The 72,089-nt window shown below is 52.3% G+C and overlaps 2 protein-coding genes across 2 annotated transcripts; both read left to right on the top strand.

Annotated features, from left to right (window-relative positions):
* Positions 1-12,545: 12,545 nt before the first annotated feature.
* Positions 12,546-43,188, top strand: LOC140125893 (solute carrier organic anion transporter family member 1A2-like). The gene is made up of 14 exons (XM_072144779.1): positions 12,546-12,642; positions 14,837-14,978; positions 15,137-15,269; positions 22,889-23,016; positions 24,124-24,273; positions 33,676-33,774; positions 35,162-35,380; positions 35,458-35,622; positions 35,687-35,882; positions 37,543-37,705; positions 40,960-41,129; positions 41,308-41,372; positions 42,110-42,227; positions 42,402-43,188. The coding sequence occupies exons 1-14, from the start codon at positions 12,589-12,591 to the stop codon at positions 42,514-42,516; spliced, it is 1,917 nt and encodes a 638-aa protein (XP_072000880.1). The 5' UTR covers positions 12,546-12,588; the 3' UTR covers positions 42,517-43,188.
* A 14,424-nt stretch (positions 43,189-57,612) lies between these two features.
* Positions 57,613-63,643, top strand: IAPP (islet amyloid polypeptide). The gene is made up of 4 exons (XM_072144784.1): positions 57,613-57,653; positions 59,405-59,501; positions 59,595-59,705; positions 59,797-63,643. Exons 2-4 carry the CDS (start codon positions 59,422-59,424, stop codon positions 59,984-59,986), a joined length of 381 nt encoding a protein of 126 aa, XP_072000885.1. The 5' UTR covers positions 57,613-57,653; positions 59,405-59,421; the 3' UTR covers positions 59,987-63,643.
* Positions 63,644-72,089: the final 8,446 nt, after the last annotated feature.

The raw sequence follows: 72,089 nt of genomic DNA on the forward strand, positions 1-72,089 counted from the left end.
GAGCGGAGTAACGCTACAATATACAGCGTCCAGCTGTGCACAGAGCGGAGTAACGCTACAATATACAGCGTCCAGCTGTGCACCGAGCGGAGTAACGCTACAATATACAGCGTCCAGCTGTGCACCGAGCGGAGTAACGCTACAATATACAGCGTCCGGCTGTGCACCGAGCGGAGTAACGCTACAATATACAGCGTCCAGCTGTGCACCGAGCGGAGTAACGCTACAATATACAGCGTCCAGCTGTGCACCGAGCGGAGTAACGCTACAATATACAGAGTCCAGCTGTGCACCGAGCGGAGTAACGCTACAATATACAGCGTCCAGCTGTGCACCGAGCGGAGTAACGCTACAATATACAGCTCCCAGCTGTGCACCGAGCGGAGTAACGCTATAATATATAGCGTCCGGCTGTGCACCGAGCGGAGTAACGCTACAATATACAGCGTCCAGCTGTGCACCGAGCGGAGTAACGCTACAATATACAGCTCCCAGCTGTGCACCGAGCGGAGTAACGCTATAATATATAGCGTCCGGCTGTGCACCGAGCGGAGTAACTCTACAATATACAGCGTCCAGCTGTGCACCGAGCAGAGTAACGCTACAATATACAGAGTCCAGCTGTGCACCGAGCGGAGTAACGCTATAATATACAGCGTCCAGCTGTGCACCGAGCGGAGTAACGCTACAATATACAGCGTCCAGCTGTGCACCGAGCGGAGTAACGCTACAATATACAGCGTCCAGCTGTGCACCGAGCGGAGTAACGCTACAATATACAGAGTCCAGCTGTGCACCGAGCGGAGTAACGCTACAATATACAGCGTCCAGCTGTGCACCGAGCGGAGTAACGCTACAATATACAGCGTCCAGCTGTGCACCGAGCGGAGTAACGCTACAATATACAGCGTCCAGCTGTGCACCGAGCGGAGTAACGCTACAATATACAGCGTCCAGCTGTGCACCGAGCGGAGTAACTCTACAATATACAGCGTCCAGCTGTGCACCGAGCGGAGTAACGCTATAATATACAGAGTCCAGCTGTGCACCGAGCGGAGTAACGCTACAATATACAGCGTCCAGCTGTGCACCGAGCGGAGTAACGCTATAATATACAGAGTCCAGCTGTGCACCGCGCGGAGTAACGCTACAATATACAGGTGAATAATAGCTAGGAGACTTTCTCACCTTCATATCCAGGATGTGAAGCAGACAGGACCAGAGCTCGGGAGGTGAGGCGCGGGAGGTGAGGCGCGGGAGGTGAGGCGCGGGAGGTGAGGCGCGGGAGGTGAGGCTCGGGAGGTGAGGCGCGGGAGGTGAGGCGCGGGAGGTGAGGCGCGGGAGGTGAGGCGCGGGAGGTGAGGCGCTGGACCTCAGATACAGTATTGTGCTCACTCTGTGTTGTCGCTGTAGTTGCTTCTCTTGCTGTTATACTGACACCCGTCGCTGTTGGTCAGAAATTGAGGCTTCAGTGGCCCAGAAGCCTGTGTGTTCCCAGTTACAGACACCTAACATGGCCGCCACAGGAAGTACCAGGGACCAGGGCTCCAGAAACCACACCCACATAGAAAAAACTTTATCAACATGAGCAAAGCGCATGTACCTCCTGACCTGCAGGTGGCAGCAGAGCCCCAATATACATGACATATAACTAGAGCGGAGGCAGAACACAATGCAGTAATGTGAACAGCGGCATAACAAGATATATAACTGAGGAGAGCGACACCGGGGGACAGAGGACACCGACAGGGGAGTCACCGGGTGATGGAGGGGGACAGAGGACACCGACAGGGAGTCACCGGGTGATGGAGGGGGACAGAGGACACCGACAGGGGAGTCACCGGGTGATGGAGGGGGACAGAGGACACCGACAGGGGAGTCACCGGGTGATGGAGGGGGACAGAGGACACCGACAGGGGAGTCACCGGGTGATGGAGGGGGACAGAGGACACCGACAGGGAGTCACCGGGTGATGGAGGGGGACAGAGGACACCGACAGGGAGTCACCGGGTGATGGAGGGGGACAGAGTACACCGACAGGGGAGTCAACGGGTGATGGAGGGGGATAGAGTACACCGACAGGGGAGTCACCGGGTGATGGAGGGGGACAGAGGACACCGACAGGGGAGTCGCCGGGTGATGGAGGGGGACAGAGTACACCGACAGGGGAGTCACCGGGTGATGGAGGGGGACAGAGGACACCGACAGGGAGTCACCGGGTGATGGAGGGGGACAGAGGACACCGACAGGGGAGTCACCGGGGATGGAGGGGGACAGAGGACACCGACAGGGAGTCACCGGGTGATGGAGGGGGACAGAGGACACCGACAGGGAGTCACCGGGTGATGGAGGGGGACAGAGGACACCGACAGGGAGTCACCGGGTGATGGAGGGGGACAGAGGACACCGACAGGGGAGTCACCGGGTCATGGAGGGGGACAGAGGACACCGACAGGGAGTCACCGGGTGATAGAGGGGGACAGAGGACACCGACAGGGAGTCACCGGGTGATGGAGGGGGACAGAGGACACCGACAGGGGAGTCGCCGGGTGATGGAGGGGGACAGAGTACACCGACAGGGGAGTCAACGGGTGATGGAGGGGGAAAGAGGACACCGACAGGGGAGTCAACAGGTGATGGAGGGGGATAGAGGACACCGACAGGGGAGTCACCGGGTGATGGAGGGGGACAGAGGACACCGACAGGGAGTCACCGGGTGATGGAGGGGGACAGAGGACACCGACAGGGGAGTCACCTGGTGATGGAGGGGGACAGAGGACACCGACAGGGGAGTCACCGGGTGATGGAGGGGGACAGAGGACACCGACAGGGGAGTCACCGGGTGATGGAGGGGGACAGAGGACACCGACAGGGGAGTCACCTGGTGATGGAGGGGGACAGAGGACACCGACAGGGGAGTCACCTGGTGATGGAGGGGGACAGAGGACACCGACAGGGGAGTCACCTGGTGATGGAGGGGGACAGAGGACACCGACAGGGAGTCACCGGGTGATGGAGGGGGACAGAGGACACCGACAGGGAGTCACCGGGTGATGGAGGGGGACAGAGGACACCGACAGGGGAGTCACCGGGTGATGGAGGGGGACAGAGAACACCGACAGGGGAGTCACCGGGTGATGGAGGGGGACAGAGGACACCGACAGGGGAGTCACCGGGTGATGGAGGGGGACAGAGGACACCGACAGGGAGTCACCGGGTGATGGAGGGGGACAGAGGACACCGACAGGGGAGTCACCGGGTGATGGAGGGGGACAGAGGACACCGACACGGGAGTCACCGGGTGATGGAGGGGGACAACAATCTAACAACTACCTAAGGGGCGCTACTGGATCAGAACCCACAGTGATACCCTCCCCAGCACCCCACATACCTGGAAGTACCTTGCTGAGTAGCACCCGATGAAGAAACCATGGGAGACGATGCTTGCACTGCCGGAACCAGTCTGGAGGTCCTGGATGACCCACTGCGGTCCTGGTGCTGCCGTGCACCGCGACATGGACCAGGCCTCGCCGAGGGGCTCCATGAACCTCCTGGAGATGGCGGAGAGCGTCACCTCAACTCCTGGATCTCCGCTGAGTCCTGGATGACCTGGAGCGGACACTGTGCTGCAAGAAATGCTCCGCAGCGACTGCACTGGAGGATGACGAGGAAGAGCATCCAGTGCACCGGGGGCAGGACAGAGGAGGCAAAAGACTTGGAACCCCTGCGGACAGCGCATAAGTCACAGCCCTGTATATCCTGTGTGAGAGGTAGTCACAGCCCCGCCCCCTGCCTGTATATCCTGTGTGAGAGGTAGTCACAGCCCCGCCCCCTGCCTGTATATCCTGTGTGAGAGGTAGTCACAGCCCTGCCCCCTGCCTGTATATCCTGTGTGAGAGGTAGTCACAGCCCCGCCCCCTGCCTGTATATCCTGTGTGAGAGGTAGTCACAGCCCCGCCCCCTGCCTGTATATCCTGTGTGAGAGGTAGTCACAGCCCTGCCCCCTGCCTGTATATCCTGTGTGAGAGGTAGTCACAGCCCCGCCCCCTGCCTGTATATCCTGTGTGAGAGGTAGTCACAGCCCCGCCCCCTGCCTGTATATCCTGTGCGAGAGGTAGTCACAGCCCCGCCCCCTGCCTGTATATCCTGTGTGAGTAGTCACAGCCCGCCCCCTGCCTGTATATCCTGTGTGGTGGTAGTCACAGCCCCGCCCCCTGCCTGTATATCCTGTGTGATAGTAGTCACAGCCCCGCCCCCTGCCTGTATATCCTGTGTGAGAGGTAATCACAGCCCCGCCCCCTGCCTGTATATCCTGTGTCAGAGGTAGTCACAGCCCCGCCCCCTGCCTGTATCTCCTGTGTGAGAGGTAGTCACAGCCCCACCCCCTGCCTGTATATCCTGTGTGAGGTAGTCACAGCCCCGCCCCCTGCCTGTATATCCTGTGTGAGAGGTAGTCACAGCCCCGCCCCCTGCCTGTGTATCCTGTGTGGTGGTAGTCACAGCCCCGCCCCCTGCCTGTGTATCCTGTGTGAGAGGTAGTCACAGCCCCGCCCCCTGCCTGTATATCCTGTGTGAGAGGTAGTCACAGCCCCGCCCCCTGCCTGTATATCCTGTGTGAGAGGTAGTCACAGCCCCGCCCCCTGCCTGTATATCCTGTGTGAGTAGTCACAGCCCGCCCCCTGCCTGTATATCCTGTGTGGTGGTAGTCACAGCCCCGCCCCTTCTGATGACATCACTACCATAGTAATCTGAGTAATCATCGCCTTTTGCTCTATATCTGCAGTAAATACTTGCAGCATATTTGAGTTAATTATAAAGGCCGGGTCAAGGTCCAGCTGTGATGGTAATCCGCCGCTCGCAGGTCACACGAGGATCCGGCTCTGCCGTGAGTACATTTACTTCTCCTTCTTCGGGGATTTTGGGTGGACATTTTACTGGACCAAAAGGAAGTGATTGGTGGCTGCAGCATCCTAGTGCGACCCGAGGGGCCCGGAGCAGCGGGAGCCCCAGGAGGAAGACTAGTCATGTCACATGACTCCCTCTGCTCCGAACACAGGGTATCACCCCCATCATCCCTGACCCCAGGAACTGACAATCTAATCTCCTATCACACAAAGAGTATCACTCCCATCATCCCTGACCCCAGGAGCTCACAATCTAATCTCCTATCACACACAGACTATCACTCCCATCATCCCTGACCCCAGGAGCTGACAATCTAATCTCCTATCACACACAGAGTATCACTCCCATCATCCCTGATCCCAGGAGCTGACAATCTAATCTCCTATCACACACAGACTATCACTCCCATCATCCCTGACCCCAGGAGCTCACAATCTAATCTCCTATCACACAAAGAGTATCACTCCCATCATCCCTGACCCCAGGAGCTCACAATCTAATCTCCTATCACACAAAGAGTATCACTCCCATCATCCCTGACCCCAGGAGCTCACAATCTAATCTCCTATCACACACAATGTAGCACTCCCATCATCCCTGACCCCAGGAGCTGACAATCTAATCTCCTATCACACACAGACTATCGCTCCCATCATCCCTGACCCCAGGAGCTCACAATCTAATCTCCTATCACACAAAGAGTATCACTCCCATCATCCCTGACCCCAGGAGCTGACAATCTAATCTCCTATCACACACAGAGTATCACTCCCATCATCCCTGACCCCAGGAGCTCACAATCTTATCTCCTATCACACAAAGAGTATCACTCCCATCATCCCTGACCCCAGGAGCTGACAATCTAATCTCCTATAACACACAGAGTATCACTCCCATCATCCCTGACCCCAGGAGCTGACAATCTAATCTCCTATCACACACAATGTATCACTCCCATCATCCCTGACCCCAGGAGCTGACAATCTAATCTCCTATCACACACAGAGTATCACTCCCATCATCCCTGACCCCAGGAGCTGACAATCTTATCTCCTATCACACACAGAGTATCACTCCCATCATCCCTGACCCCAGGAGCTCACAATCTAATCTCCTATCACACACAGAGTATCACTCCCATCATCCCTGACCCCAGGAGCTCACAATTTAATGAATACGGAGTGTTCCATGTGGTCTCAGACACTGAGAGGAAGTAACACACACAATGGCGCAGGGACCCACAACAATCAGGTCCCCGGGAAGTGATTGGTTGATTGATACAATTTGATCAAAATGTAACTAAGACCCTGGAGATTGTTATATAAATGTATCCGAGCAGCGACAGATGATTGTGTGATGTGTGATACGTATGTCTGTCACTGCATCAGTCCACGTGCTGGATAAACAGCCTGATGCACACTGACGGTGGGACAGACCCTAGAAAAAACTGTCTCCTCCCTCCTGTGCAGTCTGTACTATGTGCAGTGTCCTCCTCCTGTGCAGTCTGTACTATGTGCAGTGTCCTCTCTCCTGTGCAGTCTGTACTATGTGCAGTGTCCTCCTCCTGTGCAGTCTGTACTATGTGCAGTGTCCTCACTCCTGTGCAGTCTGTACTATGTGCAGTGTCCCCCTCCTGTGCAGTCTGTACTATGTGCAGTGTCCTCCCTCCTGTGCAGTCTGTACTATGTGCAGTGTCCTCCATCCTGTGCAGTCTGTACTATGTGCAGTGTCCTCCCTCCTGTGCAGTCTGTACTATGTGTAGTGTCCTCCCTCCTGCGCAGTCTGTACTATGTGTAGTGTCCTCCTCCTGTGCAGTCTGTACTATGTGTAGTGTCCTCCCTCCTGCGCAGTCTGTACTATGTGTAGTGTCCTCCTCCTGTGCAGTCTGTACTATGTGCAGTGTCCTCACTCCTGTGCAGTCTGTACTATGTGCTGTGTCCTCCCTCCTGTACAATCTGTACTATGTGCAGTGTTCTCCCTCCTGTGCAGTCTGTACTATGTGCAGTGTCCTCTCTCCTGTGCAGTCTGTACTATGTGCAGTGTCCTCTCTCCTGTGCAGTCTGTACTATGTGCAGTGTCCTCCCTCCTGTGCAGTCTGTACTATGTGCAGTGTCCTCCTCCTGTGCAGTCTGTACTATGTGCAGTGTCCTCCCTCCTGTGCAGTCTGTACTATGTGCAGTGTCCTCTCTCCTGTGCAGTCTGTACTATGTGCAGTCTCCTCCTCCTGTGCAGTCTGTACTATGTGCAGTGTCCTCCTCCTGTGCAGTCTGTACTATGTGCAGTGTCCTCCCTCCTATACAGTCTGTACTATGTGCAGTGTCCTCCCTCCTGTGCAGTCTGTACTATGTGCAGTGTCCTCCCTCCTGTGCAGTCTGAACTATGTGCAGTGTCCTCCTCCTGTGCAGTCTGTACTATGTGCAGTGTCCTCCCTCCTGTGCAGTCTGTACTATGTGCAGTGTCCTCCCTCCTGTGCAGTCTGTACTATGTGCAGTGTCCTCTCTCCTGTGCAGTCTATACTATGTGCAGTGTCCTCTCTCCTGTGCACTCTGTACTATGTGCAGTGTCCTCTCTCCTGTGCAGTCTGTACTATGTGCAGTGTCCTCCCTCCTGTTCAGTCTGTACTATGTCCAGTGCCCCTCCTCCTGTGCAGTCTGTACTATGTGCAGTGTCCTCCCCCCTGTGCAGTCTGTACTATGTGTAGTGTCCACCCTCCTGTGCAGTCTGTACTATGTGCAGTGTCCTCCCTCCTGTGCAGTCTGTACTATGTGTAGTGTCCTCCTCCTGTGCAGTCTGTACTATGTGTAGTGTCCTCCTCCTGTGCAGTCTGTACTATGTGCAGTGTCCTCCCTCCTGGGCAGTCTGTACTATGTGATGTGTCCTCCCTCCTGTGCAGTCTGTACTATGTGCTGTGTCCTCCCTCCTGTGCAGTCTGTACTATGTGCAGTGTCCTTCCTCCTGTGCAGTCTGTACTATGTGCAGTGTCCTCTCTCCTGTGCAGTCTGTACTATGTGCAGTGTCCTCCTTCCTGTGCAGTCTGTACTATGTGCAGCGTCCTCCCTCCTGTGCAGTCTGTACTATGTGCAGTCTCCTCCCTCCTGTGCAGTCTGTACTATGTGCAGTGTTTTCCCTCCTGTGCAGTCTGTACTATGTGCAGTGTCCTCTCTCCTGTGCAGTCTGTACTATGTGCAGTGTCCTCCCTCCTGTGCAGTCTGTACTATGTGCAGTGTCCTGCCTCCTGTGCAGTCTGTACTATGTGCAGTGTCCTCCCTCCTGTGCAGTCTGTAATATGTGCAGTGTCCTCCTCCTGTGCAGTCTGTACTATGTGCAGTGTCCTCCCTCCTGTGCAGTCTGTACTATGCGCAGTGTCCTCCCTCCTGTGCAGTCTGTACTATGTGCAGTGTCCTCCTCCTGTGCAGTCTGTACTATGTGCAGTGTCCTCCCTCCTGTGCAGTCTGTACTATGTGTAGTGTCCTCCCTCCTGTGCAGTCTGTACTATGTGCAGTGTCCTCCCTCCTGTGCAGCCTGTACTATGTGCAGTGTCATCCCTCCTGTGCAGTCTTTGCTATCTGGAGTGTCCTCCCTCCTGTGCAGTCTGTACTATGTGCAGTGTCCTCCCTCCTGTGCAGTCTGTACTATGTGCAGTGTCCTCCTCCTGTGCAGTCTGTACTATGTGCAGTGTCCTCCCTCCTGTGCAGCCTGTACTATGTGCAGTGTCCTCCCTCCTGTGCAGTCTGTACTATGTGCAGTGTCCTCCCCCCTGTGCAGTCTGTACTATGTGCAGTGTCCTCCCTCCTGTGCAGTCTGTACTATGTGCAGTGTCCTCTCTCCTGTGCAGTCTGTACTATGTGCAGTGTCCTCCTCCTGTGCAGTCTGTACTATGTGCAGTGTCCTCCTCCTGTGCAGTCTGTACTATGTGTAGTGTCCTCCTCCTGTGCAGTCTGTACTATGTGCAGTGTCCTCCCTCCTGTGCAGTCTGTACTATGTGCAGTGTCCTCCCTCCTCCTGTGCAGTCTGTACTATGTGCTGTGTCCTCCCTCCTGTGCAGTCTGTACTATGTGCAGTGTCCTCCCTCCTGTGCAGTCTGTACTATGTGCAGTGTCCTCCCCCCTGTGCAGTCTGTACTATGTGCAGTGTCCTCCCTCCTGTGCAGTCTGTACTATGTGCAGTCTCCTCCCTCCTGTGCAGTCTGTACTATGTGCAGTCTCCTCCCTCCTGTGAAGTCTGTACTATGTGCAGTGTCCTCCCTCCTGTGCAGTCTGTACTATGTGCAGTGTCCTCCCTCCTGTGCAGTCTGTACTATGTGCAGTGTCCTCCCTCCTGTGCAGTCTGTACTATGTGCAGTGTCCTCCCTCCTGTGCAGTCTGTACTATGTGCAGTGTCCTCCCTCCTGTGCAGTCTGTACTATGTGCAGTGTCCTCCCTCCTGTGCAGTCTGTACTATGTGCAGTGTCCTCCCTCCTGTGCAGTCTGTACTATGTGCAGCGTCCTCCCTCCTGTGCAGTCTGTACTATGTGCAGTGTCCTCCCTCCTGTGCAGTCTGTACTATATGCAGTGTCCTCCTCCTGTGCAGTCTGTACTATGTGCAGTGTCCTCCCTCCTGTGCAGTCTGTACTATGTGCAGTGTCCTCCCTCCTGTGCAGTCTGTACTATGTGCAGTGTCCTCCCTCCTGTGCAGTCTGTACTATGTGCAGTCTCTCCTGTGTAGTCTGTACTATGTGCAGTGTCCTCTCTCCTGTGCAGTCTGTACTATGTGCAGTGTCCTCTCTCCTGTGCAGTCTGTACTATGTGCAGTGTCCTCCCTCCTGTGCAGTCTGTACTATGTGCAGTGTCCTCTCTCCTGTACAGTCTGTACTATGTGCAGTGTCCTCCCTCCTGTGCAGTCTGTACTATGTGCAGTGTCCTCCCTCCTGTGCAGTCTGTACTATGTGCAGTGTCCTCCTCCTGTGCAGTCTGTACTATGTGCAGTCTCCTCCCTCCTGTGCAGTATGTACTATGTGCAGTTTCCTCCCTCCTGTGCAGTCTGTACTATGTGCAGTGTCCTCCCTCCTGTGCAGTCTGTACTATGTGCAGTCTCCTCCCTCCTGTGCAGTATGTACTATGTGCAGTGTCCTCCCTCCTGTGCAGTCTGTACTATGTGCAGTCTCCTCCCTCCTGTGCAGTCTGTACTATGTGCAGTGTCCTCCCTCCTGTGCAGTCTGTACTATGTGCAGTCTCCTCCCTCCTGTGCAGTCTGTACTATGTGCAGTCTCCTCCCTCCTGTGCAGTCTGTACTATGTGCAGTGTCCTCTCTCCTGTGCAGTCTGTACTATGTGCAGTGTCCTCCCTCCTGTGCAGTCTGTACTATGTGCAGTGTCCTCCCTCCTGTGCAGTCTGTACTATGTGCAGTGCCCTCCCTCCTGTGCAGTCTGTACTATGTGCAGTGCCCTCCCTCCTGTGCAGTCTGTACTATGTGCAGTGTCCTCCCTCCTGTGCAGTCTGTACTATGTGCAGTGTCCTCCCTCCTGTGCAGTCTGTACTATGTGCAGTGTCTCCCCTCCTGTGCAGTCTGTACTATGTGCAGTGTTCTCCCTCCTGTGCAGTCTGTACTATGTGCAGTGTCCTCCCGCCTGTGCAGTCTGTACTATGTGCAGTCTCCTCCTCCTGTGCAGTCTGTACTATGTGCAGTGTCCTCCCTCCTGTGCAGTCTGTACTATGTGCAGTGTCCTCCCTCCTGTGCAGTCTGTACTATGTGCAGTGTCCTCCCTCCTGTGCAGTCTGTACTATGTGCAGTGTCCTCCCTCCTGTGCAGTCTGTACTATGTGCAGTGTCCTCCCTCCTGTGCAGTCTGTACTATGTGCAGTGTCCTCTCTCCTGTGCAGTCTGTACTATGTGCAGTGTCCTCTCTCCTGTGCAGTCTGTACTATGTGCAGTGTCCTTCCTCCTGTGCAGTGTCCTCCCTCCTGTGCAGTCTCCTCCCTCCTGTTCAGTCTGTACTATGTGCAGTGTCCTCTCTCCTGTGCAGTCTGTACTATGTGCAGCGTCCTCTCTCCTGTGCAGTCTGTACTATGTGCAGTGACCTCCCTCCTGTGCAGTCTGTACTATGTGCAGTGTCCTCCCTCCTGTGCAGTCTGTACTATGTGCAGTGTCCTCCCTCCTGTGCAGTCTGTACTATGTGCAGTGACCTCCCTCCTGTGCAGTCTGTACTATGTGCAGTGTCCTCCCTCCTGTGCAGTCTGTACTATGTGCAGTGTCCTCCCTCCTGTGCAGTCTGTACTATGTGCTGTGTCCTCCCTTCTGTGCAGTCTGTGCTATTTCCAGTGTTCCCCCTCCTGTGCAGTCTGTACTATGTGCAGTGTCCTCCCTCCTGTGCAGTCTGTACTATGTGCAGTGTCCTCCCTCCTGTGCAGTCTGTACTATGTGCTGTGTCCTCCCTCCTGTGCAGTCTGTACTATGTGCAGTGTCCTCCCTCCTGTGCAGTATGTACTATGTGCAGTGTCCTCCCTCCTGTGCAGTCTGTACTATGCGCAGTGTCCTCCCTCCTGTGCAGTCTGTACTATGTGCAGTCTTCTCCCTCCTGTGCAGTCTGTACTATGTGCAGTGTCCTCCCTCCTGTGCAGTCTGTACTATGTGCAGTGTCCTCTCTCCTGTGCAGTCTGTACTATGTGCAGTGTCCTTCCTCCTGTGCAGTGTCCTCCCTCCTGTGCAGTCTCCTCCCTCCTGTTCAGTCTGTACTATGTGCAGTGTCCTCTCTCCTGTGCAGTCTGTACTATGTGCAGCGTCCTCTCTCCTGTGCAGTCTGTACTATGTGCAGTGACCTCCCTCCTGTGCAGTCTGTACTATGTGCAGTGTCCTCCCTCCTGTGCAGTCTGTACTATGTGCAGTGTCCTCCCTCCTGTGCAGTCTGTACTATGTGCAGTGACCTCCCTCCTGTGCAGTCTGTACTATGTGCAGTGTCCTCCCTCCTGTGCAGTCTGTACTATGTGCAGTGTCCTCCCTCCTGTGCAGTCTGTACTATGTGCTGTGTCCTCCCTTCTGTGCAGTCTGTGCTATTTCCAGTGTTCCCCCTCCTGTGCAGTCTGTACTATGTGCAGTGTCCTCCCTCCTGTGCAGTCTGTACTATGCGCAGTGTCCTCCCTCCTGTGCAGTCTGTACTATGTGTAGTGTCCTCCCTCCTGTGCAGTCTGTACTATGTGCAGTCTCCTCCCTCCTGTGCAGTCTGTACTATGTGCAGTGTCCTCCCTCCTGTGCAGTCTGTACTATGTGCAGTCTCCTCCCTCCTGTGCAGTCTGTACTATGCGCAGTGTCCTCCCTCCTGTGCAGTCTGTACTATGTGCAGTCTCCTCCCTCCTGTGCAGTCTGTACTATGTGCAGTGTCCTCCCTCCTGTGCAGTCTGTACTATGTGCAGTGTCCTCCCTCCTGTGCAGTCTGTACTATGTGCAGTGTCCTCCTCCTGTGCAGTCTGTACTATGTGCAGTGTCCTCTCTCCTGTGCAGTCTGTACTATGTGCAGTGTCCTCTCTCCTGTGTAGTCTGTACTATGTGCAGTCTCCTCCCTCCTGTGCAGTCTGTACTATGTGCAGTGTCCTCCTCCTGTGCAGTCTGTACTATGTGCAGTGTCCTCCTCCTGTGCAGTCTGTACTATGTGCAGTGTCTTCTTTTAAGATCCGACCAATGAGACTTCCTCCATCCTTTCACAGAAATAAACATGGCAGAGGCTCCTCCCCCTGCGAAGAAGAAATGTCACGTGTCCAGACTGAAGGTGAGAGCCAACACCAGCCACTGCTCAGGAGCCCGGGAAAGCTGAGTTTGCTGAATATTTTCGAAGCTTCAGTTGAAGTCAAAATGTTTTTTCTACACTTAACCCTAGAAAGGAGAAAAAAACAAAATCCAGAAAATTTGTAGAGACTTCACAAGACATTTAATATAAATGTCTAACAAAGGAATCAGTAATCTCTAGAAGTCACTCAGCTTTACCGGAGTCATAGCCCCGCCCCCTGGCTGTATATCCTGTGTGAGAGGTAGTCACAGCCCCGTCCCCTGCCTGTATATCCTGTGTGAGAGGTAGTCACAGCCCCGTCCCCTGCCTGTATATCCTGTGTGAGAGGTAGTCACAGCCCCGCCCCCTGCCTGTATATCCTGTGTGAGAGGTAGTCACAGCCCCGCCCCCTGCCTGTATATCCTGTGTGAGAGGTAGTCACAGCCCCGCCCCCTGCCTGTATATCCTGTGTGAGAGGTAGTCACAGCCCCGCCCCCTGCCTGTATATCCTGTGTGAGAGGTAGTCACAGCCCCGCCTCCTGCCTGTATATCCTGTGTGAGAGGTAGTCACAGCCCCGCCCCCTGCCTGTATATCCTGTGTGAGAGGTAGTCACAGCCCCGCCCCCTGCCTGTATATCCTGTGTGAGAGGTAGTCACAGCCCCGCCCCCTGCCTGTATATCCTGTGTGAGAGGTGGTCACAGCCCCGTCCCCTGCCTGTATATCCTGTGTGAGAGGTAGTCACAGCCCCGCCCCCTGCCCGTATATCCTGTGTGAGAGTTAGTCACAGCCCCGCCCCCTGCCTGTATATCCTGTGTGATGGTAGTCACAGCCCGCCCCCTGCCTGTATATCCTGTGTGAGAGGTAGTCACAGCCCCGCCCCCTGCCTGTATATCCTGTGTGAGAGGTAGTCACAGCCCCGCCCCCTGCCTGTATATCCTGTGTGAGAGGTAGTCACAGCCCCGCCCCCTGCCTGTATATCCTGTGTGAGAGGTAGTCACAGCCCCGCCCCCTGCCTGTATATCCTGTGTGAGAGGTAGTCACAGCCCCGCCCCCTGCCTGTATATCCTGTGTGAGAGGTAGTCACAGCCCCGCCCCCTGCCTGTATATCCTGTGTGAGAGGTAGTCACAGCCCCGCCCCCTGCCTGTATATCCTGTGTGAGAGGTAGTCACAGCCCCGCCCCCTGCCTGTATATCCTGTGTGAGAGGTAGTCACAGCCCCGCCCCCTGCCTGTATACCCTGTGTGAGAGGTGGTCACAGCCCCGCCCCCTGCCTGTATATCCTGTGTGAGAGGTAGTCACAGCCCCGCCCCCTGCCTGTATATCCTGTGTGAGAGGTAGTCACAGCCCCGCCCCCTGCCTGTATACCCTGTGTAAGAGGTGGTCACAGCCCCGCCCCCTGCCTGTATATGCTGTGTGAGGTAGTCACAGCCCCGCCCCCTGCCTGTGTATCCTGTATGAGAGGTAGTCATAGCACCGCCCCCTGCCTGTATCTCCTGTGTGAGAGGTAGTCACAGCCCCGCCCCCTGCCTGTGTATCCTGTGTGAGAGGTAGTCACAGCCCTGCCCCCTGCCTGTATATCCTGTGTGAGGGGTAGTCATAGCCCCGCCCCCTGCCTGTATATCCTGTGTGAGAGGTAGTCACAGCCCCGCCCCCTGCCTGTATATCCTGTGTGAGGGGTAGTCACAGCCCCGCCCCCTGCCTGTATATCCTGTGTGAGAGGGAGTCACAGCTTCGCCCCCTGCCTGTATATACGGTGTGAGAGGTAGTCACAGCCCCGCCCCCTGCCTGTATATCCTGTGTGAGAGGTAGTCACAGCCCCGCCCCTGCCTGTATATCCTGTGTGAGAGGTAGTCACAGCCCCGACCCCTGCCTGGATATCCTGTGTGAGAGGTAGTCACAGCCCCGCCCCCTGCCTGTATATCCTGTGTGAGAGGTAGTCACAGCCCCGACCCCTGCCTGTATATCCTGTGTGAGAGGTAGTCACAGCCCCGCCCCCTGCCTGTATATCCTGTGTGAGAGGTAGTCATAGCCCCGCCCCCTGCCTGTATATCCTGTGTGAGAGGGAGTCACAGCTCCGCCCCCTGCCTGTATATCCTGTGTGAGAGGGAGTCACAGCTCCGCCCCCTGCCTGTATATCCTGTGTGAGAGGTAGTCACAGCTCCGCCCCCTACTTATTTCATGTTATTCTTCTTCCAGATTTTCCTCTTCGCTCTCTCCTTCGCTTACATCACCAAGACTCTGGCTCTCACTTACTCTCGGAGTATGATCACTCAGATTGAGAGACGATTTAACATTCCCTCTTCTCTGGTCGGGGTGATTGATGGAAGCTTCGATATTGGTAAAGTATTGGGAAGGGGAGGAGCAGATGATGACTGTCACTGCCATCAGCCAATCACAGCTCAAGATTCTCACATCTCAGCTTGGGGTAGAGTTGCCCTTTAAGGATATTTGAAGGAGATCCCTTGTAGTCTCAGAGCCTCGTCTCTTGTACTGCAGGAAACCTGCTGGTCATCACCCTGGTCAGTTACTACGGGGCCAAACTGCACCGTCCACGAATGATCTCAATCGGATGCATAATCATGTTCCTGGGAAGCTGCCTGACCGCAAGCCCCCACTTCATCATGAGGAGGTGAGACCCCCGACCACAGGGGGACTAACTGCACCACCACTAGGGGGAGCTCACAGCATACAGATTATACATCACCACTAGGAGGAGATCACTACATACACATTATACACCACCACTAGGGGGAGATCACTACATACACATTATACACCACCACTAGGGGGAGATCACTACATACACATTATACACTACCACTAGGGGGAGATCACTACATACACATTATACACCACCACTAGGGAGAGATCACTACATACACATTATACACCAGCACTAGGAGGAGATCACTACATACACATTATACACCACCACTAGGAGGAGATCACTACATACACATTATACACCACCACTAGGGGGAGATCACTACATACAGATTATACACCACCACTAGGGGGAGATCACTACATACAGATTATACACCACCACTAGGGGGAGATCACTACATACACATTATACACCACCACTAGGAGGAGATCACTACATACACATTATACACCACCACTAGGAGGAGATCACTACATACACATTATACACCACCACTAGGGGGAGCTCACTACATACACATTATACACCACCACTAGGGAGAGATCACTACATACACATTATACACCACCACTAGGAGGAGATCACTACATACACATTATACACCACCACTAGGAGGAGATCACTACATACACATTATACACCACCACTAGGGGGAGATCACTACATACACATTATACACCACCACTAGGAGGAGATCACTACATACACATTATACACCACCACTAGGGGGAGATCACTACATACACATTATACACCACCACTAGGGGGAGATCACTACATACACATTATACACCACCACTAGGGGGAGATCACTACATACAGATTATACACCACCACTAGGAGGAGATCACTACATACACATTATACACCACCACTAGGAGATCACTACATACACATTATACACCACCACTAGGAGGAGATCACTACATACACATTATACACCACCACTAGGGGGAGATCACTACATACACATTATACACCACCACTAGGGGGAGATCACTACATACACATTATACACCACCACTAGGAGGAGATCACTACATACACATTATACACCACCACTAGGAGGAGATCACTACATACACATTATACACCACCACTAGGGGGAGATCACTACATACACATTATACACCACCACTAGGAGGAGATCACTACATACACATTATACACCACCACTAGGGGGAGATCACTACATACAGATTATACACCACCACTAGAGGGAGATCACTACATACAGATTATACACCACCACTAGGTGGAGATCACTACATACACATTATACACCACCACTAGGAGGAGATCACTACATACACATTATACACCACCACTAGGGGGAGACCACTACATACACATTATACACCACCACTAGGGGGAGATCACTACATACACATTATACACCACCACTAGGGGGAGCTCACTACATACACATTATACACCACCACTAGGGGGAGATCACTACATACACATTATACACCACCACTAGGGGGAGATCACTACATACACATTATACACCACCACTAGGGGGAGATCACTACATACACATTATACACCACCACTAGGAGGAGATCACTACATACACATTATACACCACCACTAGGAGGAGATCACTACATACACATTATACACCACCACTAGGAGGAGATCACTACATACACATTATACACCACCACTAGGAGGAGATCACTACATACACATTATACACCACCACTAGGGGGAGATCACTACATACACATTATACACCACCACTAGGAGGAGATCACTACATACACATTATACACCACCACTAGGAGGAGATCACTACATACACATTATACACCACCACTAGGGGGAGATCACTACATACACATTATACACCACCACTAGGGGGAGATCACTACATACACATTATACACCACCACTAGGAGGAGATCACTACATACACATTATACACCACCACTAGGGGGAGATCACTACATACACATTATACACCATCACTAGGGGGAGATCACTACATACACATTATACACCACCACTAGGGGGAGATCACTACATACACATTATACACCACCACTAGGAGGAGATCACTACATACTGATTATACACCACCACTAGGTGGAGATCACTACATACACATTATACACCACCACTAGGGAGAGATCACTACATACACATTATACACCACCACTAGGGGGAGATCACTACATACACATTATACACCACCACTAGGAGGAGATCACTACATACACATTATACACCACCACTAGGAGGAGATCACTACATACACATTATACACCACCACTAGGGGGAGCTCACTACATACAGATTATACACCACCACTAGGAGGAGATCACTACATACACATTATACACCACCACTAGGGGGAGATCACTACATACACATTATACACCACCACTAGGAGGAGATCACTACATACACATTATACACCACCACTAGGAGGAGATCACTACATACACATTATACACCACCACTAGGGGGAGCTCACTACATACAGATTATACACCACCACTAGGAGGAGATCACTACATACACATTATACACCACCACTAGGGGGAGATCACTACATACACATTATACACCACCACTAGGGGGAGATCACTACATACAGATTATACACCACCACTAGGGGGAGATCACTACATACACATTATACACCACCACTAGGAGGAGCTCAGTACATACAGATTATACACCACCACTAGGGGGAGATCACTACATACACATTATACACCACCACTAGGAGGAGATCACTACATACTGATTATACACCACCACTAGGAGGAGATCACTACATACACATTATACACCACCACTAGGGGGAGATCACTACATACACATTATACACCACCACTAGGGAGAGATCACTACATACACATTATACACCACCACTAGGAGGAGATCACTACATACTGATTATACACCACCACTAGGAGGAGATCACTACATACACATTATACACCACCACTAGGGGGAGATCACTACATACACATTATACACCACCACTAGGGAGAGATCACTACATACACATTATACACCACCACTAGGGGGAGATCACTACATACACATTATACACCACCACTAGGGGGAGATCACTACATACAGATTATACACCACCACTAGGGGGAGATCACTACATACACATTATACACCACCACTAGGAGGAGATCACTACATACAGATTATACACCACCACTAGGAGGAGATCACTGCATACAGATTATACACCACCACTAGGGGGAGATCACTACATACACATTATACACCACCACTAGGGGGAGATCACTACATACAGATTATACACCACCACTAGGGGGAGATCACTACATACACATTATACACCACCACTAGGGGGAGATCACTACATACACATTATACACCACCACTAGGAGGAGATCACTACATACAGATTATACACCACCACTAGGAGGAGATCACTACATACACATTATACACCACCACTAGGAGGAGATCACTACATACACATTATACACCACCACTAGGAGGAGCTCACTACATACACATTATACACCACCACTAGGAGGAGATCACTACATACAGATTATACACCACCACTAGGGGGAGATCACTACATACACATTATACACCACCACTAGGGGGAGATCACTACATACACATTATACACCACCACTAGGAGGAGATCACTACATACACATTATACACCACCACTAGGAGGAGATCACTACATACAGATTATACACCACCACTAGGGGGAAATCACTACATACAGATTATACACCACCACTAGGGGGAGATCACTACATACACATTATACACCACCACTAGGAGGAGATCACTACATACAGATTATACACCACCACTAGGGGGAAATCACTACATACAGATTATACACCACCACTAGGGGGAGATCACTACATACACATTATACACCACCACTAGGGGGAGATCACTACATACACATTATACACCACCACTAGGAGGAGATCACTACATACAGATTATACACCACCACTAGGGGGAGATCACTACATACACATTATACACCACCGCTAGGAGGAGATCACTACATACAGATTATACACCACCACTAGGGGGAGATCACTACATACACATTATACACCACCACTAGGGGGAGATCACTACATACACATTATACACCACCACTAGGAGGAGATCACTACATACAGATTATACACCACCACTAGGGGGAGATCACTACATACACATTATACACCACCACTAGGGGGAGATCACTACATACAGATTATACACCACCACTAGGAGGAGATCACTACATACACATTATACACCACCACTAGGAGGAGATCACTACATACAGATTATACACCACCACTAGGAGGAGATCACTACATACAGATTATACACCACCACTAGGGGGAGATCACTACATACACATTATACACCACCACTAGGAGGAGATCACTACATACACATTATACACCACCACTAGGGGGAGATCACTACATACAGATTATACACCACCACTAGGAGGAGCTCACTACATACAGAGTATACACCACCACTAGGGGGAGATCACTACATACACATTATACACCACCACTAGGAGGAGATCACTACATACACATTATACACCACCACTAGGGGGAGATCACTACATACAGATTATACACCACCACTAGGGGGAGATCACTACATACAGATTATACACCACCACTAGGGGGAGATCACTACATACACATTATACACCACCATAAGGGGGAGATCACTACATACACATTATACATCACCACTAGGAGGAGATCACTACATACAGATTATACACCACCACTAGGGGGAGATCACTACATACAGATTATACACCACCACTAGGGGGAGATAACTACATACACATTATACACCACCACTAGGAGGAGATCACTACATACACATTATACACCACCACTAGGGGGAGATCACTACATACACATTATACACCACCACTAGGAGGAGATCACTACATACACATTATACACCACCACTAGGAGGAGATCACTACATACACATTATACACCACCACTAGGGGGAGATCACTACATACACATTATACACCACCACTAGGAGGAGATCACTACATGCACATTATACACCACCACTAGGGGGAGATCACTACATACACATTATACACCACCACTAGGGGGAGCTCACTACATACACATTATACACCACCACTAGGGGGAGATCACTACATACACATTATACACCACCACTAGGAGGAGATCACTACATACACATTATACACCACCACTAGGGGGATCACTACATACACATTATACACCACCACTAGGAGGAGATCACTACATACACATTATACACCACCACTAGGGGGAGATCACTACATACACATTATACACCACCACTAGGGGGAGATCACTACATACACATTATACACCACCACTAGGGGGAGATCACTACATACACATTATACACCACCACTAGGAGGAGATCACTACATACACATTATACACCACCACTAGGGGGAGATCACTACATACACATTATACACCACCACTAGGAGGAGATCACTACATACAGATTATACACCACCACTAGGGGGAGATCACTACATACACATTATACACCACCACTAGGAGGAGATCACTACACACACATTATACACCACCACTAGGGGGAGATCACTACATACACATTATACACCACCACTAGGAGGAGATCACTACATACACATTATACACCACCACTAGGGGGAGATCACTGCATACACATTATACACCACCACTAGGGGGAGATCACTACATACACATTATACACCACCACTAGGGGGAGATCACTACATACACATTATACACCACCACTAGGAGGAAATCACTACATACAGATTATACACCACCACTAGGAGGAGATCACTACATACAGATTATACACCACCACTAGGAGGAGATCACTACATACAGATTATACACCACCACTAGGAGGAGATCACTACATACAGATTATACACCACCACTAGGAGGAGATCACTACATACAGATTATACACCACCACTAGGAGGAGATCACTACATACAGATTATACACCACCACTAGGAGGAGATCTCTACATACATATTATACACCACCACTAGGGGGAGATCACTACATACACATTATACACCACCACTAGGGGGAGATCACTACATACACATTATACACCACCACTAGGAGGAGATCACTACACACACATTATACACCACCACTAGGGGGAGCTCACTACATACACATTATACACCACCACTAGGGGGAGATCACTACATACAGATTATACACCACCACTAGGAGGAGATCACTACATACAGATTATACACCACCACTAGGGGGAGATCACTACATACAGATTATACACCACCACTAGGGGGAGATCACTACATACACATTATACACCACCACTAGGGAGAGATCACTACATACAGATTATACACCACCACTAGGAGGAGATCACTACATACATATTATACACCACCACTAGGAGGAGATCACTACATACAGATTATATACCACCACTAGGGGGAGCTCACTACATACACATTATACACCACCACTAGGAGGAGATCTCTACATACATATTATACACCACCACTAGGGGGAGATCACTACATACACATTATACACCACCACTAGGGGGAGATCACTACATACACATTATACACCACCACTAGGAGGAGATCACTACACACACATTATACACCACCACTAGGGGGAGCTCACTACATACACATTATACACCACCACTAGGAGGAGATCACTACATACACATTATACACCACCACTAGGAGGAGATCACTACATACACATTATACACCACCACTAGGGGGAGATCACTACATACACATTATACATCACCACTAGGGGGAGATCACTACATACACATTATACACCACCACTAGGAGGAGATCACTACATACACATTATACACCACCACTAGGGGGAGATCACTACATACACATTATACACCACCACTAGGGGGAGATCACTACATACACATTATACACCACCACTAGGAGGAGATCACTACATACACATTATACACCACCACTAGGGGGAGATCACTACATACACAATATACACCACCACTAGGGGGAGATCACTACATACAGATTATACACCACCACTAGGAGGAGATCACTACATACACATTATACACCACCACTAGGGGGAGATCACTACATACAGATTATACACCACCACTAGGGGGAGATCACTACATACACATTATACACCACCACTAGGGGGAGATCACTACATACACATTATACACCACCACTAGGAGGAGATCACTACATACAGATTATACACCACCACTAGGAGGAGATCACTACATACACATTATACACCACCACTAGGAGGAGATCACTACATACAGATTATACACCACCACTAGGGGGAGATCACTACATACACATTATACACCACCACTAGGGGGAGATCACTACATACACATTATACACCACCACTAGGGGGAGATCACTACATACACATTATACACCACCACTAGGGGGATCACTACATATGGATTATTCTGCCCCCATTATTTTGGTTCGGCCCATGTGTGTAGGGGATGTGGACTTGTGATATTATTATAATTTGCAGGTATCAGTATGAGGGTTCGGTCTTTCATTCTTCCGATAATTCCTCTTCACATCTACATCTTTGTCTGGCCAATGACAGTGGAGCCCCGCCCTTTGAGCATGGAGTGCCGGCCCCTGAGGATTCTGAAGGTTTGTGTTTAGCTTTTTAATATTTTATCTTTTCCCAGTTTTTGTTCACAGAGAAGAAGCAGAGGAATCTCTTCTGTTTTTATGTTCATTTATAGACTTTCTAAATAGTTTAGTTACATTTTTTGGAAAAAGTTTTATTCCTTGATAGGGATAATATCCAAAATAATACAGAATATCAGTGACTGTTACATTGTTTGATTCTCCAATTGCATCAGGAGCCGTGGTCAATTTTCTGCTTTTACAATATGCCCTATACTCCAGTCACATCCAGAGCTGCAGTCACTATTCTACTTTTACATCATGTTCTATACTCCAGTCACATCCAGGGCTGCAGTCACTATTCTACTGATACATCATGTCCTATACACCAGTCACATCCAGAGCTACAGTCACTATTTAGCTGATATGTCATGTTCTATACTCCAGTCACACCCAGAGCTGCAGTCACTATTCTACTGATACACCATGTCCTATACTCTAGTCACATCTAGAGATGCAGTCACCATTCTGCTGATACGTCATGTCCTATACTCCAGTCACATCCAAAGCTGCAGTCACTATTCTACTGATACATCATGTCCTACACTCCAGTCACATCCAGAGCTGCAGTCACTATTCTACTGATACATCATGTCCTACACTCCAGTCACACCAGAGCTGCAATCACTATTCTACTGATACATCATGTCCTATACTCCAGTCACATCCAGAGCTGCAGTCACTATTCTACTGATACATCATGTCCTATACTCCAGTCACATCCAGAGCTGCAGTCACTATTCTACTGATACATCATGTCCTATACTCCAGTCACATGCAGAGCTGCAGTCACTATTCTAAGGTTACATTGTGTCCTATACTCCAGTCACATCCAGAGCTGTGGTCACTATTCTACTGATACGTCATGTCCTATACTCCAGTCACATCCAGAGCTGCAGTCACTATTCTACTGATACATCATGTCCTATACTCTAGTCACATGCAGAGCTGCAGTCACTATTCTAAGGTTACACTGTGTCCTATACTCCAGTCACATCCAGAGCTGTGGTCACTATGTTAGGGCGCCCCCTGTGTCTTACCCTCTGAGCCGCCGGTGTCTGTCCTCAGTGTGCCAGGCAGGATCCTCGGAGTCTCTGATGTGGATCTTCGTTCTGGTTGGGAATATCCTGCAGGGGATCGGGGAGACCCCTATCGAGCCGCTGGGACTCTCCTACGTGGACGACTTCGCCAAAGAGGAGAACTCGCCGTTTTATATCGGTAAGTAACAGATCCGGACAACGACTGTGAGACGCCCCGACCTCTCACCCATCCCAGGTCATGACTTGTGCTCTGGTGACATCCAGAGCTGCGGGGTATGAGGGGGCAGGAGGAGAGAATGGACAGACGGATGAAGGGGGTGAGGGGGCAGGAGGAGAGAATGGACAGAAGGAGGAGGATGGAGGGGGTGAGGGGGCAGGAGGAGAGAATGGACAGACGGATGAAGGGGGTGAGGGGGCAGGAGGAGAGAATGGACAGACGGATGGAGGGGGTGAGGGGGCAGGAGGAGAGAATGGACAGACGGATGGAGGGTATGAGGGGGCAGGAGGAGAGAATGGACAGACGGATGGAGGGGGTGAGGGGGCAGGAGGAGAGAATGGACAGATGGATGGAGGAGGTGAGGGGGCAGGAGGAGAGAATGGACAGACGGATGAAGGGGGTGAGGGGGCAGGAGGAGAGAATGGACAGATGGATGGAGGGGGTGAGGGGTCAGGAGGAGAGAATGGACAGATGGATGGAGGAGGTGAGGGGGCAGGAGGAGAGAATGGACAGACGGATGAAGGGGGTGAGGGGGCAGGAGGAGAGAATGGACAGACGGATGAAGGGGGTGAGGGGGCAGGAGGAGAGAATGGACAGAAGGAGAATGAAGGGGGTGAGGGGGCAGGAGGAGAGAATGGACAGACGGATGAAGGGGGTGAGGGGGCAGGAGGAGAGAATGGACAGACGGATGAAGGGTGTGAGGGGGCAGGAGGAGAGAAGGGACAGACGGATGAAGGGTGTGAGGGGGCAGGAGGAGAGAATGGACAGACGGATGAAGGGTGTGAGGGGGCAGGAGGAGAGAATGGACAGACGGATGAAGGGGGTGAGGGGGCAGGAGGAGAGAATGGACAGAAGGATGAAGGGGGTGAGGGGGCAGGAGGAGAGACTGGACAGACGGATAGAGGGGGTGAGGGGGCAGGAGGAGAGAATGGACAGAAGGATGAAGGGGGTGAGGGGGCAAGAGGAGAGACTGGACAGACGGATAGAGGGGGTGAGGGGGCAGGAGGAGAGAATGGACAGAAGGATGAAGGGGGTGAGGGGGCAAGAGGAGAGACTGGACAGACGGATGAAGGGGGTGAGGGGACAAGAGGAGAGACTGGACAGACGGATGAAGGGGGTGAGGGGGCAAGAGGAGAGACTGGACAGACGGATGAAGGGGGTGAGGGGGCAGGAGGAGAGAATGGACAGAAGGATGAAGGGGGTGAGGGGGCAAGAGGAGAGACTGGACAGACGGATGGAGGGGGCAGGAGGAGAGAATAGACAGATGGAGGGGGTGAGGGGGCAGGAGGAGAGAATGGACAGACGGATGGAGGGGGTGAGGGGGCAGGAGGAGAGAATGGACAGATGGATGAAGGGGGTGAGGGGGCAGGAGGAGAGAAGGGACAGACGGATGGAGGGGGTGAGGGGGCAGGAGGAGAGAATGGACAGACGGATGGAGGGGGTGAGGGGGCAGGAGGAGAGAATGGACAGATGGATGAAGGGGGTGAGGGGGCAGGAGGAGAGAATGGACAGATGGATGGAGGGGGTGAGGGGGCAGGAGGAGAGAATGGACAGATGGAGGGGGTGAGGGGGCAGGAGGAGAGAATGGACAGACGGATAGAGGGGGTGAGGGGGCAGGAGGAGAGAATGGACAGACGGATGGAGGGGGTGAGGGGGCAGGAGGAGAGAATGGACAGAAGGATGAAGGGGGTGAGGGGGCAGGAGGAGAGAATGGACAGACGGATGAAGGGGGTGAGGGGGCAGGAGGAGAGAATGGACAGATGGATGGAGGGGGCAGGAGGAGAGAATAGACAGATGGAGGGGGTGAGGGGGCAGGAGGAGAGAATGGACAGACGGATGGAGGGGGTGAGGGGGCAGGAGGAGAGAATGGACAGATGGATGAAGGGGGTGAGGGGGCAGGAGGAGAGAAGGGACAGACGGATGGAGGGGGTGAGGGGGCAGGAGGAGAGAATGGACAGATGGATGAAGGGGGTGAGGGGGCAGGAGGAGAGAATGGACAGATGGATGAAGGGGGTGAGGGGGCAGGAGGAGAGAATGGACAGATGGAGGGGGTGAGGGGGCAGGAGGAGAGAAGGGACAGACGGATGGAGGGGGTGAGGGGGCAGGAGGAGAGAATGGACAGACGGATGAAGGGGGTGAGGGGGATGAGTGAGGGTGCTCCAGGATGTCCTGCACCTTCTGGAATTTCCCTTCATTTCGGTTGTATTTTGCTTCTCTCTTCTGTGGATTTGGACTGTATTGGTCCAGTGGGCTGGAGGAATCATGGATTTAGCTGCAGGAATGAATCGTAACCACAGGGAATTATTGAAGCTCCAAAAGTTTCAGGAAGAGACAATGTTCACCGAGCGCAGGGGAGTCCGGCCATATTTCCAGGGTCGCTGCAGGTCGTGTTTGGCTCCTTTTCCCGCGCCCGGATGTAGTCGGGACGATCGTTGCAGTTTCTGAGACATTTGTGGAGAGAAGATATTAGTTTCTTAGCAGCCGAGCTCCGGCATACGACCGTCCTTCTGTGCTGTAGCTCCAAAACCGGATAAAAGTTGTGCGTGTGAGAGGGGTTGTGGTGGTCACCGGGAAGCGGTCGCTCAGCCGTTGCCCCATCAGTCAGGATGTCACTAATTACCTTCTCATACAGACGTCTCTGCTGGGGGGACCATGACCAGAAACCCAATAAGTGGTGATGGGTGTAGCCAGATCTCCGCTGGTTGGGAATGGACCTCTCGTGAGGGGTTTACAGAGGCAGATAGTCTTCGAGGTCAGGGGATCCTATTCCTTCTTGTAGGGGAAGGGGGTCATTTAATTGATAGCATTGGTCAGGTTCCATGTCTTTATTCCCAAATCTGTGATGCAGCTCAGCCCAGGGGAAGGTCAGATGGACCCTCGTTACCGCGTCCTCAGCACAAGACGTGTTCAGGGCAGTGGACTGGAAGTGGGAGAGTTTTGGGAACATGTGAAAGGTCCTTTCTAGGGCCGGGAGGAGACTTCTGGGTTGTGATGATTAGGCTGCAGTTCGGTGAGGGGTTCCCTGTATCTTTACACCTGAGACTGTAGAAGGGTCTCCAGGATATAGAGGAGTGGGGAGAGGGGACATCCTTGTCTGGTCCTATTAGTCATTAGTCCTATTGCCATTAATCCGACTGACATTGGGGACATCATTTGATTTATGAGGATTTGCCGGAGCCCAAAGTTTTGTAGGGTCATCGGCATAGAAAGCCATAGATATAGTCTACCCTATCAAAGGCACCGGTGGACGGTAGATCGTGGGGCCTTGATCGGTTGTGCTGGATCAAATGCAGAATTCTTAGGCTTGTGTCTGTAACTTCCCTAATCCTGCTTGTTCTTCATCAATCAAAGAAGGTGGAAAGTTTTATGTACGGTAAATATCGTCCCCTCCACATTCAGTAGAGATAAAGGACGATGGCTGCTACAGAGGGTGGGACTGGGAGACCACAAGGGCCCGGGCTGTTGCCTGACGGTGTCTCTGGCTGAATGGACTGGTTGTTGGGGATTCCCGTGGTGAAGAACATAGTCGGGAGATGGAGAGCCTCCAGGAAGGAGAAGGTTTGGGTCTTTCTTGCCTCAGGGGCATCTGGTGCATCATTCAGTTGTATAATGAGGAGTAGAGGTCCCCACAACATGAAGCTATTACGTTAGTACCTACACACTACACTACGTCCTGGTGAGGCCGTCATCTTGGAGCCTCCGTTACATCCTGTAGACTCTATGGTTACTGTAGAAATCTGCGGGGGCTTGGAGACGCTGCGGGAGCTTGGAGACGTTGCGGGGGCTTGGAGACGCTGCGGGGGCTTGGAGACGCTGCGGGAGCTTGGAGACGCTGCGGGGGCTTGGAGACGCTGCGGGGGCTTGGAGACGCTGCGGGGGCTTGGAGACGCTGCGGGGGCTTGGAGACGCTGCGGGGGCTTGGAGACGCTGCGGGAGCTTGGAGACGCTGCGGGGGCTTGGAGACGCTGCGGGGGCTTGGAGACGCTGCGGGAGCTTGGAGACGCTGCAGGGGCTTGGAGACGCTGCGGGGGCTTGTGTTTACTATTTCCACTAATATTTGCCCAATTTCCCTCTCTCTTATAGAAATGAATTCCCCTCTGACTACCGACTAATGGGCTTCCCAAATAATGGGGAGAGGGGTCAATCTTCCGGGATTTCTTCACAGTAGAGTGATGCAGTTTTCTCCTTTTTAGTTTTACATTTTTAGTAGTGTCTCATTCTATTGCCCCCAGTAGGACGGTTGGGGCAGGTCTAATAAGGCTACAGACCGGGGCGTGATCCAAGATGGAGACTTGTGTCCTCTCCGGTAGTCTGTGATCTTCTGGGGAGTGGGAATGAATAAGTAGTCAATGTGTTGCTATGATTGTAGAGGGGATGAGTAGAAGGTGAAGTCCTTGGTGGAAGGTTTAGGAGTCTCCACTCCTCTCTGATGGACGACTCCTTGCTGGATGAACGTAGTAAGAGAAGGTTGGGGAGAAGTGGAGTCAATCAGGACTACAATGGCTGCGCTCAGGTCTCCCCCCACTATACACAGAGGTCGAGGTGGCCCACTTACCTCCTCGACATGTGGGGCTTATAGACCCGGTAATGGTGGTCTCTGCTATTTTGCCAATTGTGAGGATAATGTGGATGGTAAATATCTTCTGATACTCCGCCGCCCCTTTTCGTTATCCGGTTTCCATCTTTTGCTCCCCACCCTCCAAAATCCATAACTTTTTAATTTCTCCATGTAAAAAAACACAGTGGGGCTCATTTACTAAGGGCTTGCGGCCGCACTTTCATCGGGTTTCACCACTTTTTCCGTTTTGCGCCGAATCCCGCCAGGATTTTGGCGCACGCGGCCGGCTTTCATGCGACAGAAATTGGGGGGCGTGGCTGAAACCGCGGAAAAACCGCGGAATTTAAAAAACTAAGTGTGTCGCAAAATCAAGCACTCACATGCACCGAGTAGAACCAGGTGAACTCCGCGGACCGCGGTGCGGAAGCGACACCTGGTGGACATCGGGCGCACGACCTTTGGGGCGTGTTTTTAGACTTTATGTTTGTATTTCTTTTTATATCAGTTCTAGGGAAAGGGGGGGGGGGGTTGAAGACTTTTTTTCTGTATTTTTAGACCCCCTGGGGTACCTAAACCCTAGGGGGTCTGATCAATCCCATCATATACTGCAATATTACTGTACAGACCGTGACAGAGCTGCCAGGCCGGGAGGTCTCTATCAGGGGAGCCCCGGGGATTCCCTCTGAGTCTACAATTATCCAATGGTCACACCACCCTATATACATGGAGGAAGAGCCCAGCAGGGAGGTAACTATCAGAGTAACTTCCATCAAGGAAAATACCCAAGAAGAAGAAGAGATAAGAGGGATCCTTGTGGTTCTATACTGGGTGAGGGTGAGGGGGTCCCCGGTGTCCCTGGTCGGCACAGGAGGTAACGAGGAAATAATCCATAATCTGAAGCCAATCCGGCAATTCTCCGGGTCCGGTCCCAGATCCAGGAGGTCGTCCAGTGCTGGACAATCCGATACATAACCAGTCGTCCAGAGGGAAGAAGCCACCGGTGCTGAGTTTGATTTGCTGTAGGGACCTCTGTCGCAGGTCTCCATTGGCTGCCATTCTTTCCAGTAATTGGGGAGATTTTAGCTTCTCCCGGTAGACGTTTGGCTCCTTCTCTCGCTTGGTGGAGAACTTCTTGGAGCTGCGCTGAGGGTCTTGCAGATGATGTCTCTCGGGGGTTCGCGCTCTTTGGGCTCGGTGACATCGCTCTATAACAAGCTGTGGTACTTGGAGGAGGCATGGGAGATTTCCAGGAACCCCCCTGATGCCGTGGTGAGTCAGGGCTGCGGCTGTGAAGAGCAGGAGCTTCTCCAGAGCCGAGTGCGGAGAACTTTGTGTCTTCCAGTTGTTCGGCACAGTTCTCTATTTCTTGTACGTCGTGTTGGAGGATGTGGAGGATGATGGAGGTGATTGTGATGTGGAGGATGATGGAGGTGATAGTGATGTGGAGGATGATGGAGGTGATAGTGATGTGGAGGATGATGGAGGTGATAGTGATGTGGGGGATGATGGAGGTGATAGTGATGTGGGGGATGATGGAGGTGATAGTGATGTGGAGGATGATGGAGGTGATTGTGATGTGGAGGATGATGGAGGTGATTGTGATGTGGAGGATGATGGAGGTGATAGTGATGTGGAGGATGATGGAGGTGATTGTGATGTGGAGGATGATGGAGGTGATTGTGATATGGAGGATGATGGTGGTGATTGTGATGTGGAGGATGATGGAGGTGATAGTGATATGGAGGATGATGGAGGTGATAGTGATGTGGAGGATGATGGAGGTGATTGTGATATGGAGGATGATGGAGGTGATAGTGATGTGGAGGATGATGGAGGTGATAGTAATGTGGGGGATGATGGAGGTGATAGTGATGTGGAGGATGATGGAGGTGATTGTGATGTGGAGGACGATGGAGGTGATTGTGATGTGGAGGATGATGGAGGTGATTGTGATGTGGAGGATGATGGAGGTGATAGTGATGTGGAGGATGATGGAGGTGATTGTGATATGGAGGATGATGGAGGTGATAGTGATGTGGAGGATGATGGAGGTGATAGTAATGTGGGGGATGATGGAGGTGATAGTGATGTGGAGGATGATGGAGGTGATTGTGATGTGGAGGACGATGGAGGTGATTGTGATGTGGAGGATGATGGAGGTGATTGTGATGTGGAGGATGATGGAGGTGATAGTGATGTGGAGGATGATGGAGGTGATTGTGATATGGAGGATGATGGAGGTGATTGTGATGTGGAGGATGATGGAGGTGATAGTGATGTGGAGGATGATGGAGGTGATAGTGATGTGGGGGATGATGGAGGTGATAGTGATGTGGAGGATGATGGAGGTGATAGTGATGTGGAGGATGATGGAGGTGATAGTGATATGGAGGATGATGGAGGTGATAGTGATATGGAGGATGATGGAGGTGATTGTGATATGGAGGATGATGGAGGTGATAGTGATGTGGAGGATGATGGAGGTGATAGTGATGTGGAGGATGATGGAGGTGATTGTGATGTGGAGGATGATGGAGGTGATAGTGATGTGGAGGATGATGGAGGTGATAGTGATGTGGAGGATGATGGAGGTGATTGTGATGTGGAGGATGATGGAGGTGATAGTGATGTGGAGGATGATGGAGGTGATAGTGATATGGAGGATGATGGAGGTGATAGTGATGTGGAGGATGATGGAGGTGATTGTGATGTGGAGGATGAGGGAGGTGATAGTGATGTGGAGGATGATGGAGGTGATAGTGATGTGGAGGATGATGGAGGTGATAGTGATGTGGGGGATGATGGAGGTGATAGTGATGTGGAGGATGATGGAGGTGATAGTGATGTGGAGGATGATGGAGGTGATAGTGATGTGGAGGATGATGGAGGTGATTGTGATGTGGAGGATGATGGAGGTGATAGTGATGTGGAGGATGATGGAGGTGATTGTGATATGGAGGATGATGGAGGTGATAGTGATGTGGAGGATGATGGAGGTGATAGTAATGTGGGGGATGATGGAGGTGATAGTGATGTGGAGGATGATGGAGGTGATTGTGATGTGGAGGACGATGGAGGTGATTGTGATGTGGAGGATGATGGAGGTGATTGTGATGTGGAGGATGATGGAGGTGATAGTGATGTGGAGGATGATGGAGGTGATTGTGATGTGGAGGATGATGGAGGTGATTGTGATGTGGAGGATGATGGAGGTGATAGTGATGTGGAGGATGATGGAGGTGATAGTGATGTGGAGGATGAGGGAGGTGATAGTGATGTGGAGGATGATGGAGGTGATAGTGATGTGGAGGATGATGGAGGTGATAGTGATGTGGGGGATGATGGAGGTGATAGTGATGTGGAGGATGATGGAGGTGATAGTGATGTGGAGGATGATGGAGGTGATTGTGATGTGGAGGATGATGGAGGTGATAGTGATGTGGAGGATGATGGAGGTGATAGTGATGTGGGGGATGATGGAGGTGATTGTGATGTGGAGGATGATGGAGGTGATTGTGATGTGGAGGATGATGGAGGTGATAGTGATGTGGAGGATGATGGTGGTGATTGTGATGTGGAGGATGATGGAGGTGATAGTGATATGGAGGATGATGGAGGTGATAGTGATGTGGAGGATGATGGAGGTGATAGTAATGTGGGGGATGATGGAGGTGATAGTGATGTGGAGGATGATGGAGGTGATAGTGATGTGGAGGATGATGGAGGTGATTGTGATGTGGAGGATGATGGAGGTGATAGTGATGTGGAGGATGATGGAGGTGATAGTGATATGGAGATTGATGGAGGTGATTGTGATGTGGAGGATGATGGAGGTGATGGTGATGTGGAGGATGATGGAGGTGATAGTGATGTGGAGGATGATGGAGGTGATAGTGATATGGAGGATGATGGAGGTGATAGTGATATGGAGGATGATGGAGGTGATTGTGATATGGAGGATGATGGAGGTGATAGTGATGTGGAGGATGATGGAGGTGATAGTGATGTGGAGGATGATGGAGGTGATAGTGATGTGGAGGATGATGGAGGTGATAGTGATGTGGAGGATGATGGAGGTGATAGTGATGTGGAGGATGATGGAGGTGATAGTGATGTGGAGGATGATGGAGGTGATTGTGATATGGAGGATGATGGAGGTGATAGTGATGTGGAGGATGATGGAGGTGATAGTGATGTGGAGGATGATGGAGGTGATAGTGATATGGAGATTGATGGAGGTGATTGTGATGTGGAGGATGATGGAGGTGATAGCGATGTGGAGGATGATGGAGGTGATAGTGATGTGGAGGATGATGGAGGTGATAGTGATGTGGAGGATGATGGAGGTGATAGTGATATGGAGATTGATGGAGGTGATTGTGATGTGGAGGATGATGGAGGTGATAGTGATGTGGAGGATGATGGAGGTGATAGTGATGTGGAGGATGATGGAGGTGATAGTGATATGGAGATTGATGGAGGTGATTGTGATGTGGAGGATGATGGAGGTGATGGTGATGTGGAGGATGATGGAGGTGATAGTGATGTGGAGGATGATGGAGGTGATAGTGATGTGGAGGATGATGGAGGTGATAGTGATGTGGAGGATGATGGAGGTGATAGTGATATGGAGATTGATGGAGGTGATTGTGATGTGGAGGATGATGGAGGTGATAGTGATGTGGAGGATGATGGAGGTGATAGTGATGTGGAGGATGATGGAGGTGATAGTGATGTGGGGGATGATGGAGGTGGTAGTGATGTGGAGGATGATGGAGGTGATAATCTTGTGGTCCCCCCTGCAGGCATCATACAGACGTTGTCCATCGTGGGGCCCCTCCTGGGTTCGCTCCTCGCCTCCTTCTGTGCTCAGATCTTTGTGGACATCGGATTCGTTGATGTGGGTAATGTACTGCTCTACTCTCTATGTGTCGTCTGTTGTGTAGTCTTAAAGGGACGGGAACCCTTCACTCCTTATCGGAGGAGCCATATACAATTGTCCCTTCTCTCTCTCTGTAGACTCCTCCCTCTATAAAGACCCCTCCTTCCTTATAGACTCCTCCCTCTATACAGGCTCCTCCTTCTTTATAGACTCCACACATATATATATACAATTCTCCCCTGGTGTAGGCTCCGCCCTCTACATAGACTCCTCCCTCAATGTAGACCACTCCCGCTAAATAGACTCCTCCCTTTCTAGTCTCCACCTTCTATGTAGACTCCTCCCTATATCCATCTCGGCTTCCTGTGCAGGCTCCTCCCTTTATATAATCTCCTTCCCCTGTGTAGGAGGGGCATTGTGCACCCCCTGGGGGTATGTAAGGTCAGCTTGATGCCATTTTATCAGACCCCCAACCTCGGACCCTCGCTCCAGCGGAAATGAGGTAAGACACAAGGCAGAACACTCGTCCACAACCCTGAAGGGCTCAGACAGTATGGACAGAGCCCTGTATACAGCACAAGTTACCAAATCCCTGACAGGCGCGACCTCGTCGCCGGAACGGACCGGTGGAGGATAAACTTCACCCACCTAAAGATCTGGCCCGAGCCGGCACTTTCCCGACAGCATTCTCTGAAACCCGTAATAACTTATTTTATCACGTATAACATTAACGACCGAGGCGCATGTTGGGTGGTGGAAAAGCGGTCACAGCATTTATCACCAAACGTTACAATTTCCAGATGGCAAGCCGGCCAGACGAGCAATGCAGCAATCTCACATCTCCATTGTCCGCCAGCTGTGACGCCACAGATGTTCCTGGAGCCTTCGAACATCATGTGCACCTCATGGACGTGTCTCCAGGGCCAGACCTCCCCTGGGAGGTCCGTGTATCCCCCCAGTTAAGACTGAGGCCTGGGTGGGGGTCATCGCGCTCCCCAGATACGCGGCCAGGACGCACCATAACTCTTAACAAACCGCAGAAAATAAAAAAGTTTTACCTCCAGCTGCTGAGGGTGAGACATGTCCCCTCTGAGCTCCGAACATCTGTGTAGACTCCTCCCCTGTGTAGGCTCCTCCCCTTGTATAGGCTCCTCCTCTATATGATCTCTGCCCATTAGTAGGCTCCTCCCTCTGTGTAGGCTCCTCCCCTGTATAGGCTCCTCCTATAAATAATCTTCTCCCTCTGTGTAGGCTCCTCCCTCTATACAGGCTCATCCTCTATATAATCTCCTCCCATGAGTAGACCCCTCCCCTGAGTAGGCTCCTCCCTCTGTGTAGGCTCCTCCCTCTGTGTAAGCTCCTCCCTCTGTGGGGTGTGTCGCAGGCTGATGTTGTCCTCTGTCTCACAGGTGACGTCTTCCTCAGTGCCACAGACACGCGCTGGGTGGGTGCCTGGTGGGTGGGCTTCCTGGTCAGTGGGGTCCTGAACCTTCTGGCCGCTGTCCCCTTCTTCTTCCTCCCGAGATCTCTACCACAGGAGGGACAGGAGCATCGGATGGAGGAGCTTCAGGAAACGCTCCAACCCCAAATCCTGGAGAGCGCCAAGGAGAAGGAGCTCACAGATACAGGTGCGAACCCCAAACTGTGACCGCCCCCCAATAAGGAATCATATCCACAGTGACGTCATCTCCTCCTCACATCTCAGGGTTCCTCGTCCTCCTGAAGAAGCTCCTGAAGAACGGGGTGTACATGCTGTTCCTGCTGGTGACTGTGCTGCAGTTTAGCGCCTTTGTGGGGTTCATGTCCTTCATGCCCAAATATCTGGAGCAGCAATATGGGAAGTCCGCCTCCGAGGCCATCCTCCTCATAGGTGAGACCCCAAAATGCCACCAAGATGGGGACACTGGACAGCCTCACATCTCCTCTCTCTGCAGGGGTCTACAGTCTCCCCGTTATCGGAGTCGGCTACTTCCTGGGAGGATTCCTCATGAAGAAGTTCAAGACCACCACATACATGGCTGCAAAGGTGGGACTCGGTACGTCGGTCACAGAATATCTGCTCTACCTCCTCGCCTTCATCCTGGTGTGCAAGAACGCGGTGATGGCCGGACTGACCGTGACCTACCAGGGGTGAGCCGCCAGACACCCCAATACCAGACTCTACTCCAAATGTCATTGCCCTGTCCCCCAAGTGATAGCGTGTCCCTGTCCTGTCTCCCAAGTGTCAGCGTGTCCCTGTCCTGTCCCCCCAAGTGTCAGCGTGTCCCTGTCCTGTCCCCCCAAGTGTCAGCGTGTCCCTGTCCTGTCCCCCAAGTGTCAGCGTGTCCCTGTCCTGTCCCCCAAGTGTCAGCGTGTCCCTGTCCTGTCCCCCCAAGTGTCAGCGTGTCCCTGTCCTGTCCCCCAAGTGTCAGCGTGTCCCTGTCACCCCAAGTGTCAGCGTGTCCCTGTCACCCCAAGTGTCAGCGTGTCCCTTTCCTGTCCCCCAAGTGTCAGCGTGTCCCTGTCCTGTCCCCCCAAGTGTCAGCGTGTCCCTGTCCTGTCCCCCCAAATGTCAGCGTGTCCCTGTCCCCCCAAATGTCAGCGTGTCCCTGTCCTGTCCCCCAAGTGTCAGCGTGTCCCTGTCCTGTCCCCCAAGTGTCAGCGTGTCCCTGTCCCCCCAAGTGTCAGCGTGTCCCTGTCCTGTCCCCCAAGTGTCAGCGTGTCCCTGTCCTGTCCCCCAAGTGTCAGCGTGTCCCTGTCCTGTCCCCCCAAGTGTCAGCGTGTCCCTGTCCCCCCAAGTGTCAGCGTGTCCCTGTCCTGTCCCCCAAGTGTCAGCGTGTCCCTGTCCTGTCCCCCAAGTGTCAGCGTGTCCCTGTCCTGTCCCCCCAAGTGTCAGCGTGTCCCTGTCCTGTCCCCCAAGTGTCAGCGTGTCCCTGTCCTGTCCCCCAAGTGTCAGCGTGTCCCTGTCCTGTCCCCCCCAAGTGTCAGCGTGTCCCTGTCCTGTCCCCCCCAAGTGTCAGCGTGTCCCTGTCCTGTCCCCCAAGTGTCAGCGTGTCCCTGTCCTGTCCCCCAAGTGTCAGCGTGTCCCTGTCCCCCAAGTGTCAGCGTGTCCCTGTCCTGTCCCCCAAGTGTCAGCGTGTCCCTGTCCTGTCCCCCCCAAGTGTCAGCGTGTCCCTGTCCTGTCCCCCCCAAGTGTCAGCGTGTCCCTGTCCTGTCCCCCAAGTGTCAGCGTGTCCCTGTCCTGTCCCCCCAAGTGTCAGCGTGTCCCTGTCCTGTCCCCCAAGTGTCAGCGTGTCCCTGTCCTGTCCCCCAAGTGTCAGCGTGTCCCTGTCCTGTCCTGTCCCCCAAGTGTCAGCGTGTCCCGGTCCTGTCCCCCCCAAGTGTCAGCGTGTCCCTGTCCTGTCCCCCCAAGTGTCAGCGTGTCCCTGTCCTGTCCCCCCCAAGTGTCAGCGTGTCCCTGTCCTGTCCCCCAAGTGTCAGCATACAGTAGAAGAGAGATAGAAGATTTATAAATAAATAGACAAAACCCTAGATAGATAAGTGGTAAGATAGACAGATCTATAGATCGGAGATATATAGACAGGAGATACATTATGAGCATCTTCACATGGGCATTCAACCACAAAATTCCACATGCAGGGGGCTCGTTTAAGACAGGGGGCCCTGGGCAAATGCCCAGTTTGCCATCCCCTAACGCTGGCCTTGCTCTCCTTTCCACCCAAGTGTTTGTGTGTTTTGAATTCATACATTTAATATGGGGGTGAAGGGAGCCCCTTTTCACCACCTTTATGGGTGTTGCTTTTCTCTGCAGGGTGGAGGAGGTCTCGTACCTGGAGAACCTGACGTCGGGATGCAATGTGAACTGTGGCTGTGCAACTGATGTTTGGGACCCTGTGTGCGGGGAGGACGGGGTGGGCTACGTGTCCCCATGCCTGGCCGGATGTTCAGGGTCCTTTGGGAGTGGGCAGGACATGGTGAGATCTGGGAAGCAGGAAAAATATGGGGAGATATGGGGAGCAGACAAGAAATGGTGAGATCTAGGGAGAGGACAGGACATGGTGGGATCTGGGGAGAGGGCAGGACATGGTGAGATCTGGGGAGAGGGTAGGACATGGTGAGATCTGGGGAGAGGGCAGGACATGGTGAGATCTGGGGAGCAGACAAGAAATGGTGAGATCTGGGGAGAGGGCAGGACATGGTGAGATCTGGGGAGAGGGCAGGACATGGTGAGATCTGGGGAGAGGGTAGGACATGGTGAGATCTGGGGAGAGGGCAGGACATGGTGAGATCTGTGGAAAGGGCAGGACATGGTGAGATCTGGGGAGAGGGCAGGACATGGTGAGATCTGGGGAAAGGGCAGGTCATGGTGGGATCTGGGGAGAGGGCAGGACATGGTGAGATCTGTGGAAAGGGCAGGTCATGGTGGGATCTGGGGAGAGGGCAGGACATGGTGAGATCTAGGGAGAGGACAGGACATGGTGAGATCTGGGGAGAGGGTAGGACATGGTGCGATCTGGGGAGAGGGCAGGACATGGTGAGATCTGGGGAGAGGGCAGGACATGGTGAGATCTGGGGAGAGGGTAGGACATGGTGAGATCTGGGGAAAGGGCAGGTCATGGTGGGATCTGGGGAGAGGGCAGGACATGGTGAGATCTGTGGAAAGGGCAGGTCATGGTGGGATCTGGGGAGAGGGCAGGACATGGTGAGATCTAGGGAGAGGACAGGACATGGTGAGATCTGGGGAGAGGGTAGGACATGGTGCGATCTGGGGAGAGGGCAGGACATGGTGAGATCTGTGGAAAAGGCAGGTCATGGTGGGATCTGGGGAGAGGGCAGGACATGGTGAGATCTGGGGAGAGGGCAGGGCATGGTGGGATCTGGGGAGAGGGCAGGACATGGTGAGATCTGGGGAGAGGGCAGGACATGGTGAGATCTGGGGAGAGGGCAGGACATGGTGAGATCTGCGGAGAGGGCAGGACATGGTGAGATCTGGGGAGAGGGCAGGACATGGTGAGATCTGGGGAGAGGGCAGGACATGGTGAGATCTGTGGAAAGGGCAGGTCATGGTGAGATCTGGTGGAAGGGCAGGACATGGTGAGATCTGTGGAAAGGGCAGGTCATGGTGAGATCTGCGGAGAGGGCAGGACATGGTGAGATCTGGGGAGAGGGCAGGACATGGTGAGATCTAGGGAGAGGACAGGACATGGTGAGATCTGGGGAGAGGGTAGGACATGGTGCGATCTGGGGAGAGGGCAGGACATGGTGAGATCTGGTGGAAGGGCAGGTCATGGTGAGATCTGGTGGAAGGGCAGGACATGGTGAGATCTGGGGAGAGGGCAGGACATGGTGAGATCTATGGAGAGGGCAGGACATGGTGAGATCTGGGGAGAGGGCAGGACATGGTGAGATCTGGGGAGAGGGCAGGACATGGTGAGATCTGGTGGAAGGGCAGGACATGGTGAGATCTGGGGAGAGGGCAGGACATGGTGAGATCTATGGAGAGGGCAGGACATGGTGAGATCTATAGAGAGGGCAGGACATGGTGAGATCTGGGGAGAGGGCAGGACATGGTGAGATCTGGTGGAAGGGCAGGACATGGTGAGATCTGTGGAGAGGGCAGGACATGGTGAGATCTGTGGAGAGGGCAGGACATGGTGAGATCTGTGGAGAGGGCAGGACATGGTGAGATCTGCGGAGAGGGCAGGACATGGTGAGATCTGTGGAGAGGGCAGGTCATGGTGAGATCTGGGGAGAGGGCAGGACATGGTGAGATCTGGGGAGAGGGCAGGACATGGTGAGATCTGGTGGAAGGGCAGGACATGGTGAGATCTGGGGAGGGTGGCAGGACATGGTGAGATCTGGTGGAAGGGCAGGACATGGTGAGATCTGGGGAGAGGGCATGACATGGTGATATCTGGGTTAAGGGCATGACATGGTGAGATCTGCGGAGAGGGCAGGACATGGTGAGATCTGGTGGAAGGGCAGGACATGGTGAGATCTGGTGGAAGGGCAGGACATGGTGATATCTGGGTTAAGGGCATGACATGGTGAGGTCTAGGGAGAGGGCAGGGCATGGTGAGATCTGCGGAGAGGGTAGGACATGGTGAGATCTGTGGAGAGGGTAGGACAAGGTGAGATCTGTGGAGAGGGCAGGACATAATGAGATTTGGGCAGAGGGTAGGACATGGTGAGATCTGTGGAGACTGCAGGACATGGTGAGATCTGGGCAGAGAACAGGACATGGTGAGATCTGCGGAGAGGGTAGGACATGGTGAGATCTGGGCAGAGAACATGACATGGTGAGATCTGTGGAGAGGGCAGGACATGGTGAGATCTGTGGAGAGGGCAGGACATGGTGAGATCTGTGGAGAGGGCAGGACATGGTGAGATCTGTGGAGAGGGCAGGACATGGTGGGATCTGGGGAGAGGGCAGGACATGGTGAGATCTGGGGAGAGGGTAGGACATGGTGCGATCTGTGGAGAGGGCAGGACATGGTGAGATCTGTGGAGAGGGCAGGACATGGTGAGATCTGTGGAGAGGGCAGGACATGGTGAGATCTGTGGAGAGGGCAGGACATGGTGAGATCTGTGGAGAGGGCAGGACATGGTGAGATCTGTGGAGAGGGCAGGACATGGTGAGATCTGTGGAGAGGGCAGGACATGGTGAGATCTGCGGAGAGGGCAGGACATGGTGAGATCTGCGGAGAGGGCAGGACATGGTGAGATCTGGTGGAAGGGCAGGACATGGTGAGATCTGGTGGAAGGGCAGGACATGGTGAGATCTGGTGGAAGGTCAGGACATGGTTAGATCTGGTGGAAGGGCAGGACATGGTGAGATCTGGTGGAAGGTCAGGACATGGTAAGATCTGGTGGAAGGGTAGGACATGGTGAGATCTGGTGGAAGGGTAGGACATGGTGAGATCTGGTGGAAGGGCAGGACATGGTGAGATCTGGTGGAAGGTCAGGACATGGTGAGATCTGGTGGAAGGGCAGGACATGGTGAGATCTGGTGGAAGGTCAGGACATGGTTAGATCTGGTGGAAGGGCAGGACATGGTGAGATCTGGTGGAAGGTCAGGACATGGTGAGATCTGGTGGAAGGGTAGGACATGGTGAGATCTGGTGGAAGGGTAGGACATGGTGAGATCTGGTGGAAGGGCAGGACATGGTGATATCTCGGGGATTCCCCTCCACCCGGTGTCGTCTTCACCTCCTCTTCTCTCTTGCAGGTCTTCTACAATTGTAGTTGTGTGCGTTCGGCCAATGGCTCTGCGGTGCTGGGGCAGTGTCCGCGGGGGGAGACCTGTGACTCCATGCTGCTCTACTTCATGATCCTCAACCTGGTCTGCTGCTTCATCTACTCTCTGGGCGCGATGCCCGGGTACATGGTGCTCATCAGGTACCCACCTGTACCACTCAGCTTTCCCTTGAGCAGGAGTCATTCGGGGGGTGAGGAAGCTGGGGAGTGCCTCAGAAATGTCTAAGTCCCTTGAGTTGTACTTTGGGGGCTCCTCAGTGTTGGGGACTGCACCCCTAGAACATTACTGACACATTTTACCTTCCCACCTTGTTCCTAGGAGTCTGACCCCAGAAGAGAAATCCTTTGGTCTAGGTCTCCACCTCCTGGCATCCCGAGCGCTTGGTAAGTGAACCCCCAGGAGAGCAGAGGATGCTGGGAGTGATGGGGGATGCAGGATGAAAAGAGTATCATGGGAGTGATGGGGGGGTTGTGGGGGGGCAGGTGAGGATTATAGAGGCAGGTGAGATTGTGGGGGGGGGGGCAGGAGAGATTGTGGGGGGCAGGTGAGGATTATAGAGGCAGGTGAGATTGTGGGGGGGGGAGGTGAGATTGTTGGGGGCAGGTGAGAATATGGGGAGGCAGGTGAGATTTTTGTGGGAAAGGGGAGGATTGTGAGGGGCTGGTGAGATTGTGGGGGGCAGGTGAGATTGTGAGGGGCTGGTGAGATTGTGGGGGGCAGGTGAGATTGTGGGGGGCAGGTGAGATTGTGAGGGGCTGGTGAGATTGTGGGGGGCAGGTGAGATTGGGGGGGGCAGGTGAGATTGTGAGGGGGCAGGTGAGATTGTGAGGGGGCAGGTGAGATTGTGAGGGGCTGGTGAGATTGTGGGGGGCAGGTGAGATTGTGGGGGGCAGGTGAGATTGTGAGGGGCTGGTGAGATTGTGGGGGGCAGGTGAGATTGTGGGGGGCAGGTGAGATTGTGAGGGGGCAGGTGAGATTGTGGGGGGGGGGGGGGCAGGTAAGAATGTGAGGAGGAAGGTGAGATTGTTGGGGGGGCCAGATGAGATTGTGGGGGGGGCAGGTGAGATTGTGGGGGCAGGATTCGGTCTTGTCTTGTAGCTTGACGATCTCTGTGTTGCAGGAGGAATCCCCTCCCCCATATATTACGGTGCAGCCATAGACACAACCTGTATAAAGTGGGGGACCACAAGCTGCGGGGGGCCCGGGGCCTGCCGCATGTACGATACTGATGCCTACAGGTAACTGACACAAGGTGACAAACCATCTCTGCTCCACACCACTCTGCTTCATACACATCCCCTATACTCCAGTCACCTCCAGAGCTGCAGTTGCTATGCTCCTGTTACACACAGAGGGCAGCTCTGGGGGTGACTGCAGCATCCAGGGTGACACATGAAGCTTTTGTCTTGCAGGCAGCTGTATATCGGGATTCCCTCAGTTTTGCGTGGAGTCTCATACATCCCCTGTATCTTCATCCTCCGGGCACTGAGGCGGAGACCGCCCCGGGCACAGGACGGAGCGCTCTGATATGCGGACCCCGGGAAGTGACACATTGGGACGCTCAGTGATATATCCTCTGTACATGACCCCTGCTGAAATAAATGTCAACCCTTTCTGTCGTTGTGACAAACCCGCTACTCTCAGACTACATCATGGGGTTCACTAGAGAGCGTCACATATAAAGCCCCGCCCACCTATGCAAGATGGCGGCTCTATCTTAAATTCTACTCTCTTAGTCTTGATTCTCACCAATCCTCACTGCCACCACCTTTACTTTTCTCGTTAAATTATAATAAGAAGGAAAGTCAACTCGACTCTTTAAGGCAGAGACTTATTAAGTTTTAAAGATTTAATACACGGATGTGCAGTGCAAACATAAAAAACATAGAAGATTACACATAATATACACATAATAGAGACACAAACGGTTAGCACATAAATATAATGAATATATAACCAGTGTATAACCAGTATATAAATAGTATATAGCCAGCATATAACCAATTTATAACCAGTATGTAACCTGTAGACCTCACTCGTGGAACAGAAGACTTATCCTGCTGAAGAGCTTGCGGACAGGTAAATGACGCCTCCAGAGACTGACAATAATCTAAACGCACTGGGGTTTTGTTCCCACCCCCTGACTGTGATGTCACTGTGATGTTTACCTGTAACCCCTCCCCTTTTTGCAAAAGTTTATATTAAACTCCATAACTCTTGATAGGAGGATGGAAAAATTGTGCACATTCTGTCTCCAGTCAGATCGGCGTCTCATTACCTCTCACCCCATATCAGAGTGGAGTGCATGATCAGGAATAGGCCCGCTCGGGTGGATTCATTGTACCAGTGTCGCTTTTGGAGACTGGTCCTTCTGATCACCTTTCGGCTCCTGTTGTTTTCTGTCTCTATGATACAGGCAGAGTCCAAAACGCACCGTTTCCTCGCTCCCCCGAAGTGGCGCTCAATGCTGTAGGCGACGGCGCACATGATGATGTCATCAGATCACGTGTTCCGGCTTCAGGGCCGGCGCATACAGTGCACTCATGAGAAGAGAGGATGCGGCTGCTGGTACTGCTCTGGAGAGCGAGGAAAGGTGAGGGGTTTTACCACAGTCTGGGGTGGACAGTGTGCCTTATGGGGGAGAGCAGTGTGCCTACGGGGATGACAGTGTGGCTACAGGGGGGGGGGGGGCACAGAGTGGCTACGTGGGGGGATGGTGTGGCTTATGGGGGGTTAGTGTGGCTATTGCAAGGTAGGGGGGACAGTGTGGCTTATGGGGGGAGGGAGCAGGGTGCCTATGGGGTAGACAGTGTGGCTTATGGGGGGAGGGAGCAGGGTGCCTATGGGGTAGACAGTGTGGCTTATGGGGGGAGGGAGCAGGGTGCCTATGGGGTGGACAGTGTGGCTTATGGGGGGAGGGAGCAGGGTGCCTATGGGGTGGACAGTGGGGGGGGAGCAGTGTGCCTACGGGGTGGACAGTGGGGGGGGAGCAGTGTGCCTATGGGGTGGACAGTGTGGCTTATGGGGGGAGGGAGCAGGGTGCCTATGGGGTGGACAGTGTGGCTTATGGGGGGAGGGAGCAGGGTGCCTACGGGGTGGACAGTGGGGGGGGGGAGCAGTGTGCCTATGGGGTGGACAGTGGGGGGGGGAGCAGGGTGCCTACGGGGTGGACAGTGGGGGGGGGGAGCAGTGTGCCTATGGGGTGGACAGTGGGGGGGGGGAGCAGTGTGCCTATGGGGTGGACAGTGTGGCCCCCCTAAGGCTTTGTTACACAGGGGCCCTGAGAATAGGGGCGTTGGGTGATTAAGTGGGGTTTTTGAGTCCTAACTACTCCAAGCTGGCGAAGATGATTGGGCTATGACCCCCCTGACCCATAACTATAGGCGATGTCATTCCTTGGCTCCTCCCCACATAGTGATTAGCATATCTCTCACCCCGGCCAGGGGGTCACAAGTTATTATGCTTTGGGATGTGTGACCCCATCTAATTCTCCTGCACATGACCCTCTGTGCCGCTTCCCTGGTGAATCGGGGTGTAGCCCCTAATCCCACTCTGAATGCAATTATATTTAGAGGAAGGAGGACGCAATCTATAAGTTATGGGTGTGTCTTGTTTCATTACATCATCATAATCCATGATATTATCATCTATTACATCATCATCTATTACATCATCACCATCATCAATGACATCATCACCATCATCTATTACATCATCAATGACATCATCCTCATCATCTATTACATCATCAATGACATCATCCCCATCATTATATAATCATCACGTATTATAAGAGGGCGTCATTTCCAGTCGCCCCCAGCAGGTGGCACCATCCTCCCTACAAAGGATGACAAGGGACCAAAACCTCAGCTGTGATGAATGTGACGTCTCCAGCCTCTGCTGTTCTGATGGTAGATGGGATCTGCCTCTTCTAGTGCATCTACTACTACACCCACTGTGCATGGCAGATGATGAGAGTCCTGATTGGATTACAGTATAAGGGGTATTAAAGGGGCGGCCACCAGGGGGCGTGGTACAGGGCCCTGCGCAGACATATATAACGTTACAGGATGATATATCAGTATAATCCACCAGCAGGAACATGGAGTGTCCCCCCTCCCCCCAGGGCTACAGGAGCTTATTCATCTGAAATACTCTGTGCTGCGGGGGGCTCAGAGTCTAGGGGAGGAGCTAATTCCATGCACAGAGACCCCCGGGGTCCTGGCACCCATATAAAGCGCTGGGACAGGACAAGAAGCTCGTAAAACCGAAGAGAGAGAGTTCACCGCAGCGACTACACCTGGAGAAGACCTCTGACCCCCGAACAGGGTCAACCAATCAGGACCTGACAAATAAACCAGCAAACAAGTGTCTGCAGCTCTAGATGTGACTGGAGCAAATAAATAGATTTCACCCAGTGACCCTTATACATCACAATTATATTCCACAAACCTACTAAATCTGTATGTAGTGAGCTCCCCCTAGTGGTGGTGTATAATCTGTATGTAGTGAGCTCCCCCTAGTGGTGGTGTATAATGTGTATGTAGTGAGCTCCCCCTAGTGGTGGTGTATAATCTGTATGTAGTGAGCTCCCCCTAGTGGTGGTGTATAATGTGTATGTAGTGATCTCCTCCTAGTGGTGGTGTATAATGTGTATGTAGTGATCTCCCCCTAGTGGTGGTGTATAATGTGTATGTAGTGATCTCCTCCTAGTGGTGGTGTATAATGTGTATGTAGTGATCTCCCCCTAGTGGTGGTGTATAATCTGTATGTAGTGATCTACCCCTAGTGGTGGTGTATAATCTGTATGTAGTGATCTCTCCCTAGTGGGGGCTGTATAATCTGTATGTAGTGATCTACCCCTAGTGGTGGTGTATAATCTGTATGTAGTGATCTACCCCTAGTGGGGGCTGTATAATCTGTATGTAGTGATCTCTCCCTAGTGGTGGTGTATAATGTGTATGTAGTGATCTCCCCCTAGTGGTGGTGTATAATCTGTATGTAGTGATCTCCTCCTAGTGGTGGTGTATAATGTGTATGTAGTGATCTCCTCCTAGTGGTGGTGTATAATGTGTATGTAGTGATCTCCCCCTAGTGGTGGTGTATAATCTGTATGTAGTGATCTCCTCCTAGTGGTGGTGTATAATCTGTATGTAGTGATCTCCTCCTAGTGGTGGTGTATAATCTGTATGTAGTGATCTCCCCCTAGTGGTGGTGTATAATGTGTATGTAGTGATCTCCCCCTAGTGGTGGTGTATAATCTGTATGTAGTGATCTCCCCCTAGTGGTGGTGTATAATGTGTATGTAGTGATCTCCTCCTAGTGGTGGTGTATAATCTGTATGTAGTGATCTCCTCCTAGTGGTGGTGTATAATGTGTATGTAGTGATCTCCCCCTAGTGGTGGTGTATAATGTGTATGTAGTGATCTCCCCCTAGTGGTGGTGTATAATGTGTATGTAGTGATCTCCCCCTAGTGGTGGTGTATAATCTGTATGTAGTGATCTCCTCCTAGTGGTGGTGTATAATGTGTATGTAGTGATCTCCCCCTAGTGGTGGTGTATAATCTGTATGTAGTGATCTCCCCCTAGTGGTGGTGTATAATGTGTATGTAGTGATCTCCCCCTAGTGGTGGTGTATAATGTGTATGTAGTGATCTCCTCCTAGTGGTGGTGTATAATGTGTATGTAGTGACCTCCTCCTAGTGGTGGTGTATAATCTGTATATAGTGATCTCCTCCTAGTGGTGGTGTATAATGTGTATGTAGTGATCTCCTCCTAGTGGTGGTGTATAATGTGTATGTAGTGATCTCCCCCTAGTGGTGGTGTATAATGTGTATGTAGTGATCTCCTCCTAGTGGTGGTGTATAATCTGTATGTAGTGATCTCCCCCTAGTGGTGGTGTATAATGTGTATGTAGTGATCTCCTCCTAGTGGTGGTGTATAATGTGTATGTAGTGATCTCCTCCTAGTGGTGGTGTATAATGTGTATGTAGTGATCTCCTCCTAGTGGTGGTGTATAATCTGTATGTAATGATCTCCCCCTAGTGGTGGTGTATAATGTGTATGTAGTGATCTCCCCCTAGTGGTGGTGTATAATGTGTATGTAGTGATCTCCCCCTAGTGGTGGTGTATAATGTGTATGTAGTGATCTCCCCCAAGTGGTGGTGTATAATGTGTATGTAGTGATCTCCCCCTAGTGGTGGTGTATAATGTGTATGTAGTGATCTCCTCCTAGTGGTGGTGTATAATGTGTATGTAGTGATCTCCTCCTAGTGGTGGTGTATAATCTGTATGTAGTGATCTCCCCCTAGTGGTGCTGTATAATCTGTATGTAGTGATCTCCTCCTAGTGGTGGTGTATAATGTGTATGTAGTGAGCTCCTCCTAGTGGTGGTGTATAATGTGTATGTAGTGATCTCCTCCTAGTGGTGGTGTATAATGTGTATGTAGTGATCTCCCCCTAGTGGTGGTGTACGATGTGTATGTAGTGATCTCCTCCTAGTGGTGGTATATAATCTGTATGTAGTGATCTCCCCCTAGTGGTGGTGTATAATGTGTATGTAGTGATCTCCCCCTAGTGGTGGTGTATAATGTGTATGTAGTGATCTCCCCCTAGTGGTGGTGTATAATGTGTATGTAGTGATCTCCCCCTAGTGGTGGTGTATAATGTGTATGTAGTGATCTCCCCCTAGTGGTGGTGTATAATGTGTATGTAGTGATGTCCTCCTAGTGGTGGTGTATAATGTGTATATAGTGATCTCCCCCCTAGTGGTGGTGTATAATCTGTATGTAGTGATCTCCTCCTAGTGGTGGTGTATAATGTGTATGTAGTGATCTCCTCCTAGTGGTGGTGTATAATCTGTATGTAGTGATCTCCTCCTAGTGGTGGTGTATAATGTGTATGTAGTGGTCTCCTCCTAGTGGTGGTGTATAATGTGTATGTAGTGATCTCCTCCTAGTGGTGGTGTATAATGTGTATGTAGTGATCTCCTCCTAGTGGTGGTGTATAATCTGTATGTAGTGATCTCCCCCTAGTGGTGCTGTATAATCTGTATGTAGTGATCTCCTCCTAGTGGTGGTGTATAATGTGTATGTAGTGAGCTCCTCCTAGTGGTGGTGTATAATGTGTATGTAGTGATCTCCTCCTAGTGGTGGTGTATAATGTGTATGTAGTGATCTCCCCCTAGTGGTGGTGTACGATGTGTATGTAGTGATCTCCTCCTAGTGGTGGTATATAATCTGTATGTAGTGATCTCCCCCTAGTGGTGGTGTATAATGTGTATGTAGTGATCTCCCCCTAGTGGTGGTGTATAATGTGTATGTAGTGATCTCCCCCTAGTGGTGGTGTATAATGTGTATGTAGTGATCTCCCCCTAGTGGTGGTGTATAATGTGTATGTAGTGATCTCCTCCTAGTGGTGGTGTATAATGTGTATGTAGTGATCTCCCCCTAGTGGTGGTGTATAATGTGTATGTAGTGATCTCCCCCTAGTGGTGGTGTATAATGTGTATGTAGTGATCTCCCCCTAGTGGTGGTGTATAATGTGTATGTAGTGATCTCCTCCTAGTGGTGATGTATAATGTGTATGTAGTGATCTCCTCCTAGTGGTGGTGTATAATGTGTATGTAGTGATCTCCTCCTAGTGGTGGTGTATAATGTGTATGTAGTGATCTCCCCCTAGTGGTGGTGTATAATGTGTATGTAGTGATCTCCTCCTAGTGGTGGTGTATAATGTGTATGTAGTGATCTCCCCCTAGTGGTGGTGTATAATGTGTATGTAGTGATCTCCTCCTAGTGGTGGTGTATAATGTGTATGTAGTAATCTCCTCCTAGTGGTGGTGTATAATGTGTATGTAGTAATCTCCTCCTAGTGGTGGTGTATAATGTGTATGTAGTGATCTCCCCCTAGTGGTGGTGTATAATGTGTATGTAGTGATCTCCCCCTAGTGGTGGTGTATAATGTGTATGTAGTGATCTCCTCCTAGTGGTGGTGTATAATGTGTATGTAGTGATCTCCCCCTAGTGGTGGTGTATAATGTGTATGCAGTGATCTCCCCCTAGTGGTGGTGTATAATCTGTATGTAGTGATCTCCCCCTAGTGGTGGTGTATAATTTGTATGTAGTGATCTCCTCCTAGTGGTGGTGTATAATGTGTATGTAGTGATCTCCTCCTAGTGGTGGTGTATAATGTGTATGTAGTGATCTCCCCCTAGTGGTGGTGTATAATGTGTATGTGGTGATCTCCCCCTAGTGGTGGTGTATAATGTGTATGTAGTGATCTCCTCCTAGTGGTGGTGTATAATGTGTATGTAGTGATCTCCTCCTAGTGGTGGTGTATAATGTGTATGTAGTGATCTCCCCCTAGTGGTGGTGTATAATCTGTATGTAGTGATCTCCTCCTAGTGGTGGTGTATAATGTGTATGTAGTGATCTCCCCCTAGTGGTGGTGTATAATGTGTATGTAGTGATCTCCCCCTAGTGGTGGTGTATAATGTGTATGTAGTGATCTCCCCCTAGTGGTGGTGTATAATGTGTATGTAGTGATCTCCCCCTAGTGGTGGTGTATAATGTGTATGTAGTGATCTCCTCCTAGTGGTGGTGTATAATCTGTATGTAGTGAGCTCCCCCTAGTGGTGGTGTATAATGTGTATGTAGTGATCTCCTCCTAGTGGTGGTGTATAATCTGTATGTAGTGATCTCCCCCTAGTGGTGGTGTATAATGTGTATGTAGTGATCTCCCCCTAGTGGTGGTGTATAATGTGTATGTAGTGATCTCCCCCTAGTGGTGGTGTATAATGTGTATGTAGTGATCTCCCCCTAGTGGTGGTGTATAATGTGTATGTAGTGATCTCCCCCTAGTGGTGGTGTATAATGTGTATGTAGTGATCTCCCCCTAGTGGTGGTGTATAATGTGTATGTAGTGATCTCCTCCTAGTGGTGGTGTATAATGTGTATGTAGTGATCTCCTCCTAGTGGTGGTGTATAATCTGTATGTAGTGATCTCCCCCTAGTGGTGGTGTATAATCTGTATGTAGTGATCTCCTCCTAGTGGTGGTGTATAATGTGTATGTAGTGAGCTCCTCCTAGTGGTGGTGTATAATGTGTATGTAGTGATCTCCTCCTAGTGGTGGTGTATAATGTGTATGTAGTGATCTCCTCCTAGTGGTGGTATATAATCTGTATGTAGTGATCTCCCCCTAGTGGTGGTGTATAATGTGTATGTAGTGATCTCCTCCTAGTGGTGGTGTATAATGTGTATGTAGTGATCTCCCCCTAGTGGTGGTGTATAATGTGTATGTAGTGATCTCCTCCTAGTGGTGGTGTATAATGTGTATGTAGTGATCTCCTCCTAGTGGTGGTGTATAATCTGTATGTAGTGATCTCCTCCTAGTGGTGGTGTATAATGTGTATGTAGTGATCTCCCCCTAGTGGTGGTGTATAATGTGTATATAGTGATCTCCTCCTAGTGGTGGTGTATAATGTGTATGTAGTGATCTCCCCCTAGTGGTGGTGTATAATGTGTATGTAGTGATCTCCTCCTAGTGATGGTGTATAATGTGTATGTAGTGATCTCCCCCTAGTGGTGGTGTATAATGTGTATATAGTGATCTCCTCCTAGTGGTGGTGTATAATGTGTATGTAGTGACTCCCCCTAGTGGTGGTGTATAATCTGTATGTAGTGATCTCCCCCTAGTGGTGGTGTATAATGTGTATGTAGTGATCTCCCCCTAGTGGTGGTGTATAATGTGTATGTAGTGACCTCCTCCTAGTGGTGGTGTATAATGTGTATGTAGTGATCTCCTCCTAGTGGTGGTGTATAATCTGTATGTAGTGATCTCCTCCTAGTGGTGGTGTATAATGTGTATGTAGTGATCTCCTCCTAGTGGTGGTGTATAATCTGTATGTGGTGATCTCCCCCTAGTGGTGGTGTATAATGTGTATGTAGTGATCTCCCCCTAGTGGTGGTGTATAATGTGTATGTAGTGATCTCCCCCTAGTGGTGGTGTATAATGTGTATGTAGTGATCTCCTCCTAGTGGTGGTGTATAATGTGTATGTAGTGATCTCCCCCTAGTGGTGGTGTATAATGTGTATGTAGTGATCTCCCCCTAGTGGTGGTGTATAATGTGTATGTAGTGATCTCCCCCTAGTGGTGGTGTATAATGTGTATGTAGTGATCTCCCCCTAGTGGTGGTGTATAATCTGTATGTAGTGATATCCCCATAGTGGTGGTGTATAATGTGTATGTAGTGATCTCCTCCTAGTGGTGGTGTATAATGTGTATGTAGTGATCTCCTCCTAGTGGTGGTGTATAATGTGTATGTAGTGATCTCCCCCTAGTGGTGGTGTATAATGTGTATGTAGTGATCTCCCCCTAGTGGTGGTGTATAATGTGTATGTAGTGATCTCCTCCTAGTGGTGGTGTATAATGTGTATGTAGTGATCTCCCCCTAGTGGTGGTGTATAATATGTATGTAGTGAGCTCCTCCTAGTGGTGGTGTATAATATGTATGTAGTGATCTCCCCCTAGTGGTGGTGTATAATGTGTATGTAGTGATCTCCTCCTAGTGGTGGTGTATAATGTGTATGTAGTGATCTCCCCCTAGTGGTGGTGTATAATGTGTATGTAGTGATCTCCCCCTAGTGGTGGTGTATAATGTGTATGTAGTGATCTCCTCCTAGTGGTGGTGTATAATGTGTATGTAGTGATCTCCCCCTAGTGGTGGTGTATAATGTGTATGTAGTGATCTCCCCCTAGTGGTGGTGTATAATGTGTATGTAGTGATCTCCCCCTAGTGGTGGTGTATAATGTGTATGTAGTGATCTCCTCCTAGTGGTGGTGTATAATATGTATGTAGTGATCTCCCCCTAGTGGTGGTGTATAATATGTATGTAGTGATCTCCCCCTAGTGGTGGTGTATAATCTGTATGTAGTGATCTCCCCCTAGTGGTGGTGTATAATGTGTATGTAGTGATCTCCTCCTAGTGGTGGTGTATAATGTGTATGTAGTGATCTCCCCCTAGTGGTGGTGTATAATGTGTATGTAGTGATCTCCCCCTAGTGGTGGTGTATAATCTGTATGTAGTGATCTCCCCCTAGTGGTGGTGTATAATGTGTATGTAGTGATCTCCCCCTAGTGGTGGTGTATAATCTGTATGTAGTGATCTCCCCCTAGTGGTGGTGTATAATGTGTATGTAGTGATCTCCTCCTAGTGGTGGTGTATAATGTGTATGTAGTGATCTCCTCCTAGTGGTGGTGTATAATGTGTATGTAGTGATCTCCCCCTAGTGGTGGTGTATAATGTGTATGTAGTGATCTCCCCCTAGTGGTGGTGTATAATGTGTATGTAGTGATCTCCTCCTAGTGGTGGTGTATAATGTGTATGTAGTGATCTCCTCCTAGTGGTGGTGTATAATCTGTATGTAGTGATCTCCTCCTAGTGGTGGTGTATAATGTGTATGTAGTGGTCTCCTCCTAGTGGTGGTGTATAATCTGTATGTGGTGATCTCCCCCTAGTGGTGGTGTATAATGTGTATGTAGTGATCTCCTCCTAGTGGTGGTGTATAATGTGTATGTAGTGATCTCCTCCTAGTGGTGGTGTATAATGTGTATGTAGTGATCTCCCCCTAGTGGTGGTGTATAATGTGTATGTAGTGATCTCCTCCTAGTGGTGGTGTATAATGTGTATGTAGTGAGCTCCCCCTAGTGGTGGTGTATAATCTGTATGTAGTGATCTCCCCCTAGTGGTGGTGTATAATCTGTATGTAGTGATCTCCCCCTAGTGGTGGTGTATAATCTGTATGTAGTGATCTCTCCCTAGTGGTGGTGTATAATGTATATGTAGTGATCTCCTCCTAGTGGTGGTGTATAATGTGTATGTAGTGATCTCCCCCTAGTGGCGGTGTATAATGTGTATGTAGTGATCTCCTCCTAGTGGTGGTGTATAATGTGTATGTAGTGATCTCCTCCTAGTGGTGGTGTATAATGTGTATGTAGTGATCTCCCCCTAGTGGTGTTGTATAATGTGTATGTAGTGAGCTCCCTCTAGTGGTGGTGTATAATGTGTATGTAGTGAGCTCCCCCTAGTGGTGGTGTATATTGTGTATGTAGTGAGCTCCCCCTAGTGGTGGTCCTCTCTCCTCCCCTGGCTGTGCAGGGGTCCTCTCTCCTCCTTTGGCTGTGCAGGGGTCCTCTCTCCTCCCCTGTCTTTGCAGGTGTCCTCTCTCCTCCCCTGTCTTTGCAGGGGTCCTGTCTCCTCCCCCGGCTGTGCAGGGGTCCTCTCTCCTCCCCTGGCTGTGCAGGGGTCCTCTCTCCTCCCCTGGCTGTGCAGGGGTCCTCTCTCCTCCCCTGGCTGTGCAGGGGTCCTCTCACCTCCCCTGGCTGTGCAGGGGTCCTCTCTCCTCCCCTGGCTGTGCAGGGGTCCTCTCTCCTTCCCTGGCTGTGCAGAGGTCATCTCTCCTCTCCTAGAAGAGGCGCCCTCTGCAAAGCCAAACTAGGTGTGTGGGGTTCCCTGTTCTTCATTGACTGTTCGGGGGTCCCCTTTCCTCCTCTGACTGCGGGGATGCCCTTTCCTTCTCTGACAGTGCGGGGGTCCGCTTTCCTCCTTTTGACTGTGCGGGGTTCCCCTTCCCTTCTCTGACAGTGCGGGGGTCTCGTTTCCTCTCCTGGCTGTGCGGGGTCCCCTGTTTTCCATTGACTGTGCGGGAATCCCCTTCTCTGGCTGTGCAGTGGTTACCTCTCCTGAGTGTGTGGGGTCCCCTGTTCTCCTCTGGCTGTGCAGGGATATCCTCTCCGGAGTGTGTGGGGATACCCTTTCTTCCTCTGGCTGTGCGGGGGTCCCCTGTTCTCCTCTGGCTGTGCAGGTGCAGGGGTCCTCTCTCCTCCCCTGCCTGGGCAGGAGTCCTCTGTCCTCCCCTGGCTGTGCAGGGGTCCTCTCTCCTCCCCTGCCTCTGCAGGGGTCCTCTCTCCTCCCCTGGCTGTGCAGGAGTCCTCTCTCCTCCCCTGGCTGTGCAGGGTCCTCTCTCCTCCCCTGCCTAGGCAGGTGCAGGGGTCCTCTCTCCTCCCCTGCCTGGGCAGGAGTCCTCTGTCCTCCCCTGGCTGTGCAGGGGTCCTCTCTCCTCCCCTGCCTGTGCAGGGGTCCTCTCTCCTCCCCTGGCTGTGCAGGAGTCCTCTCTCTTCCCCTGGCTGTGCAGGGGTCCTCTCTCTTCCCCTGGCTGTGCAGGAGTCCTCTCTCTTCCCCTGGCTGTGCTGGAGTCCTCTCTCTTCCCCCGGCTGTGCAGGAGTCCTCTCTCTTCCCCTGGCGGTGCAGGGGTCCTCTCTCTTCCCCTGGCTGTGCAGGGGTCCTCTCTCTTCCCCTGCCTGTGCAGGAGTCCTCTCTCCTTCCCTGCCTGTGCAGGAGTCCTCACTCCTCCCCTGGCTGTGCAGGGGTCCTCACTCCTCCCCTGCCTAGGCAGGCGCAGGGGTCCTCTCTCCTCCCCTGCCAGGGCAGGAGTCCTCTGTCCTCCCCTGGCTTTGCAGGAGTCCTCTCTCCTCCCCTGGCTGTGCTGGAGTCCTCTCTCCTCCCCTGGCTGTGCAGGGGTCCTCTCTCCTCCCCTGGCTGTGCAGGAGTCCTCTCTCTTCCCCTGGCTGTGCAGGAGTCCTCTCTCTTCCCCTGGCGGTGCAGGGGTCCCCTCTCTTCCCCTGGCTGTGCAGGGGTCCTCTCTCCTCCCTTGGCTGTGCAGTGGTCCACTCTCTTCCCTTGGCTGTGCAGGAGTCCTCTCTCCTCCCCTGGCTGTGCAGGAGTTCTCTCTCTTCCCCTGGCTGTGCAGGAGTCCTCTCTCTTCCCTTGGCTGTGCAGGAGTCCTCTCTCTTCCCTTGGCTGTGCAGGAGTCCTCTCTCTTCCCTTGGCTGTGCAGGAGTCCTCTCTCTTCCCTTGGCTGTGCAGGAGTCCTCTCTCTTCCCCTGGCTGTGCAGGGGTCCTCTCTCCTCCCTTGGCTGTGCAGTGGTCCACTCTCTTCCCTTGGCTGTGCAGGAGTCCTCTCTCCTCCCCTGGCTGTGCAGGAGTTCTCTCTCTTCCCCTGGCTGTGCAGGAGTCCTCTCTCTTCCCTTGGCTGTGCAGGAGTCCTCTCTCTTCCCTTGGCTGTGCAGGAGTCCTCTCTCTTCCCTTGGCTGTGCAGGAGTCCTCTCTCTTCCCTTGGCTGTGCAGGAGTCCTCTCTCTTCCCCTGGCTGTGCAGGGGTCCTCTCTCTTCCCCTGGCTGTGCAGGAGTCCTCTCTCTACCCCTGGCTGTGCAGGAGTCCTCTCTCTTCCCCTGGCTGTGCAGGGGTCCTCTCTCCTATCCTGGCTGTGCAGGGGTCCTCTCTCCTCCCCTGCCTAGGCAGGTGCAGGGGTCCTCTCTCCTCCCCTGCCTGGGCAGGAGTCCTCTGTCCTCCCCTGGCTGTGCTGGAGTCCTCTGTCCTCCCCTGGCTGTGCTGGAGTCCTCTCTCCTCCCCTGGCTGTGCAGGGGTCCTCTCTCCTCCCCTGCCTGGGCAGGGGCAGGGGTCCTCTCTCCTCCCCTGCCTGGGCAGGAGTCCTCTGTCCTCTCCTGGCTGTGCAGTAGTCCTCTCTCCTCACCTGGCTGTGCAGGAGTCCTCTCTCCTCCCCTGGCTGTGCAGGGGTCCTCTCTCCTCCCCTGGCTGTGCAGGGGTCCTCTCTCCTCCCCTGGCTGTGCAGGGGTCCTCTCTCCTCCCCTGGCTGTGCAGGGGTCCTCTCTCCTCCCCTGGCTGTGCAGGGGTCCTCTCTCCTCCCCTGGCTGTGCAGGGGTCCTCTCTCCTCCCCTGCCTGTGCAGGAGTCCTTTGTCCTCCCCTGGCTGTGCAGTGGTCCTCTCTCCTCCCCTGGTTGTGCAGGGGTCCTCTCTCCTCCCCTGGCTTTGCAGGGGTCCTCCCCTGGCTGTGCAGGAGTCCTTTCTCCTCCCCTGCCTGGGCAGGGGTCCTCTCTCCTCCCCTGGCTGTGCAGGGGTCCTCTCTCCTCCCCTGCCTGTGCAGGAGTCCTCTCTCTTCCCCTGGCTGTGCAGGAGTCCTCTCTTTTCCCCTGGCGGTGCAGGTGTCCTCTCTCTTCCCCTGGCTGTGCAGGAGTCCTCTCTCCTCCCCTGGCTGTGCAGGAGTCCTCTCTCTTCCCCTGGCTGTGCAGGAGTCCTCTCTCCTCCCCTGGCTGTGCAGGAGTCCTCTCTCTTCCCCTGGCTGTGCAGGGGTCCTCTCTCCTCCCTTGGCTGTGCAGGAATCCTCACTCTTCGCCTGGCTGTGCAGGAGTCTTCTCTCCTCCCTTGGCTGTGCAGGGGTCCTCTCTCCTCCCTTGGCTGTGCAGGGGTCCTCTCTCCTCCCTTGGCTGTGCAGGGGTCCTCTCTGCTCCCCTGGCTGTGCAGGGGTCCTCTCTCCTCCCTTGGCTGTGCAGGGGTCCTCTCTCCTCCCCTGGCTGTGCAGGAGTCCTTGCTCCTCCCCTGCCTGGGCAGGGGTCCTCTGTCCTCCCCTGTCTTTGCAGGGGTCCTGTCTCCTCCCCCGGCTGTGCAGGGGTCCTATCTCCTCCCTTGGCTGTGCAGGGGTCCTCTCTCCTCCCCTGGCTGTGCAGGGGTCCTCTCTCCTCCCCTGGCTGTGCAGGGGTCCTCTCTCCTCCCCTGGCTGTGCATGGGTCCTCTCTCCTCCGTTGGCTGTGCAGGGGTCCTCTCTCCTCCCCTGGCTGTGCAGGGGTCCTCTCTCCTCCCCTGGCTGTGCAGGGGTCCTCTCTCCTCCCCTGGCTGTGCAGGGGTCCTCTCTCCTCCTTTGGCTGTGCAGGGGTCCTCTCTCCTCCCCTGTCTTTGCAGGTGTCCTCTCTCCTCCCCTGTCTTTGCAGGGGTCCTGTCTCCTCCCCCGGCTGTGCAGGGGTCCTCTCTCCTCCCCTGGCTGTGCAGGGGTCCTCTCTCCTCCCCTGGCTGTGCAGGGGTCCTCTCTCCTCCCCTGGCTGTGCAGGGGTCCTCTCACCTCCCCTGGCTGTGCAGGGGTCCTCTCTCCTCCCCTGGCTGTGCAGGGGTCCTCTCTCCTTCCCTGGCTGTGCAGAGGTCATCTCTCCTCTCCTAGAAGAGGCGCCCTCTGCACAGCCAAACTAGGTGTGTGGGGTTCCCTGTTCTTCATTGACTGTTCGGGGGTCCCCTTTCCTCCTCTGACTGCGGGGATGCCCTTTCCTTCTCTGACAGTGCGGGGGTCCGCTTTCCTCCTTTTGACTGTGCGGGGTTCCCCTTCCCTTCTCTGACAGTGCGGGGGTCTCGTTTCCTCTCCTGGCTGTGCGGGGTCCCCTGTTTTCCATTGACTGTGCGGGAATCCCCTTCTCTGGCTGTGCAGTGGTTACCTCTCCTGAGTGTGTGGGGTCCCCTGTTCTCCTCTGGCTGTGCAGGGATATCCTCTCCGGAGTGTGTGGGGATACCCTTTCTTCCTCTGGCTGTGCGGGGGTCCCCTGTTCTCCTCTGGCTGTGCAGGGATATCCTCTCCTGAGTGTGCAGGGATCCCCTCTCCCGGGTGTCGCGCCTGTGTCACTGTGTGCCTGGCAGCCTGAGCAGTGACGTTTGCTGTCACCCAGGTGTGAGGGTATATAAGAGCTGACAACCAGTGAGGAGCTGCATTCCCTGGATGACAGCTCCGCATCCCTGCTGCTCCAGCCTCCAGCGCTCCAGCTACTGGGTGAGTACTGCCGGGTCCCTCTAACACTAGTGCAGGGCAGCGGGAGGGCAACTACTTGTCTCTGTCGCCTCACACTTGCCATACACAAAGATAAGGGTTAATAGAGGAAAAAGTTTATCACAGTACAGTATAGTATCCATAGGTAGGATTCCTGTCATTTCGGCGAAGCACAGGGAGGGTACAGCGAGGGGTTAATAATTATCTAGTATTCATTATGTGGATAAAAAATTTTTAGTATCCATCCGGCACATGCGGGGTTATATCATCTCCCGGGACACGCGGGGTTATATCATCTCCCGGGACACGCGGGGTTATATCATCTCCCGGGACACGCGGGGTTACATCTCCTCCCGGCACACGGGGGGTTACATCTCCTCCCGGCACAATCAGGGTTACATCTCCCCCCCGGCACAATTAGGGTTACATCTCCTGCCGGCACACGCGGGGTTACATCTCCTCCCGGCACACGCAGGGTTACATCTCCTCCCGGCACACGCGGGGTTACATCTCCTCCCGGCACAATCAGGGTTACATCTCCCCCCCCAGCTCAATCAGGGTTACATCTCCTTCCGGCACACGGGGGGTTACATCTCCTCTCGGCACAATCAGGGTTACATCTCCTCCCGGCACACGCGGGGTTACATCTCCTCCCGGCACACGCGGGGTTACATCTCCTCCCGGCACACGCGGGGTTACATATCCTGCCGGTACAAACAGGGTTACATCTCCTCCCGGCACACGCGGGGTTACATCTCCTCCCGGCACCATTGGGGTTACATCTCCTGCCGGCATACGCAGGGTTACATCTGCCCCGGCACATGCGGGGTTAGATCTCCTCCCGGCACACGCGGGGTTATATATCTGTCCATCACATGCGGGTTACATCTCCCCCCACCCCCACCCCGGCACAAACAGGGTTACATATCCTCCCGGCACACGCGGGGTTACATCTCCTCCCGGCACACGCGGGGTTATAAATCTGTCCATCACATGCGGGTTACATCTCCCCCCCCACCCCGGCACAAACAGGGTTACATCTCCTCCCGGCACACGCGGGGTTACATCTCCTCCCGGCACACGCGGGGTTACATCTCCTCCCGGCACACGCGGGGTTACATCTCCTCCCGGCACACGCGGGGTTATAAATCTGTCCATCACATGCGGGTTACATCTCCCCCCCCCCCCCACCCTGGCACAAACAGGGTTACATCTCCTCCCGGCACACGCGGGGTTACATCTCCTCCCGGCACACGCGGGGTTACATCTCCTCCCGGCACACGCGGGGTTACATCTCCTCCTGGCACACGCGGGGTTACATCTCCCCCCAGCACAAATGGGGTTAGATCTCCTCCCGGCACACGCGGGGTTACATCTTCTCCCGGCACACGGGGGGGTTACATCTTCTCCCGGCACACGGGGGGGTTACGCCTCCTCCCGGCACACGGGGGGGTTACGCCTCCTCCCGGCACACGGGGGGGTTACGCCTCCTCCCGGCACACGGGGGGTTACGCCTCCTCCCGGCACACGGGGAGGGGGTAACGCCTCCTCCCGGCACACGGGGGGTTACGTCTCCTCCCGGCACACGGGGGGTTACGTCTCCTCCTGGCACACACAGGGTTATACGCTGTAGCTGTCAAATGACTGATGTTCTCCCTCCAGTCCTCAGGGGCGAGACATTTCCAGCATTAATCCCGCCCCCTCATTTGAGGCCCCACCTCTAGTTTATTTACTCTTCTTTCTTGCTCCCACAGTTACCCCTAGGATTACGATGAGCCACTTAGTCCTGAGCCTCCTCCTCCTTGTCCTAACTGTGTCCCTCCCCTGCTTAGACTCCACCCCCACTGAGCGGTGAGTAGGCTGAAGAGCTGGCACTATAAGTGGCCAGTGGATGTGTCATGTGACTGTGGGCGGAGCTTACTATTTGTTTCCGTCTCTGATCAGATGGAAACTCAGTGATGGAATCTCCGAGAAGGGATGGACCATGACCCTGCAGAGCGAAGGCCCGCCCCTGAGCTTCCTGAGACCCCCGCAGGGGAGCCACCGCCAGAGAAGGTAACCAGGAGAGGTCCTGCAGATTATTACACCTCTGCCCTGTGCAGAGCGTTGATTCTATTAACCCTCCTGTTTCCTCTTGTGCTTCCAGGAATCAGGTGGAGAAAAGGAAGTGTAACACGGCGACCTGCGTCACCCAACGATTGGCCGATTTCCTTGTGAGATCGAGTAACAGCCACGGTCCCATCTATGCACCCACCAACGTGGGCTCCTACACCTACGGCAAAAGGGACATTGTGGGGCTTCTGCGGCGGGAATCCTTTGACTATCTCCAGCATTAGCCAATGCCATCGCTGCGGGGCAGACAGAGCCCCTCCCCCGAAGTATTACAAGAGGTTTCATTAAGTTGTGGAGACCCATGACGCCTTCCCAGAGCGGCCAACCATGACATCCCCAGTTTATAAAGACCACAACCACCGCTGCTACCCGCAACAGCCAAACATAATTTCATCTACCACATCACGGCTATCCATCACTGACCCTCACCGGAGTGGCCCCTCATCACTGACCCTCACTGGAGTGGCCCCTCATCACTGACCCTCACTGGAGTGGCCCCTCATCACTAACCCTCACCAGAGTGGCCCACGATCACAGCCTCCAACAAGAGCAGCCAACCATCAATCCATCCACCACATTACGACCCACCATCACTGACCCCAACCAGAGTGACCTTCCATCACTGACCCCATCCAGAGTGGACCCTCATCACTGCACTTACCAGAGTGGCCCACGATCACAGCCTCCAACCATCACTCCATCTACCACATCACTGACCCCATCCAGAGTGGACCCTCATCACTGCACTTTCCAGAGTGGACCCATGATCACAGCCTCCAACCATCACTCCATCTACCACATCACTGACCCTGACCAGAGAGACCCACTATCACCGCTGCCACCCAGAGAAGCCAATCATGATTGCATCTACCACAGAGCGGCTGTCTATCACTGTCATTACAACAGAGCAGTCCACCATCACTGACCCCAACTGGATCGGACTGTCATCACTACTTACCAGAGTGACCCACGGTCGCTGACCCCAACCAGAATGCCCCCCATCATAACCCCAGTTTAGACAGACCCATCATCACTGCTGCCATCCAGAGAGGTCAACCATAACTGTATCTTCCACCAAGGGGCCCGCCTTCACTGATGCCAACCAGAGCACCAAAACATCACTGCATTTACCACAGAGCGACCCACCATCACTGACCCTAACCAGAGTGACCTTCCATCACTGACCCCATCATCACTGCACTTACTAGAGTGGCCCACAACCATTGACCCTAACCACAACACCCACCACCACAACCCCAATACAGAGAGACCCCCACCACCAAGAGAAGGCCCCACCACTGCATCTACCACTAAGAGGCCAACCTACACTAACCAGCAACCAGAGTGGCTCACCATGACTGCTCTCACCCAGAGAAGCCCGCCATTACTGACCCCAACCAAAGCGGCCCACCAGCACTGCCCCCACCCAGAGAGGCCCACCATCACTGACTCCAGCCAGAGAGGCCCACAATCACTGCCCCCACCCAGAGAGGCCCACCATCACTGACTCCAGCCAGAGAGGCCCACCATCACTGACTCCAGCCAGAGAGGCCCACCATCACTGACTCCAGCCAGAGAGGCCCACCATCACTGACTCCAGCCAGAGAGGCCCACCATCACTGACTCCAGCCAGAGAGGCCCACCATCACTGACTCCAGCCAGAGAGGCCCACCATCACTGACTCCAGCCAGAGAGGCCCACCATCACTGACTCCAGCCAGAGAGGCCCACCATCACTGACTCCAGCCAGAGAGGCCCACCATCACTGACTCCAGCCAGAGAGGCCCACCATCACTGACTCCAGCCAGAGAGGCCCACCATCACTGACTCCAGCCAGAGAGGCCCACCATCACTGACTCCAGCCAGAGAGGCCCACCATCACTGACTCCAGCCAGAGAGGCCCACCATCACTGACTCCAGCCAGAGAGGCCCACCATCACTGACTCCAGCCAGAGAGGCCCACCATCACTGACTCCAGCCAGAGAGGCCCACCATCACTGACTCCAACCAGAGTAGTCCACCATCACTGACTCCAACCAGAGTAGTCCACCATCACTGACTCCAACCAGAGTAGTCCACCATCACTGACTCCAACCAGAGTAGTCCACCATCACTGACTCCAACCAGAGTTGTCCACCAGAGTAGTCCACCATCACTGACTCCAACCAGAGTTGTCCACCAGAGTAGTCCACCATCACTGACTCCAACCAGAGTTGTCCACCAGAGTAGTCCACCATCACTGACTCCAACCAGAGTTGTCCACCAGAGTAGTCCACCATCACTGACTCCAACCAGAGTTGTCCACCAGAGTAGTCCACCATCACTGACTCCAACCAGAGTTGTCCACCAGAGTAGTCCACCATCACTGACTCCAACCAGAGTTGTCCACCAGAGTAGTCCACCATCACTGACTCCAACCAGAGTTGTCCACCAGAGTTGTCCACCATCACTGACTCCAGCCAGAGTTGTCCACCATCACTGACTCCAACCAGAGTAGTCCACCATCACTGACTCCAACCAGAGTTGTCCACCAGAGTAGTCCACCATCACTGACTCCAACCAGAGTTGTCCACCAGAGTAGTCCACCATCACTGACTTCAACCAGAGTTGTCCACCAGAGTAGTTCACCATCACTGACTCCAACCAGAGTTGTCCACCAGAGTAGTCCACCATCACTGACTCCAACCAGAGTTGTCCACCAGAGTAGTCCACCATCACTGACTCCAACCAGAGTTGTCCACCAGAGTAGTCCACCATCACTGACTCCAACCAGAGTTGTCCACCAGAGTAGTCCACCATCACTGACTCCAACCAGAGTTGTCCACCAGAGTAGTCCACCATCACTGACTCCAACCAGAGTTGTCCACCAGAGTTGTCCCCCAGAGTTGTCCACCATCACCGACTCCAGCCAGAGTTGTCCACCATCACCGACTCCAGCCAGAGTTGTCCACCATCACTGACTCCAGCCAGAGTTGTCCACCATCACTGACTCCAGCCAGAGTTGTCCACCATCACTGACTCCAGCCAGAGTTGTCCACCATCACTGACTCCAGCCAGAGTTGTCCACCATCACTGACTCCAGCCAGAGTTGTCCACCATCACTGACTCCAGCCAGAGTTGTCCACCATCACTGACTCCAGCCAGAGTTGTCCACCATCACTGACTCCAGCCAGAGTTGTCCACCATCACTGACTCCAGCCAGAGTTGTCCACCATCACTGACTCCAGCCAGAGTTGTCCACCATCACTGACTCCAGCCAGAGCTGTCCACCATCACTGACTCCAGCCAGAGCTGTCCACCATCACTGACTCCAGCCAGAGTTGTCCACCATCACTGACTCCAGCCAGAGTTGTCCACCATCACTGACTCCAGCCAGAGCTGTCCACCATCACTGACTCCAGCCAGAGTTGTCCACCATCACTGACTCCAGCCAGAGCTGTCCACCATCACTGACTCCAGCCAGAGTTGTCCACCATCACTGACTCCAGCCAGAGTTGTGCACCAGAGTAGTCCACTATCTCTGACTCCACCCAGAGAGGCCCACTATCACTGACTCCACCCAGAGAGGCTCACTATAACTGACTCCAACCAGATAAGCCCACCATCACTGACCCAATACAGAGAAACCCAACTCCACTGCTGCCAAACATAACTGCATCTACCCCCATCATACCCCTGAGAGACCTTCCATCACTTCTCCTACCACGAGCCAATGCCCTGCTGGTATTTTATCCAGTATTTATTCAGTTTTGCCCACGGTACCATCTGACAGTGCCTTCTCTGCCTTTGTTACCCGTCTCGCCCTCCATCCCGAAGTACAATGACAGCCTCAGAGTTTTCTAATGAAATCTTGCATATTGTACAGACCAAAAATATCAAAAATAAACCGCAATCGATTGCTGCAAGTTTTTTTGTATTTATTAAAAAACTGAATAATAAAAAATATGACATGAAGAGTTGTCTCTACTGTCAATGAGAAATGTACAGAGGGAAGGGGAGAGGAAGATGCTGCTCAGCACAGAGATACAGACAAGTGATGGAGATGCTGCTGTGTGGAGACCAGAGGGAATGGGGAGAGGGAGATGCTGCTGCTACACAGAAATACAGACAAATGATGGAGATGCTGCTGTGTGGAGACCAGAGGGAAGGGGGAGAGGGAGATGCTGCTGCTACACAGAAATACAGACAAGTGATGGAGATGCTGCTGCGTGGAGACCAGAGGGAAGGGGGAGAGGGAGATGCTGCTGCAGCACAGAGATACAGACAAGTGATGGAGATGCTGCTGTGTGGAGACCAGAGGGAAGGGGGAGAGGGAGATGCTGCTCAGCACAGAGATACAGACAAGTGATGGAGATGCTGCTGTGTGGAGACCAGAGGGAAGGGGGAGAGGGAGATGCTGCTGCTACACAGAAATACAGACAAGTGATGGAGATGCTGCTGTGTGGAGACCAGAGGGAAGGGGGAGAGGGAGATGCTGCTGCTACACAGAAATACAGACAAATTATGGAGATGTTGCTGCATATAGGGAACTGGGAAGGGAGATGCTGCTCAGCACAGAGATACAAACAAGTGATGGAGATGCTGCTGTGTGGAGGGAACGGGAGAGGGGGGTTCTACTGCAGAACAGAGCTACAGAGATGATGGGGATGCTGCTGCACAAAGATACAAACAAGTGATGGAGATGCTGCTGCACGGAGACCAGAGGGAAGGAGGAGAGGGAGATGCTACTGCAGAACAGAGCTACAGTAGTGATGGAGATGCTGTTGTATTGAGACCAGAGGGAAGGGGGAGCCTGCTCGACAGAGGTACAAACAAGTGATGGAGATGCTGCTCCCTATAGGGAACTGGGAAGGGGGAGATGCTGAAGCAGCACAGAGATACAAACAAGTGATGGGGATGCTGCTGCATATAGGGAACTGGGAGGGGGAGATGCTGAAGCAGCACAGAGATACAAACAAGTGATGGGGATGCTGCTGCATATAGGGAACTGGGAGGGGGGAGATGCTGAAGCAGCACAGAGATACAAACAAGTGATGGAGATGCTGCTGCATATAGGGAACTGGGAGGGGGGAGATGCTGAAGCAGCACAGAGATACAAACAAGTGATGGGGATGCTGCTGCATATAGGGAACTGGGAGGGGGAGATGCTGAAGCAGCACAGAGATACAAACAAGTGATGGGGATGCTGCTGCATATAGGGAACTGGGAGGGGGGAGATGCTGAAGCAGCACAGAGATACAAACAAGTGATGGGGATGCTGCTGCATATAGGGAACTGGGAAGGGGGAGATGCTGAAGCAGCACAGAGATACAAACAAGTGATGGGGATGCTGCTGCATATAGGGAACTGGGAAGGGGGAGATGCTGAAGCAGCACAGAGATACAAACAAGTGATGGGGATGCTGCTGCATATAGGGAACTGGGAAGGGGGAGATGCTGAAGCAGCACAGAGATACAAACAAGTGATGGGGATGCTGCTGCATATAGGGAACTGGGAAGGGGGAGATGCTGAAGCAGCACAGAGATACAAACAAGTGATGGGGATGCTGCTGCATATAGGGAACTGGGAAATGCTGAAGCAGCACAGAAATACAGACAAGTGATGGAGATGCTGCTGCATATAGGGAACTGGGAAGGGGGAGATGCTGAAGCAGCACAGAGATACAGACAAGTGAATGGGATGCTGCTGCATATAGGGAACTGGGAGGGGGAGATGCTGAAGCAGCACAGAGATACAGACAAGTGAATGGGATGCTGCTGCATATAGGGAACTGGGAGGGGGAGATGCTGAAGCAGCACAGAGATACAGACAAGTGAATGGGATGCTGCTGCATATAGGGAACTGGGAGGGGGAGATGCTGAAGCAGCACAGACACACGGTAGTGAAGGAAGAGAGGGAGATGCTGTACAGAAATAGAGAAAAGTGATGGAGATGCTGCTGCATGGAGAAAGGAGAAAGGGAAGGGGGAAAGAGAGATGCTGCACAGAGATAGCGACAAGTGATGGGGATGCTGCTGCATGGAGAGAAAAGGGAAGGGGGAGAGGAAGATGCTGCATGGATAGATAAAAAGAGAGGGTATAACTACAGTACTAAAAGTGTCGCCTGCTACTCAGTTACTTAGATATGGAGTAAAAAGGAAATATGAAGCGAATATCATAACTCAATTAGAAATCAAATGTGTCCTCCTCTCATTACCTGTAGTAATGGCTCCTGTGTCCTCCTCTCATTACCTGTAGTAATGGCTCCTGTGTCCTCCTCTCATTACCTGTAGTAATGGCTCCTGTGTCCTCCCCTCATTACCTGTAGTAATGGCTCCTGTGTCCTCCTCTCATTACCTGTAGTAATGGCTCCTGTGTCCTCCTCTCATTACCTGTAGTAATGGCTCCTGTGTCCTCCCCTCATTACCTGTAGTAATGGCTCCTGTGTCCTCCTCTCATTACCTGTAGTAATGGCTCCTGTGTCCTCCTCTCATTACCTGTAGTAATGGCTCCTGTGTCCTCCTCTCATTACCTGTAGTAATGGCTCCTGTGTCCTCCCCTCATTACCTGTAGTAATGGCTCCTGTGTCCTCCCCTCATTACCTGTAGTAATGGCTCCTGTGTCCTCCTCTCATTACCTGTAGTAATGGCTCCTGTGTCCTCCCCTCATTACCTGTAGTAATGGCTCCTGTGTCCTCCTCTCATTACCTATAGTAATGGCTCCTGTGTCCTCCCCTCATTACCTGTAGTAATGGCTCCTGTGTCCTCCCCTCATTACCTGTAGTAATGGCTCCTGTGTCCCCCTCTCATTACCTGTAGTAATGGCTCCTGTGTCCTCCTCTCATTACCTGTAGTAATGGCTCCTGTGTCCTCCCCTCATTACCTGTAGTAATGGCTCCTGTGTCCTCCTCTCATTACCTGTAGTAATGACTGCTGTGTCCTCCCCTCATTACCTGTAGTAATGGCTCCTGTGTCCTCCTCTCATTACCTGTAGTAATGGCTCCTGTGTCCTCCTCTCATTACCTGTAGTAATGGCTCCTGTGTCCTCCTCTCATTACCTGTAGTAATGGCTCCTGTGTCCTCCCCTCATTACCTGTAGTAATGGCTCCTGTGTCCTCCCCTCATTACCTGTAGTAATGGCTCCTGTGTCCTCCTCTCATTACCTGTAGTAATGGCTCCTCTGTCCTCCCCTCATTACCTGTAGTAATGGCTCCTGTGTCCTCCTCTCATTACCTGTAGTAATGGCTCCTGTGTCCTCCTCTCATTACCTGTAGTAATGGCTCCTGTGTCCTCCCCTCATTACCTGTAGTAATGGCTCCTGTGTCCTCCTCTCATTACCTGTAGTAATGGCTCCTGTGTCCTCCTCTCATTACCTGTAGTAATGGCTCCTGTGTCCTCCTCTCATTACCTGTAGTAATGGCTCCTGTGTCCTCCTCTCATTACCTGTAGTAATGGCTCCTGTGTCCTCCCCTCATTACCTGTAGTAATGGCTCCTGTGTCCTCCTCTCATTACCTGTAGTAATGGCTCCTGTGTCCTCCTCTCATTACCTGTAGTAATGGCTCCTGTGTCCTCCCCTCATTACCTGTAGTAATGGCTCCTGTGTCCTCCCCTCATTACCTGTAGTAATGGCTCCTCTGTCCTCCCCTCATTACCTGTAGTAATGGCTCCTGTGTCCTCCCCTCATTACCTGTAGTAATGGCTCCTGTGTCCTCCCCTCATTACCTGTAGTAATGGCTCCTGTGTCCTCCCCTCATTACCTGTAGTAATGGCTCCTGTGTCCTCCCCTCATTACCTGTAGTAATGGCTCCTGTGTCCTCCTCTCATTACCTGTAGTAATGGCTCCTCTGTCCTCCCCTCATTACCTGTAGTAATGGCTCCTGTGTCCTCCCCTCATTACCTGTAGTAATGGCTCCTGTGTCCTCCCCTCATTACCTGTAGTAATGGCTCCTGTGTCCTCCCCTCATTACCTGTAGTAATGGCTCCTGTGTCCTCCTCTCATTACCTGTAGTAATGGCTCCTGTGTCCTCCTCTCATTACCTATAGTAATGGCTCCTGTGTCCTCCCCTCATTACCTGTAGTAATGGCTCCTGTGTCCTCCCCTCATTACCTGTAGTAATGGCTCCTGTGTCCCCCTCTCATTACCTGTAGTAATGGCTCCTGTGTCCTCCTCTCATTACCTGTAGTAATGGCTCCTGTGTCCTCCCCTCATTACCTGTAGTAATGGCTCCTGTGTCCTCCTCTCATTACCTGTAGTAATGACTGCTGTGTCCTCCCCTCATTACCTGTAGTAATGGCTCCTGTGTCCTCCTCTCATTACCTGTAGTAATGACTCCTGTGTCCTCCCCTCATTACCTGTAGTAATAGCTCCTGTGTCCTCCTCTCATTACCTGTAGTAATGGCTCCTGTGTCCTCCCCTCATTACCTGTAGTAATGGCTCCTGTGTCCTCCCCTCATTACCTGTAGTAATGGCTCCTGTGTCCTCCTCTCATTACCTGTAGTAATAACTCCTGTGTCCTCCTCTCATTACCTGTAGTAATGGCTCCTGTGTCCTCCTCTCATTACCTGTAGTAATGGCTCCTGTGTCCTCCCCTCATTACCTGTAGTAATGGCTCCTGTGTCCTCCTCTCATTACCTGTAGTAATGGCTCCTGTGTCCTCCTCTCATTACCTGTAGTAATGGCTCCTGTGTCCTCCTCTCATTACCTGTAGTAATGGCTCCTGTGTCCTCCCCTCATTACCTGTAGTAATGGCTCCTGTGTCCTCCCCTCATTACCTGTAGTAATGGCTCCTGTGTCCTCCTCTCATTACCTGTAGTAATGGCTCCTGTGTCCTCCCCTCATTACCTGTAGTAATGGCTCCTGTGTCCTACCCTCGTTACCTGTAGTAATGGCTCCTGTGTCCTCCTCTCATTACCTGTAGTAATGGCTCCTGTGTCCTCCTATCATTACTTGTAGTAATGGCTCCTGTGTCCTCCCCTCATTACCTGTAGTAATGGCTCCTGTGTCCTCCCCTCATTACCTGTAGTAATGGCTCCTGTGTCCTCCTCTCATTACCTGTAGTAATGGCTCCTGTGTCCTCCTCTCATTACATGTAGTAATGGCCCCTGTGTCCTCCTCCCATTACCTGTAGTAATGGCTCCTGTGTCCTCCCCTCATTACCTGTAGTAATGGCTCCTGTTTCCTCCTCTCATTACCTGTAGTAATGGCTCTTGTGTCCTCCTCTCATTGCCTGTAGTAATGGCTCCTGTGTCCTCCTCTCATTACCTGTAGTAATGGCTTCTCTGTCCTCCTCTCATTACCTGTAGTAATGGCTCCTGTGTCCTCCTCTCATTACCTGTAGTAATGGCTCCTCTGTCCTCCCCTCATTACCTGTAGTAATGGCTCCTGTGTCCTCCTCTCATTACCTGTAGTAATGGCTCCTGTGTCCTCCCCTCATTACCTGTGGTAATGGCTCCTGTGTCCTCCCCTCATTACCTGTGGTAATGGCTCCTCCGCCCTCCCCTCATTACCTGTAGTAATGGCTCCTGTGTCCTCTCATTACCTGTAGTAATGGCTCCTGTGTCCTCCCCTCATTACCTGTAGTAATGGCTCCTGTGTCCTCCTCTCATTACCTGTAGTAATGGCTCCTGTGTCCTCCTCTCATTACCTGTAGTAATGGCTCCTGTGTCCTCCCCTCATTACCTGTAGTAATGGCTCCTGTGTCCTCCTCTCATTACCTGTAGTAATGGCTCCTGTGTCCTCCCCTCATTACCTGTAGTAATGGGTCCTGTGTCCTCCCCTCATTACCTGTAGTAATGGCTCCTGTGTCCTCCCCTCATTACCTGTAGTAATGGCTCCTCTGTCCTCCCCTCATTACCTGTAGTAATGGCTCCTCTGTCCTCCCCTCATTACCTGTAGTAATGGCTCCTGTGTCCTCCCCTCATTACCTGTAGTAATGGCTCCTCTGTCCTCCCCTCATTACCTGTAGTAATGGCTCCTGTGTCCTCCCCTCATTACCTGTAGTAATGTCTCCTGTGTCCTCCTCTCATTACCTGTAGTAATGGCTCCTGTGTCCTCCTCTCATTACCTGTAGTAATGGCTCCTGTGTCCTCCTCTCATTACCTGTAGTAATGGCTCCTGTGTCCTCCCCTCATTACCTGTAGTAATGGCTCCTGTGTCCTCCTCTCATTACCTGTAGTAATGGCTCCTGTGTCCTCCCCTCATTACCTGTAGTAATGGCTCCTGTGTCCTCCTCTCATTACCTGTAGTAATGGCAGCTGTGTCCTCCCCTCAATACCTGTAGTAATGGCTCCTGTGTCCTCCCCTCATTACCTGTAGCAATGGCTCCTGTGTCCTCCTCTCATTACCTGTAGTAATGGCTCCTGTGTCCTCCCCTCATTACCTGTAGTAATGGCTCCTGTGTCCTCCTCTCATTACCTGTAGTAATGACTCATGTGTCCTCCCCTCATTACCTGTAGTAATGGCTCCTGTGTCCTCCTCTCATTACCTGTAGTAATGACTCCTGTGTCCTCCCCTCATTACCTGTAGTAATAGCTCCTGTGTCCTCCTCTCATTACCTGTAGTAATAACTCCTGTGTCCTCCTCTCATTACCTGTAGTAATGGCTCCTGTGTCCTCCTCTCATTACCTGTAGTAATGGCTCCTGTGTCCTCCCCTCATTACCTGTAGTAATGGCTCCTGTGTCCTCCTCTCATTACCTGTAGTAATGGCTCCTGTGTCCTCCTCTCATTACCTGTAGTAATGGCTCCTGTGTCCTCCTCTCATTACCTGTAGTAATGGCTCCTCTGTCCTCCTCTCATTACCTGTAGTAATGGCTCCTCTGTCCTCCTCTCATTACCTGTAGTAATGGCTCCTGTGTCCTCCTCTCATTACCTGTAGTAATGGCTCCTCTGTCCTCCTCTCGTTACCTGTAGTAATGGCTCCTGTGTCCTCCCCTCATTACCTGTAGTAATGGCTCCTGTGTCCTCCCCTCATTACCTGTAGTAATGGCTCCTCTGTCCTCCTCTCGTTACCTGTAGTAATGGCTCCTGTGTCCTCCCCTCATTACCTGTAGTAATGGCTCCTGTGTCCTCCTCTCATTACCTGTAGTAATGGCTCCTGTGTCCTCCCCTCATTTACCTGTAGTAATGGCTCCTGTGTCCTCCCCTCATTACCTGTAGTAATGGCTCCTGTGTCCTCCCCTCATTACCTGTAGTAATGGCTCCTGTGTCCTCCTCTCATTACCTGTAGTAATGGCTCCTGTGTCCTCCCCTCATTACCTGTAGTAATGGCTCCTGTGTCCTCCTCTCATTACCTATAGTAATGGCTCCTGTGTCCTCCCCTCATTACCTGTAGTAATGGCTCCTGTGTCCTCCCCTCATTACCTGTAGTAATGGCTCCTGTGTCCCCCTCTCATTACCTGTAGTAATGGCTCCTGTGTCCTCCTCTCATTACCTGTAGTAATGGCTCCTGTGTCCTCCCCTCATTACCTGTAGTAATGGCTCCTGTGTCCTCCTCTCATTACCTGTAGTAATGACTGCTGTGTCCTCCCCTCATTACCTGTAGTAATGGCTCCTGTGTCCTCCTCTCATTACCTGTAGTAATGGCTCCTGTGTCCTCCTCTCATTACCTGTAGTAATGGCTCCTGTGTCCTCCTCTCATTACCTGTAGTAATGGCTCCTGTGTCCTCCCCTCATTACCTGTAGTAATGGCTCCTGTGTCCTCCCCTCATTACCTGTAGTAATGGCTCCTGTGTCCTCCTCTCATTACCTGTAGTAATGGCTCCTCTGTCCTCCCCTCATTACCTGTAGTAATGGCTCCTGTGTCCTCCTCTCATTACCTGTAGTAATGGCTCCTGTGTCCTCCTCTCATTACCTGTAGTAATGGCTCCTGTGTCCTCCCCTCATTACCTGTAGTAATGGCTCCTGTGTCCTCCTCTCATTACCTGTAGTAATGGCTCCTGTGTCCTCCTCTCATTACCTGTAGTAATGGCTCCTGTGTCCTCCTCTCATTACCTGTAGTAATGGCTCCTGTGTCCTCCTCTCATTACCTGTAGTAATGGCTCCTGTGTCCTCCCCTCATTACCTGTAGTAATGGCTCCTGTGTCCTCCTCTCATTACCTGTAGTAATGGCTCCTGTGTCCTCCTCTCATTACCTGTAGTAATGGCTCCTGTGTCCTCCCCTCATTACCTGTAGTAATGGCTCCTGTGTCCTCCCCTCATTACCTGTAGTAATGGCTCCTCTGTCCTCCCCTCATTACCTGTAGTAATGGCTCCTGTGTCCTCCCCTCATTACCTGTAGTAATGGCTCCTGTGTCCTCCCCTCATTACCTGTAGTAATGGCTCCTGTGTCCTCCCCTCATTACCTGTAGTAAT

This window comes from Engystomops pustulosus, chromosome 4, assembly GCF_040894005.1.
Source record: "Engystomops pustulosus chromosome 4, aEngPut4.maternal, whole genome shotgun sequence".
Taxonomy (NCBI): domain Eukaryota; kingdom Metazoa; phylum Chordata; class Amphibia; order Anura; family Leptodactylidae; genus Engystomops; species Engystomops pustulosus.

Bases quoted from the DNA above. Each gene is read 5' to 3' on its own strand.
- LOC140125893 (XM_072144779.1), top strand. From the start codon at position 12,589: ATGGCAGAGGCTCCTCCCCCTGCGAAGAAGAAATGTCACGTGTCCAGA. The intron at 23,017-24,123 runs GTTTGTGTTTAG...GTCTGTCCTCAG, and splicing joins GGCCCCTGAGGATTCTGAAG to TGTGCCAGGCAGGATCCTCG. The intron at 35,381-35,457 runs GTGCGAACCCCA...CTCACATCTCAG, and splicing joins GAAGGAGCTCACAGATACAG to GGTTCCTCGTCCTCCTGAAG.
- IAPP (XM_072144784.1), top strand. From the start codon at position 59,422: ATGAGCCACTTAGTCCTGAGCCTCCTCCTCCTTGTCCTAACTGTGTCC. The intron at 59,502-59,594 runs GTGAGTAGGCTG...GTCTCTGATCAG, and splicing joins GACTCCACCCCCACTGAGCG to ATGGAAACTCAGTGATGGAA. The intron at 59,706-59,796 runs GTAACCAGGAGA...TTGTGCTTCCAG, and splicing joins GGGAGCCACCGCCAGAGAAG to GAATCAGGTGGAGAAAAGGA.